Source organism: Gastrolobium bilobum, unplaced genomic scaffold, assembly GCF_033153095.1.
Source record: "Gastrolobium bilobum isolate Gb01-03AN ecotype WA unplaced genomic scaffold, APGP_CSIRO_Gbil_v1 utg13847, whole genome shotgun sequence".
Classification (NCBI taxonomy): Eukaryota; Viridiplantae; Streptophyta; class Magnoliopsida; order Fabales; family Fabaceae; genus Gastrolobium; species Gastrolobium bilobum.
In genome coordinates this window covers 130,625-202,713 of record NW_026896274.1, presented here as the reverse complement: position 1 = coordinate 202,713, position 72,089 = coordinate 130,625, and the positions used below count along the sequence as shown (strand labels likewise).

At 33.1% G+C, this 72,089-nt stretch overlaps 4 protein-coding genes across 8 annotated transcripts; 3 read left to right on the top strand and 1 right to left on the bottom strand.

The window, feature by feature from the left end:
- Nucleotides 1-3,808: 3,808 nt before the first annotated feature.
- On the top strand, nt 3,809-10,561 carry LOC133298583 (protein-tyrosine sulfotransferase). 4 transcript variants are annotated; one of them, XM_061497911.1, is made up of 13 exons: nt 3,809-4,120; nt 4,243-4,308; nt 4,400-4,568; nt 4,673-4,744; nt 5,639-5,927; nt 6,204-6,344; nt 6,797-6,901; nt 7,006-7,147; nt 7,434-7,480; nt 7,567-7,635; nt 7,735-7,854; nt 8,836-8,964; nt 10,248-10,561. In XM_061497911.1, the coding sequence occupies exons 2-13, from the start codon at nt 4,260-4,262 to the stop codon at nt 10,386-10,388; spliced, it is 1,473 nt and encodes a 490-aa protein (XP_061353895.1). In that variant the 5' UTR covers nt 3,809-4,120; nt 4,243-4,259; the 3' UTR covers nt 10,389-10,561. The 4 variants fall into 4 exon arrangements, with proteins under 4 accessions (XP_061353895.1, XP_061353896.1, XP_061353894.1 ...); XM_061497912.1 differs by having other exon boundaries at nt 3,809-4,125; XM_061497910.1 differs by having other exon boundaries at nt 3,809-4,125; nt 4,397-4,568.
- A 17,734-nt stretch (nt 10,562-28,295) lies between these two features.
- LOC133298581 (replication protein A 70 kDa DNA-binding subunit B-like) lies at nt 28,296-29,190 on the bottom strand. Its single transcript, XM_061497906.1, has 4 exons — nt 29,041-29,190; nt 28,701-28,953; nt 28,519-28,615; nt 28,296-28,434 (listed from the first exon to the last, which is right to left on the bottom strand). The coding sequence occupies exons 1-4, from the start codon at nt 29,188-29,190 to the stop codon at nt 28,296-28,298; spliced, it is 639 nt and encodes a 212-aa protein (XP_061353890.1).
- Nucleotides 29,191-35,171: 5,981 nt separating this feature from the next.
- On the top strand, nt 35,172-39,288 carry LOC133298580 (GATA transcription factor 11-like). The gene is made up of 2 exons (XM_061497904.1): nt 35,172-35,420; nt 38,635-39,288. The coding sequence occupies exons 1-2, from the start codon at nt 35,172-35,174 to the stop codon at nt 39,286-39,288; spliced, it is 903 nt and encodes a 300-aa protein (XP_061353888.1).
- Nucleotides 39,289-65,331: 26,043 nt separating this feature from the next.
- On the top strand, nt 65,332-68,980 carry LOC133298579 (auxin response factor 18-like). Of its 2 annotated transcripts, XM_061497903.1 has the most exons (5): nt 65,332-66,871; nt 67,243-67,833; nt 67,888-68,105; nt 68,253-68,318; nt 68,589-68,980. In XM_061497903.1, the coding sequence occupies exons 1-5, from the start codon at nt 65,780-65,782 to the stop codon at nt 68,668-68,670; spliced, it is 2,049 nt and encodes a 682-aa protein (XP_061353887.1). In that variant the 5' UTR covers nt 65,332-65,779; the 3' UTR covers nt 68,671-68,980. The 2 variants fall into 2 exon arrangements, with proteins under 2 accessions (XP_061353887.1, XP_061353886.1); XM_061497902.1 differs by having other exon boundaries at nt 65,333-66,871; nt 67,243-68,105.
- The last annotated feature ends 3,109 nt before the right edge of the window (nt 68,981-72,089 follow it).

Below are 72,089 nucleotides of genomic sequence, written 5' to 3'. Positions count from 1 at the left end.
ACTAACAGCATACTACTCAAGGAACAAGGATTGAAAGGATTAAAAATCAAGAACAATGATGAACATAGGACGAACCCTAAGAACACAAGTGCAGAAATTATGAACACAACAAGAAATTGAAACAAACAGAATATCAAAGGAACAAATTAGGAACCAACAACAAAGGCTAAAACAGAATTGCACAATTCAAAATTGAAAACACAAATACTAGGGATTAGGGTTACCAAATGTGTGATCAGAATTGATGGAAACAATGGAGAAAAATCAAACCCAATTCCAATCCTAGAACTGAGCTCTGATACCACATGATATGATCCCCAATAGGAATGGAGGAATGGATCTACTAGGAATGGAAATTCTAACCCCAAATTCATCCACCAACACGACCTGTTAAGAACAGAGCGTATCTCACGCTACAGACCTCGGATTTGGGTGATTCCAAAACGAGGTGAAAGATGGCTTCTTGAATCACGATTTTGGCACAAGAATCACCGGAAAAGGATAAGGAATTCGAGAGATATGAATCCAAGATAATATAGAACGAAATTGGAGTTTAAGGATTATAGGTAGGCGCCACAATTCGAAAGAATTGATAAGCCCAAGAACGCCACAAGGATTGATGCCCTTGATAAGTTCAGAGATTCTCAAAAGAACCCAAGAGAACTAGTCTCACCAAAATAGGTTAACTTGATATTCCAAATCTGTCTTCAAAAGCCATGGTGTTCCCTTATATAGTGGGCAACAACCATATTGAGTTTAACCTAAAAGTACTTACACATAAAAGAAGATAGACAACCCAATAATCCAGCCCAATAAGCCTTATTACAAAAAGTTTAACTAAATATAAGAAAATAAAAAATTAAGTGAAGAATTTGGGCCAAGTAAAATAAAGCCTTCATGCATATCCATTGAGGCTTATTCTTCAAGGTCTTCAATTTTAATTAAGTGTATCATTTTGGGCTCTTCTTCCTTTAGACTTGGGCTTGTCTCAAGTAAAGTGGTCACCAAGAGATTTAGAGCCTCTTTAGCCTTTTTAGCTTTTGCTCTTGTCATTGGGCCTCCAAGACCTTGTATGTCCTCCAAGTTTATTGTCTTGGTCATGCCACCTCCTATGTCCTGAATCCCTAACAATCATACGACGAAAATGGACTCTTGAGGCAACCAAAATACTGAGAAATCTCTCTAACCCAAGGTGTCAAGTGTGACCTCCCCAATCTTCAGGTATCAAATTGAACATTGCAACTCTTGGCTTCCATTTTAGCTTTAGCGACTCCAGGTGCGAAAACTGTCGTTGAAGGCGGTCTAGCGTGGTGGTGTTACAAAGAGCAATCGTCACGTGCTTGCAAGTCAACGAGTCAAGCTCATACCATCGCCGGCACACTTGAGAAACCGTGTCACGGTCTTTTGGGTCGTCGATATAAGATATCACATAGTCAAGGACCATGTCAACCACGCAATGCCATATAAGAAGGGGTATTTTTGTCCGAAAAAATCTGGAAAATTTTCCTATAGGATGTGCGTGGTATTCTTGAATGGGATTTTTCTTCACAAAAATAAAATTATCTAAATCTGATTTTCTCAAAAAAAATTCATAATCCTTATACCAAACGTGGATAAATAAGATTTTCAGTATCAATTTCTCAAGAACCTAAAACTTACCCTTAACTATATGTTATTTAATCTTTTTGGATGGAATTGTTTAGCATATACAAAGAGCAATCATCATATGTTTCCGAGTCAAGGAGTCAAGCTCATACCACTGCCGGCACACCTAAGAAACCATGTCACGACCTTTTGGGTCGTCGATATAAGATATCACATAGTCAAGGAACATGTCAACCACGCAATGCCATACAAGAGGGTATTTTTGTTTCAAAAAAATCTGGAAAATTTTCCTACAGAATGTGGATGGTATTCTTGAATGAGATTTTGCTTCACAAAAATAAATTCTTGAAATCTGATTTTCTCATAAAATTTACATAATCCTTATATCAAACGTGAATAAATAAGATTTTCAATATCAATTTCTCGGGAATCTAATTAAAATTTACCCTAATACCAAACGTTATTTAATTTTTTTGGATGGAATTGTTTAGCATATATCATTACATGCAGCTAATTAATAATAAGTGTGGGGTTATCAAATGGTAATAGATCAGTTGATAACAAGAGAGTTGAGTAAGTGAAAAGAAAGGACTTTGGTTTGATTCGATCTCCATATGTCATTTTTGGAGGAGTTTAAATATCTTTATCTCTAATCTGCCTCACATTCTAAATTAATTTTATAGCCGATTTAAAAAATCAAAACTTGTTAGAATATCAGGAAAATTAATTTGTCTAAAAAAAAATAATTAAAATTGAGTAACTCTCACAAAAAATAAAAAAATAAATAAAAAAAGTGTGGGCAGACATTTGAAGTTGGAGTGCAGCCCCACCCTGAAAGTTCAACCAACCGAGAAAGAGAAACCCTTCAGCCACATGCCAACCATATGGACTCGACACGCTGTCTCGCACTTTCTAAACTTTTTCCATTTTAAAATAATCTCCCAAGTTTCCACCACTACTACAAACTGTTCCGATTTTGTTCAAGGTCAAATAAGTCAATTATGTGGAGAGAAAAAAAGAGAAATTTTTAAATGCTCATAAAAAACTTGTTTTGTATCATTCAGTATGTGACGTCTCTAACATTAAAATATTATTCAAATATGAGTCAATAATAACTCACATAATTAATATGATTCGCATTGAATGGCATAGACTAAAAACTTTGACTTATCATCGGAACACTTTAGGGACGTTTTATACGCGGTATTTCTCCGAATTTTTGAAAAATTGAATTTTTTAAATTTTAAATTTTCTGATATTATTATAAACTGAATGTAGGAATTATATTTTTGAAAATCAAAATTTTCGGATAAAAAAAATTTCTCCTCTACTAAACGCCTCCTTAAGAATCTTTGGTATAAAACATATAATAATACACTCCGCATTAATCAGTAAAAAGATCCCAAAAAAAAAAAAATTAGTGAAAAAATATTATAGTAGTTTCAGACAGTGTTTTAAAACCTCACCCCACCCCCCAGGTTGACCCGAGTCAACCCTGACCCCACCCCCTGAGGGTTGGGGTCACAAGTTGAACCCTATATGCGCATCGACCCCTCCGACCCCCAAAATTCGACCGGATTTCAATGACTCCCGGGTCGGAAGATGTTTTTTTTTATAAAGAAAATTCAATGAAACAAAGTTGTTTTATTAAAAAAAAATAAAACAAAAATGCTTGCAAACCTAAATTTAATCGTTCTCTTCTCTTCCAGCGACCTAGACTTGTGGTATCTTGATACTTTGGTATCATTAGAATATGAGTTTTGTACTTTGGTATCTTTATACTTTAATTAGGTTGTATAATATGGATTTGTGATTGTAATTAGTGAATTATGTTAAGTATATTTTGAATCTTTGATGATTGGTGATTTATTTTTTAATATTTTCATATAAAATATATATATTTATATTTTTTTTAATATATAAAACCAGGTCAGTATAGTGACCTGTGACCCTCCAATTGAACCCGTGACTCCATGACCCCTGACCTCGGCCGGTCAATGGCCGGGCTGGGTTTTTAAACACTGGTTTCAGATGGATGATAGTAAATATCTAATTTTATATTTACTATAAATATCTCTCGTAATATTATATTATATTTTTTAAACATTTATTCCTCTTTGTCCCGTACGAACGTTTTAGAATCCAGTATCCACTGCTACTTCCGATGCAGTGTTTTACAGCTTTGAAATGAGTTCATTATTTTACCATTTTGCCCCTCCTCCCTCATAAACATTTCATTTGGCAGTAGTTGAAAGAGTGAAATGTTGTGCGCGGAAGCTACACAATCTTCCATGTTGCAATTAACATCCTTATTCTCCTTATTAAATTTAATTTCAAAGTCGTGAGTATTCAACTTCATTCTAATTCATTTTCCCGGAAAAGTTTCTGTTTGGTTGGCGAGAAAATTTCAGCTTCAGCTCAAAAACCAATAAGGGTTTTTGGGGTGAGTGGGTCCAGCTTGATCGCGACACACTTCAGGGAATTTATAAGCACGAGATCCCGGAATTCGATACAGGTAAGGTAGGTCCATTACCTACAATTTCTGTTTCTCGCTGCTCCAATTCATGCTTCCATTTCTCTCTTTTCTCCTCGTTAGGGTTTTCACTGTTAGTTAAATCAAACATTTGGCTCTTGCAGGAGTAGGGATTTCGTGTATGGGTCCTACTCTGAAGTTCTGTGTGTTGCTGATTCTTGTTGGATTAGGTATCAGTGATGCTGGTAATTGATTTTGGTATTTGTGGATTAACTGGCATTTAGGGATTTTGATATTCTCTTTTGTTATTTTTGGTAGTAGTGAATGCCTCTTTCGCAAGAAATGATTTTGGACGTTGCGAAAGAGTTGTTAGGAGTTGGGCGTCCTCTTCGCTTGATAAAGAGATCAAACAAAAAGATAAACACACTCTAAGGAATTTGCTGTTTTTCCTCCATGTCCCCAGAACAGGAGGGCGCACATATTTTCACTGGTAATCCCATATAAGTGCAGTTTTAAGGCATCTGAATAAGTTTAAGCCCCTCCTCTTAACAAAATTTATTGAGCTGTGCTTCTGTTGGTATGTTGTTTCTGCAGTTTTCTGAAGAAATTGTATCCCAGCTATCTGGAATGCCCTCGTTCTTATGATAGGTTGCGCTTTGATCCGAGGTGCTGCCTGAATTCTTTGTATAATGTGGCTTTTTTTTACTGCAATTTTTTAAATACTAAAATGGTTGTTTTGGTTATTCAAAGTGTAAAGTTGATAGCACTTCTAGTAAGTAGCCCCATCTGACACAGTTGTGAGCTTGTGGCTTTTGATTCTGGTGCTTTTTGACGATAAAAGTCACAAGCTTTTGAGGAGTGCCCTAGATAACACTTTTTGGAACAGTGACCAAAGTGCCACTGTTCACTAACTTTTTTACTTAAATGCCACGCAAACAGTCTTATTTCCCAATCTGCCACGGGGGCAAGTTCGTTACCCGGTGTAGCGAACTCGGTTTGCTGACGTGTCACATTTCTAGTGGATAACAAGTACCAAATTAAAAAAAAAAAAAAGGGTTTGAAGGTCGCTACATAGGGTAGCGAACTTGGTTAAAACCAAGTTCGCTACCCCGTGTAGCGAACTTGGTGTCCACTAGAAACGTGACACGTCAGCAAACCGAGTTCGCTACACCGGGTAGCGAACTCGCCCCGTGGCAGATTGAGAAATAAGACTGTTTGCGTGGCATTTAGGTAAAAAAGTTGATGAACAGTGGCATTTTGGTCAATGTTCCACACTTTTTTAAGCTGCTGTGACGGCTAAACAAAATCTATTAACTAGAAAGACCTTTAACATTTATGAAGTTCTGTGACTTTTTCTCTCTCCTCCGCGTTTTGAACCTTGTAGCTTATCGTTATAGTCTCTGTAAATCTTGATGCTTTCAGCAGCTTTACTATTATTCTTTCCACACGCTGATTTATATACAATTCACAGCAGCCCTTATAATATTTTCACTCAATGAAATCATGACTGATCTTCACAGCTATTTTTTCTTCGCATCTATTATTTTCATGAATTTGCAGCAAACCAAGATGTAGGCTGTTAGTTACACATGATGACTATAGCATGACATCCAAACTTCCAAGGGAGAGAACTTCTGTGGTTACCATACTTAGGGATCCAGTTGACCGTGTCTTTAGTACTTACGAATTTTCAATAGAGGTTGCAGCTAGATTTTTGGTTCATCCAAACTTGACATCTGCAACACAGATGGCTTTACGCCTGCGCTCTAAGACAAAAGGAGTAAGCACTCTGGATATATGGCCATGGAAGTATCTGGTTCCATGGATGAGGGAAGACCTATTTGCTAGGGTATATTTTGTTTTATTTATTGTTTGATATTTGCTTATTTGTGAATTCCATTTCCATGCTTCTAATTTCATGTAAGGTTGTGAAAGTGTCACATTGCCTATACACTTTATTTGCCAAAAAGAAAGTGAATTCTTTAATTCATGATGCCTTTCTTTTTGCTAATGTGTTAACATGTTACCAAATACTGGATTATACTAATTGGCAATTACTTTTTAAATATGTTCTTTCATATTTCCGTGTGATGTTCCTATTATTGATGTAGTGCTTATTGGACAGAGAGATGCTAGGTATAGTAGGGGACTGCATATCATTGAGAGCAGTGATTCTTATGACATGGAAGATTTTGCTATGCCATTACAAGAATACATCAATCATCCTGTGGCTGGTGATATTCTACATAATGGAGCCACATTCCAGGTACTTCAGCATGTGTTTCTTTAGCAGTGTTGAGGTTCTTATGCTACATCAATTTCTGTAAATGCTACGAATGATTTACTGTTTTCTAAAATCATGATTCAACTAGAATATGCTGCCTGAGATGTGTTTCTGTTCTGATGCCATTAATCATTGCCACAAAAAATATGGAGGCAGATATTTTTCTTGAACTGCAAGACCCTCTTTAATTACCTTTTTTTTTTTTTTGTTGGATGACCCACTTTTTAACTTATGCCTGAACACCAAATAAAGTAGCTTTTATTTGAGTAGTACTTGGCTAGCAGGGTAGGCATGTGGAATGCTTAATTTTAGTTGTATATCTTGCAATTTTAAACCCCCAAATGCAATAATAAGGTTCAAGTCTTGTATTTACGGAGTTTCTTAATGATGCCTGTTATTATGTAACAAAGTTTTGTGAACTGTTCAATTATCAGCTCGCAGGTTTGACAAACAATTCTTATATAGCAGAAGCACATGAAGTGCGCCATTGTGTACAGAAATACAAGAATCTTGGTAAATATGTGCTACAAGTTGCGAAGGTAATAATTAAGCTTTTGAAGTTGTGATTATTGCATCATACAGTTGTTTGCTTCCCCCTACTGTTCCTTTTCTCAATATGGTTTTGTGCTTGGGCACCTTGTAGAAGAGACTGGATAATATGTTATACGTTGGTCTTACTGAGGAGCACAGAGAATCTGCAACCATGTTTGCAAATGTGGTTGGTGCTCAGGTGATATCACAGCTTAATGCACCAAACACTAGCCTGGATATTGCTGATAACACAGGTTAGTGTGTTTTAAACACTTTTTTGTTTACGTCAAACTTTTTCTGAAGTTACAAGGGTAGAGAAGTCATTTGAAATGGTACAGAATTTGGAGCATGATGCTAGAGCTCATATTCTTCCATGCACCTAGACATGTAATATTTTCAGATGATATGGGTGGGTATGTCAAATATCAAGTTTTGCACTGATCTTTGGCTAGTATTTTGGTGTTGACATTTATGGTCTTGGACATAGATTGTGTTGTATTCTCATTGACATATGGCATTGATCATGTACTTGTACTACAGAACAGAGTTCATTTTCGGATTCTGATCCTGATAGCAGTGAACATCAGGTAAGAAGCATCTCTTTGGTGGAGAAACTTGGTTATGTAAGTTTGAATATGAGAAGCATTCTTACTACATTCTCACTGTATGACAGAACAGCACCTCTGACAGGGTAGCTAGTGAGGTTACTTCAAGTGAAAGTGCAGAAGCAACAGAATCAAATGTAAGCTTGATTTCTTAGCAAGTATGGTGGTTTTATGGACTTATTAGATATTATCTGTTTCTCATTTATAATAGCATGCTGATCTTTCATTGATTTCAGATGACTGTTGGCAAACTCATGGATGCTTATGAAGTCTGTATTTCTAATTTACGGAAGACCCAGTCACGCCGACGCATCTCTTCTTTGAAGAGGATTTCTCCGGTGAACTTTTCAAAGGAGGTAAGCATAAGAGATCTAATGCTAACATAATATCATTGTATGATTCTTTTACCATCATTATGTGTGCATGGATATCTATTCCTCCTTGACCCGATCTTCATGCTTAGACATCTACCAGTGTCCAGTATATGTAATTATCGTGTCAGCAGGTGGTGCCTTTAGTTCTAGCTATTTAGACTTTGGTTTCAAATTTAGGGTGTATTTGGGATGCTTGTGTTGTGCACAATTTCATTATGCAAACTTTTATATCACAAATAATTTCACAGGCTTTCAAAACAGCATGGACACTTCAGCATTTACATGTGCTTGCATTTTAGCTGGAAATCTCATGATTATGTGATAGTGTTTCTTGACAAGAGTAAACCGTATCCCTGCTAAAGAATCCTGGGGTCCATATTCGGGTTATATTTCAGAAGCTCATTACAAGATAATTAAATTTATCATACAAAATGCATATATATTCTATCCTTTTGGATTGGTATCTGTGGTGCAAAATATCATTGCATTTATACATATTAGAATATATGATGATGGGCCTATAATAAATAATCCAAGCCCATTAGTATCTTAGAATTAGTATATATAGAAGTTTAGGGTGATGTTTCTGTTATGCATGTATTCAGAATTGGTTAGTGGGGAAATTTGGGAATCTCTGGGAGTTGAGGTCTCTAGGGGTTTACTTTCTGCATTTTATCTTTGTAAGGAGCTTGGCTCCATATCTGTTTTCATCATTTTCAGTATTATAAAAGTAGGTTCCATCATATGACATGGAAATAGAACATGTTGATTCATTGACAAATTGTTTCAAGTTTCAAGTTTCAACTTTTGTCACTCTTCCTTAGATTTATCAGTTACCAAGGCCTTGTGTGTGTGATGTTAGATTAATGTTGCTATTTGACTTAGGTATTGGAGAATTCTACAACCCGTTGTTAGCTTGTACTGTTGTGTTATCCCTTTCTAATGATTTTTGTGATTTTACAGGCACGTCTCCAGGTTCCTGAAGATGTTCTACAGGAGATACGATTGCTTAATGACCTTGACTTAGAGCTTTACGAATATGCAAGGGCTATTTTCTATAAACAACATAAAACTCCATTGCTGATTACTGAGGTATGACTGTTGAAGGTTTGATATGTTCTCTCTCTTTAGATGTTTGGTTCGATATACAATACTTTTTATCCTACACTAAATTTACTCAATCTAGATATTCTTACCCTGCACTAATGCGAAGACCCCTAAATGCTCCAGTAAGAACAAAAGTGTGTTACCAAAAACTCGACATAAAGAGAGGAAGAGGTCGGCCAAAACTTACCTGGGAAAATGTAGTACAGCAAGACTTGGAGTGGGATATAGATTGGGGGACGGTGTGTCTTAGAATCGATTGGAGGAAAGCTATTTGCATTGTGGAGGGTTAGACCCGTTTTTGCTTTCCATGTTCCAAATGGTCCTTTTTTAGTGCTTTTCCCCTATATCTCCCTCTATTTCTTTCTTTACCTCTACTTTTTTTGTTTCTCCTTTCTTTTATCTCACTTTCTTCCCTCTTTCTTTCTCTTCTCTTATTAATTTATTAATTTTGTTTTTTTCCTTTATTTTGATCTCTCTATTTCTAATTTTTTTCCCTCATGCTATTTTCTTTCTTATGTATCTTTATTTTCACTTTATTTTATTTTATCCTTCTTCTGAGTTGTTTATTGCTATGTTTTCATTTCTAATGGTATTTGTAGTTCTTTTAATTTTATTTTTTCCCTCAATTTTTTCGTATCTTTTATTGGGTTCATCTGCCACCGACCTCAACTAGTTTAGGATAAAAGTGATGTTGATGTTAGATAATCTTATCCGTGGGAAGGTTTCTATATTTCAGAAGTTTAGGAGTCATTAATTTTGGACAGCTTAAAAGTTAAAACAGAAATTCATGGTCTCTGCAGTTAATATGAGACTTGTTATCTGTCGTTTCTTATCTATTTTATGCATATTATTTATGTAAATTTTATCTTAATACAAGTTTACAGGAAATTGGTGTGAGTGGTCCAAAGTTCTACCGTAGGGGATTCAAAATTGAGACAATTTTATGGTTCATCATCAGTATTGGATTTGAATAAAAACCGTGTCTATGAATCCAACTTTGAAAATGATATCTTTCATTATGAAGTTTTTGTGGAAAGTATTTATATGTATTTGTTGTCCATGAGATCAAGTTTATATATATGCATAATATGCATAAAATGGATAAAAAAATGAGAGATATAATGGCTGTAAAGTTGGCTTCACGACTGCGAATGGTAATTTTTAGATACTTGCATGTCGAATAGGGGCAGATGCCGGAAGACATCTGGTGACTTGCATTGAAATACTCTGTCTTGAATTTTGATTGTTTTTACACTGTTAAATTGCAGGAGAGATGGGACAACGTATCAAGCAGTGCATATGGCAGCACCCTTTGGAAGTTCCTTCCGTTAGCAATTACTTTTGTCTTCTTCCTTTTCTTATTCCTAATTGTAAATGTAAGAAGAAGAACGTCGAAGGTTAAGAAGTGAAAGTAATTAAATTATAATTTGATGGATCACAGGCTATAAAAGATTCAAGAGAACGGATATATTAGACAGAAATCACATTTAGCCTTGGTTTGAGTGATCGATATTCTCATCCCCGATCATATATCTCAAACTGGATTATGCTGTAAGTTTTGGCCGTTAATATGAAGCTTGTTCTTGGGTACTTTTAGGCGTTTCTTTTTAATTTTTTTATTTCATTTTTGTGAAAATTCTTCCTTTTTCATTTAGCGACAGTCAGCTGGCTTTGGGATTGACAATAAGCAATTATGAACTTGGTTATTGTGCAGTTAATTACTTAAAATGCATTTTAAGGTATTTTTTTGCCAATCAACCTTTACACATACAAATAATATGATTATAATGGTGTCCACAAAAAAAAAAAAAAAAAATGATTATAATGGAGGTTTAGAGCAAAAGATTGAGTACTTCTACTTTCATGTTCCCCCTTTTTTTTTTCTGAAACATACTTTCATGTTCCCTACCACTTAACTAATGTGCTATTAAAATGAAGATTGAATTATTGTTGGTTTTACTAACAATTTCCTGTGATTTGTAACTCATTTTTCTTGGTATCCCTCCTCCTAGAATGTAAGTGAAATAAGTTTTTGATTAGCAATATAGCAGCAAATAGCTAAAAGAAAAAAGAAAAAATTGGGGTTTTATCGTTTATGCTTTATATTCATAAGTTTTTCTGATGTGCTAGGACAGATTGATGGGTGTAATGTAATGTACTGGTGAGCTTGCTTGAACACAGGTTATTTCCTGTTTTCCAAAATTTGCAAATAAATAAATATTGATTATTTGTTTGTTTTTAAATCAAATCTCAATTCTTATATTCTCCCTTATAAAGCACTAGGAAATAGGAATCACAAGCATAAGATCAATTAAGATTTGACAAAATATGAAGAAAAAAAAGTATTTTAAAATCAAAAGAAGTATCATTTTTATTGTAATTATTGCATTTGACCCAAGTTGAATAAATAAATTAATTCAATAAACGAGGTATTGCAAAGTGGTAGGCATCATAAAAATGTAAGTAGAACAATCCATCCATAGAAAATATGGGGAAAATGTTTTTTCTTTTAAAGGATGTAATTTTGTGTCATTTTAGATCTTAACCGTTGATTTTCATCAATTAACGGTTAGGATTTAATAGATCATACTTATTAATTAATTAATAATTTGTAATAAAATCCTAACCGTTGATTGACGAAAATTAACGGTTAGGATATAAAATGACACAAAATCATATTCTTTAGAAGGATAAATATTTTTTTCCAAAAAACATTACCTCTGTTCGAATTTGTTTATATGTACACGCTTTAGTAGATAACAGATCAGGATGGAATATGCAATAAGGTGAATAGCCTATAATTATAATAATAGGAAAGACTTTAATGTTTCTAGAGTGAATGTAGATAAGTTATCTATATTCGCTCCCAAAATGACGTCGTTTTGAGTTGAAAAATTAACAATATTATAATGAAAAAGACTATTATAACTCTAAAATAAATTATAATTATAAGAATACTTTGATTTCTGTCTCAAAACGACGTTGTTTTGAGTTTAATGTAGATAAGTTATCTACATTGAATGTAGAAAAAGCAAACCCAATAAGAAATCAAAGGAAATAATTTGTTGCTATAAATGTGGGATCATGGGAGTTTTCTAAAAATTTCTAGTAGATATTATGGAATAACAGTAAATAGTCATCCTAGAGAATACGAATAGCGTAACACCATACTGGAACATTTGGAGAACCCAATATGCCGATTAGTACATACGCATATTTAAAATATTATTACAAACCATTAAGAATATTGAAAAAAATATCCATATGTTAGGCGTGAGTAAAAAATAAATTTAGGCAGTGTCCCTAAATATTATAAAAAAAATGATTGATTTAGTTAATAAAATTAATAATGTCGAAGTAGTTAGGGGTGTGCAAAAAAACTGGTTTACTTGCCTTGCCCTTGACCTGACCCATAAATACCTATATTTTTTGAACTGGTTTAAATACTGACCCACTTTTATTTGGGTCAGTTTTAGACTTGACTTGTTTTAATATTGACCCAAAACTTGACCCATACCCATTATGTGAAAAAAAAGAGAAAATCACAATTATATTAAAAGATTTTTTTTTTTTTGGTATGCACATTAAAAGAAAAGTTTTAATGTAAAATAATTACGTCAAATTTTTTTAAGAAAAATATTTCCATAAAAAATTTTCATAAAAAATATACCCATCAAATTTTTGTGACTAAAAACATTTATGCAAAAAAATTTGACGGAATATTTTTTTTGTCAAATTTTTGTACGGAATCTAAATTTCGACAAAATATTTCACAAAAAAATATATTCATAAATTTTTTTGACGAAACACATTTCTATAGAAATTTTTTGACGGAAAAAAATTTCATTAAAATTCTTTACAGATTTCGAATTTTGAAGAAAATTTTCGACGAAAACATTTTCATGAAACTTTTTGATAAAAAAAAATTCGACACGAAACACATTTCTATCGAAAATTTTCGACTAAATATTTTGTCAAGTTTTTTCATAAAAATTATTTCCATCAAAATTTTCAACGGAACGCATTTCTGGAAAATAATTTCGTAAAAATTTTTGACAAAAAATATTTCAATAAAAATTTAGACGGAAAAAATATTCTGTCAAAATTCTTCAGAGAATCTAAATTTCGTCGAAAGTTTCGAATGAAACATTTCCCTCAAAACAATTTCCAACGAAAATTTGGACGAAACACATTTCCATCAAAAAAATTTGACGGAAAAAAATTTCATCAAAATTCTTTACAGATTTCAAATTTCGGCGAAAGTTTTCGACGAAAAAATTTTCGTTAAACTTTTTGACAAAAAACAAATTTTCGTCAAAATTTTTAGCGAAACACATTTTCATCAAAAAATTTCAACTATATATTTTCTTCAAGTTTTATGATAAAAATTATTTCCAGTTTTCCATCAAAAATGTCTACGGAACACATTTCTGTAAAAAAAAATTTCGATAAAAAATTTTGACGAAAAATATTCTATCGAAATTCTTTAGAGAATCTGAATTTCGTCGAAAGTTTCGAATGAAACATTTTTCTCGAAACAATTTCCGTTGAAATTTTCGTCAGAACACATTCTCATCGAAATTTTGAACGAAAAACATTTCGTCAAAATTTTTGATAGAATTTTTTTTTTCGTTTAAAACATTTGATGCAAGAAATCATTTTTGTCAAAACTTTTGACAGAAACTAAATTTCAATAGAAAATTTTTTTTTGTAAAAAATTTCGTTGCTTTTGGACAAAAAGTATTCCGACGAAAAAATAATTTTGTGACGAAATTCTCGTCATTTGCAATGTAGAAATTTCGACAAAATTTTGTGAGGAAACCAAGATAAAAACGGGTCAGGTAAGATTTGACTCACTTCAGGAACCAAGTCAGACCCACTTCAGAAACCAAGTCAGGTCAGATCTGATCCAGTTCTGAACTAGTTCAACAAAATCCAAACCAAGTCAAACCTGACTTGGATCAAATTAAAGCGGGTCGGGTCAAAATACCTGACCTATAAAAACCAAGTTGGGTCAAGTCGGACAAAAACCTGACCTGACCTGACCCACGCACAGCCCTAGAAGTAGTATTAGGGTTTGCAAGGGGTTATCGTTTGCACTTTGCAGCCAGAATCAAAATTCCTCGGTAGTTTCGCTTCCGTAAAGATAGAATTCTGCACTTCCGTGAGAAGGGTTCAAGAAAATCGAATGTCGTCCGTTGCTGGTCATGCTCGATAGTTGGAAGAGGAAGACAATCTTAGAAGTAGCACAAAGAAAAGTAAAAGGGGAGACGGTGAATTTAGCCATGAGCAATCAATGAAGCCACGGGAAGATGAATGGATGACTGAAAATATGTCATTCAAAGAAATGCTAATGCGACACATCGGGGAATGGGAAGATGATCTTGAGCAGATGTTCGGGGCGGGTAAGGAAGAGCAACTGAAATCTCCAACTGAAGAAAACAAAGGGAATGCACCGGAGGTTATAAGTCAGGAAGATGCAGATGGTCGTATGAATTTCTTCATGTCCGATGAGATCAAAAGAAAGGCATGGAGTCCCTGGCAAAAAGCAATTTTCATAAAGCTAATGGGTAAGAAAGTTTCTGTTACTTTTATGAAAAATAGATTAGAAAATCTGTGGGCAAGAGAGGGGAGAATTATTGTGGCTAATTTGGAAAATGATTATTTTTTGGTTCGTTTTGAAAAAAAAAAAGACATGGACTTTGCTTTAACAGCAGGGCCATGGATATTTTTTGATCACTATCTAGCGATCAGGTCTTGGGAACCATATTTTCAACCCTATTAGGCATCTATTAATCGAATAATGGCCTGGATTCGGCTCCTTGAATTTCCTATGGAATTCGTGAATTCTGGGTTGGTTCAAAGTATTGGTAATTGGTTAGGTAAATATATAAGGATGGATGCAGCTACCATTTCTCTTGCTAGAGGGATATTTGCGATAATGTGTGTGGAGTTGGACCTCACTAAACCTCTCCAAGCAGAGTATAAAGTGGAAGGAAGAATTAAGAAGATTGAGTATGCAAGGCTTCACCTCATTTGCTATGGATGTGGTAAATATGGCCATAGATTGGAAACCTGCCTAACAAAAGTTTCACAGGAGACCAATCAAGATAGTCAGAGTCGAGAAGTGGTGTCTAACAGTCAAGATAATTGTGACAAGGGGGAAGAGGAGATAGCAAAGGGTAATTCTAAATTTGGCCCTTAGATGCAGGTGTCGAGGAACAGAAGGAGTAAAGGTCCTTAGAGTAATAGAGTGGACTCACATAAAGGAAATGAGGATCAAATGAAGAAGAGAAATGGTACAAATTTTGATGTTCTAAGGAAGGATATATCACATAATGAAGAGAATGTCAATTCAAAAGCTATGGTTTTATATCAAGATGATTCTTAGAGGTCCCTTCAATCCAAAAATAGGAAGAATGCATCTAATCCTGTGGAGTTGGTGGAAACAAAATCAAAATTCATTTTGGTGGGAGATGAAAAGAATGAGTATGATAACAAGGCAAAATCTGGGAAAAGCACTGTTAAAAATAAAATGAGGGGTTCTGGTTCTGCTATATCAATGGGTAATAAAGCACCATTTGAAATTGGAGCTTCTGAAGTAGGAAATCACACTGGAATAGCAAGTCCATCATTAACTGCATATTCTAAGAGGAATGAAGATCAGATCAAGCATCATAACCATTGTATGGAAGTAGATCTCTATGATCAGAATAAGCACTATAGGAATTTGGACCCAAAACCTCCAGATCTGATGGGAGTGGATAGAAATCATGTTGAGACTGATTGTGTTAATATGGAGTATAAAGTTGCAGAGAAGAATGGTTTGATGTATGATAAGATTAAGCAGGTTCTCTAACCCCTGCAAAAAGCTCACTCAGTTATCAATGAATTTCCTAATATGGAATACACGAGGGGCTGCCAAGAAAGAATTTGGTAGTACCCTTAAGTCCATGGTCAGAAAAATTCTGTTGATATTATTGTTCTTCTTGAAACTAGAACTCAAAGTGAGGTGTGTAAAAAACTAATGAAGAAGTTGGGATTTGATAGCCTTTTAGTTCAAGAAGCTCAGAGTTTTGCAGGGGGTATTTGGTTAATGTGGCATAGCTCAAAGGTGGATATAGTTCTTTTATCCAAGTCAGTTCAATTTATTCATTGTGGAATCACTCTTCCTACAGGTAATTCATTTGATTTCACAGCTATTTATGCTAGTCCTTCTCAAAACCTTAGAAATAATCTTTGGGATGATCTTAGAAAGCTTAGTGAAACTATGAATAGACCATGGCTATTGGGTGGTGATTTTAATGAAATAGCTTACACACATGAGAAGATAGGGGGTGTTCCAGCTGACCCATCCAAGTGTGCTAATTTTTCTTCTGTGCTTGAAGACTGTCAAGTTGCAAATTTGGGTTGTGATGGCCCTCTTTTCACCTGCAAGGTCCTAAATGGACAAATTTGAGAAGAATTTTTAAACGTCTTGACAAAGTTGTAGCGAATTTGGAGCGGAGAATGATGCTTGATGATGCTAGAGTTTCTTCTCTTCCTCGGATATTATCTGATCATAATCCTCTTTTAATAAAATTATTCGAAAATTCTGATGAGAAAGGAAAGAAGCCTTTTAGATTTTTTGCAGCTTGGCAGGATCATCAAGCTTTTAATAATTTTATCCAAGCCAAGTGGGACTCTGATTTTGATTTTCCATATATGTTACAAAGATTGGAACAAGAGAGTCTTTGGGGATATTGATAGAAAGAAAAATAGTATTACCCAAAAAAATTGCCAACATCCAGAATAACCGTATTCAAAATGATTCTCAAGCTCTGATGAATTTGGAGAATGATTATCAGAGAATGCTGATTAATATTCTTTGTGAAGAAGAACTTTTCTGGTTTTAGAAGTTCAGGCAGAAATGGATTGCGGATGGAGATAGAAATACTCGTTACTATCATCTTAGTACGGTTGTCAGAAGGAACTCGAATAAAACCTTCAAGCTAAAAAATGATAGTAAGGCCTAGATTTCATATCCTGGTGAACTCAAAAACATGGCTTGCAATTTCTTTAAAACTCTTTTCACTGAAGACATATGTGACAGAAGGTGGGTTTCATCACGAAACCTTTGGCACGATCTCCTAGAGCGGGAAAAGGATGTTTTAAGTAAATTCTCGAATGAGATGGAAATTAGACAAATAACCTTCAGCATGGGAGCGTTCAAGGCACCAGGTATTGATGGTTTTCCTGCATTTTTCTCCCAGAAGAATTGGGAATTAATTAAATCTCAGGTATGTTCTTTAATTAATCAGATTTGGAATTATCCTAAAGTTTTAGCATCAATTAATTCTACTCTGCTAGTATTAATTCCTAAAGTTCAGAATCCGGTAAATATCAAGGAATTTAGGCCAATTTTGTTATGTCCAGTTGTTTATAAAATTATTAGCAAACTTATTGTGAGCCGTCTGAAACCAATTATGCAAAAAGTAGTTTCTCCTGCTCAATCTAGCTTTGTGCCCCAGCGCCATATTCAAGATAATATCATCATTGTGCAAGAACTCGTTCATTCTATGAGGAGAATGTGTGGTAAGAAGTGTTTTATGGTGATTAAGGTGGACCTTGAGAAGGCATACGATCAATTAAATTGGAAGTTCATTCTTAGAGTTCTTGAAGAAATTCAGATTCTTGATAGGCTTTCTAATCTGATCATGACAACCGTCACATCTCCAAAAACCAACATTATTTGGAATGGTAAATTAACAGAGGAATTTCAACCTAGTGGAGGTGTTAGACAAGGAGACCCAATCTCACCATACTTGTTTATCTTGGCAATGAAGAAGCTTTCAAACAAAAAATGTCGAAGTAGTAACCAATTGTCTAATCAAAATGAAAGAACAAACACAAGAATTTCCGTAAAATTATTTTTCTTCTGTGAATTTTCCATGTCTTAAATAGCAGAATAGAAGAAAACAAAATTAAAATCAAAGAGTTATGCGCAGTCAAAAAAAGATAGAGCACAATCAAAATAGAATCAAAGCAATAACGAAGATATTTGGAAAGATAATTTGTAAGATAAGGTTATTCACACAAAATTTTAATTAGGTGGGACCGAAGATCTTAAGGCAGATAATGGATCTAATATAATGATTCGAAACAATAATTATTTAAATGATTCTGTCTCTCAGATTTGATTTAACAATTCATTAAAAGGAATAATTGATAATGCTCGAAGTGGATTAGAATAATTGATAAATTGATGGATATATAAAAAAATAAAATAAATAATTATCATGCAGCATAATCGTGGTAAATTCAAAAGGGAAAAAGGAGCGTATTTTTAAAGGAAACGAGTTTATTTTTTTTTTAGCAGTTTTTACTTATGCATTCTCGAGAATACATAGTTATAATATTAAAATTATATTTTTTTTTTCACTTTCCACGCTAATAGACAGTTTCTGAAGAGAAAAAAAAAGTACAACTTTAATAATATAACTATATATTCGCGATAATACATAGTTAATATTGTTAAAATTATTACAAAATATTGATGGATGACGTTTTTGTATTCTAAAACGGTAATTCTAAATCTAAAAATCGTTGGTATTTATCCCCCAATTTATGATTATGTAACCACCACATAATGATGTATTGAATTGTACTTACTTCCTTGTTCATGTATAACCTATATAAGGATATGACTTCTATGTAAATGCGATGATGAATAAAAATTAGATTCTACCCTACTTCCGTGTCTCTTTTCTTTCTCTACTTCCTCCCATTTTTCTTATTTATTTTATAACATGCTATCAGCACGATTCCACTTAGCGTGACGATTCCGCTCGAGTTATTCTTTTACCTTTCTCTCTTATTTATATTTTTTTCATTTACTCGTTTTCTTATTACTTAATTTAACTTTAATTCTATTGTAGTTACCTTTTTATTCCGCTAGCGTAATGGAGTGGAGTTTTGGGTACAGAGAGTATAATCAAAAGGTGAAGAGATTGAAAAAAAAAAAATTCTCTAAAGCAAAGTTAGATTTTCCAATAGCTATGGAAAAAGATCAGACCTTGTACATAAAATCATGAATTTTAAGACCCTTTTTTATGCTCCATGTTGGGTTTCTTTTACTATCATTCTTCTTTCATTTTAATTTGGTAACTTTCTGATTATTTGTGTTTCTGTCTTGAAACCAAATTTATAAAAGAAAATGTTCTATTTTTTTTTTCCTTTTTGAAAGTATATATTAATTGACCATAGTTATTTGCTGCTAAAAATAATTTGGTTTGTTGAGCTTTCATAATTTGGTTCATCTAAAATACTAACTATTTGGATGAAATCTTTCGTTGTTTACATAACACTTCAGACAAGAAATTGATTTATAAAATTGTCTCAAAGTGGAATTCTTTGCTATAGTATATTATGTTTTCCTTCTATTTTTATAAAATTGTATTTTAATAAGAGTTATTGGAAGTTATCTCAACTCTTTTTTCCGTTTACACATCGCTGCATTTCTTTGTTTGTGTAATGAGTGTGACATGAAAAAAATAATAATTATTCTGAATATGATAATTTTGTCTTTTATATTGATATTGTGTTAAAAAGTAGCTACAAATCATTTGACATCAATCAAAATTTAATTTTTGAAATGAATGAGAAACCGTTGGAGTAATTTATGAAGAACTCCTAAGCATAATAAAATACATATTTTGATGATGACAACGGGTTTACAAGAAGTCTCAAATTGAAGATGGAGTGTGAAGATACAAGTGGTTAGATATTTTTAGAAATTTTGTTACACACTATATTATATCATATAGTATCTACTTAAGCTCCATTGCATGCCAATACATATTATTGCATATCATGCTATTTTCATAATAAATAATAATGATTTTGATTTTGGTAAAAATATGTTTTAAAAATATTAAATAAATAAAAAATATATTACAAATTTGTTTTAATAAAAACCAAAAAGTAAAAATAATATATATATATATATATATATATATATATATATATATATATATATATAAAGAAACGAAACAAAAATGTACGTCTACAACGTTCTTTCAAAATTTGTTACGTTGATTGATTGTTCTATATATATATATATATATATATATATATATATATATATATATATATGGAAAAATATTTCTCAAGCTGTTTGAGATAAATTTATCTCCGGCTACCCCAAAACTACGTCGTTTTGATTATTTATTTTCTTATATTTATTGATTCACCTTTGAATGGTTATGATTCTCCTTTTCTCTCTTCCTTTATCACCATTGATCTATCTTTGTACGGTTATGATTTAATAGCCGGAGATAAAGTTATCTCTGGCAGCTTGAGATATGATAAGCCCATATATATATAACAATCAATCAACGTAACAAATTTTGAAAGAACGCATATATATAGGGTAAAGTGTGTGTCATTTTAAAGTAGGGGTGTTCGCGGTCTGGATTGGATCGGTTTTGGAAGCAAAAATTATCCGATCCAATCCCTTCGGTTTGATCATGTAATCATCCATTCGGTTTGGATTTTTTTTCAAATCCGATCCGATCCAATCCAATTTTTTTCGGTTTGGATTGGATCGGTTTTTGATTTTTTGAAAATCCTAAAATTTGTTTCATGATTATTGTGCAAATAACATCTTTTGTATATATTGGCTTTGTAAAAAAAAATTAAATGTAAAAGTATCATCAAACGATAATATAGTTTTTTTTTCTTTGGAAAATGAGATATGAAGCTCTACATAGATGAAATTTTGTTGATGAGATGTGACTAGGTTTTTTCTTGGGTTTAGTTGATGGGTTAATGGGTCTTGCGTTTAGAAATTTTTGGGCTATGATTGAGGAAATACCCAAGTAAGTATAGGAAAATTAATATATTGGATCGGTTTGGATTGGATCGGTTTTCATCTACCAATCCGAAAACCGATCCAATCCAATTAAAATTTGCGGTTTTTTTTTCGATTTTCGGTTTTTCGATTTTTGGTTTATTCGGTTATCGATTTTTCGGTTCGGTCACCGCAGTTTGAATCAGTTTGGATCGGTTGATGAACACCCCTATTTTAAAGGATGTAAAATTGTGTCATTTTAAGAGAGAGAAAGAGATAGATAAAGGAGGAGAGAGAATTGACAAAAAAATAAAGATATAGGTTCCACCTCTTTGTGAGAGTGAAAGGATATAAGTTGTGTCATTTATAAGGATAAACACTTTTCCCATATATATAAATATATATGGGATAAGATATTGTGACAACATATATGTATGTATATATATATATATATATATATATATATATATATATATATATATATATATAAACTTTGCTTTTAATATATAAAACATTATTTTACCAATTGATTTTTTCAAACGGAAAGTACGGTGGTTCAGCTTTCTTTTAAGAGGGAGGATATTTTGACTACCAAAAGTTTCCACTACCACCTTAATACCTATCTAATCACCATTGGATTAACATTTTTCTCTCTTCAAATTTTTTTTAACATTCTTTCTCTTTGATCCAATGGTGATTTGATAGGTAGTAAGGTAGTAGTTGACACTTTTGGTAGTCAAAATATCTCCCCTCTTCTTTTAAAAGCTATACTATATAATAATAATAAAAAGTATAAAAAGCAACTGATTGCACCTTTTCGGTAAAAACAAAAATGATCAGAATTTTGTTGTATATAATAAAAGAGAGAGAGAGAAACTTGTTTCAACATACACATCTTTCAAATTTTCACACTACCCATTCTTCTTCGTTTACGCTCTTAGAAAAAACGAGATCTCATTTTCTCTCTATAATCATCTTTGTTCTTCGGAAGTTTGCAAGAAAATTTTCAAAGCTCTCACCATCTCTGTTCTTTGATAATTTCTCCACCATTTGGAAGCATTTAATTCAAGAGTCTTGGAACTAAGGTTGAAGAACCCTAACCACATTTTCTGTTTTACTTTGCTGAAAATTTGAGATCTGTTGAGGTAATATTTTAATTCTTGTTTTGAGCATCCTTTGGTATATTCTTGATACTTGATATTGTTGAATTAATTTTCAGTTTTCTTTTTGATATATTGTGAGCATTCTGAATTTTCTGTTTTGATTTTAAGTGAATATTTTAGAAATTTTGATGCTCTTTGTGTAAGATTTGTGTTTTTAATTTTTGTGAAATATTGATTAAAAATATCAAATCTGAATTTATTTTTACACCTTGTTATACATTGTGTTAATTCAGATTTTTGTGTGAGATTCACTGTTTAGAAGCCTAATCTTGAATTGTTTTAGAAATTTTATTGTTGAAATATTAAATCTGAATTTTCTATTTTAATTGAGGTATATTGTGATTAAAATTCAGATTTCTTGTGGTTTATTACTGAAAGATTTATCTAGAACTAATTCTGAATTTATGTGAAATTTTGAGATAAATTTCAAATCTGATTTTTCTGGTTATAATTGTGATATTTTCTGCTTAAATCAGATTTCTTGGTACTCATTGTTTAGAAAATTAATTGTGTAATATCCAAGCTCCTTGGTGCATTAATTTTAGAGATTTTGATACATATGTCATTGGTTTAATTTTTTGCATATGGCATAAATTTGTGGAGCTTAGTTTGATATTACCGTGATATATTTGGTGTGATAGGATACTGTATTTTTAGATTATTTCACTTATTATAGTTCTGAAAAATTCTGCATTGGTTGTTAAAGTGGAGTAGTTGCTTGCTGTAAATCTGTCCTAGGTGTGTGGGTGCAACCATGTGGGTTGGCAACCTTGTGCTTGGCTTGAGAGTGTGTCTCAAGGCCTGGAGCCTCAAGAATCCACTAGGGAGAGTGGAGGTCTTGTGTGAGAGGAGTTGGTGAACTCCGTAGGATCGACTTGAGAGTATTCTCATAGCTTGAAGCAGTGTAGGCATTAGGAAGATTTTTTATATCTTGTTTGATTGCTTGTGTGACGCGTGTTTGTAAAACAGGTACACTTGTGATAAATAAAATATCTGCAGCTACTTCAGTCTGGACGTAGCACCCTACTTAGGCTTAGTGGGTGTGAACCAGGATATATCGTGTGTCTCTTGTCTCTCTGATTTAATTTCTGAATATTATGTTTAGAGACTAACAGTTACACTGATTCTAGTTTTAGAGTGCTGTAGCACCTTACTAGTTCTATTATAATTGTTGTAGCACCTAAACTGTTTTCTAGTACTTGGAAATTAATCATTTTCTGTTTTGTTTAAGAAAATTACATTGTTGCATTTACTCTATAAATTGCTAAGGTACGCATTATGTTACTACATTGTTCTTAGCATTGTGAAAAATTATTTTGGACATATAGGGACTGAAGAAAAATTGTGTAATTGTTTACTGAATTCAAAAAGTTTTTAAAAAAGTTTAGAACACCTATTCACCCTTCCTCTAGGTGTTCATGAAGAGAGACGTCATACATATTGCAACCATTTATGCTTGCTAATGAATGAAAGTTTAACCGTTTCAATATTTTATTTTCGTTTATTCAATAATATTCTTTTAACTGAATGCAAATATTGATGGTATGTAATTGAATGCACTCTTTTGGGAATCAAAATTAATGTCATAATTTTTATTTTTATTGCATTTTGATTCTTGATACTATTAGTTTGTCTTTTATTTGAAATTGAATTGTTAATTAAATAACTATTACAATTGTTTCATGTATGGTTAAATGCTATTTAATACACAAATTTGTGATTTGGCATGAATATTTTGAATTGACCCCATTTATTTTAATAAAGAAAATACATGTAATGAATTAGTATGATTGTTTATAGCATGACATTGATTAGACGTTGAATGTCTTTAATGCTTAATTTATAATATGAATTATCTTTGTTCTGAATCATTATGAATATTCATATTTATTATATTATTTTTCCATATCTGAATGAGTGAAAATAAATATATTTTAGACCTGTTGTTCAAAAGTATTGCCTGAAGCAAATGCAAAATCTGTGAAAGACTCTAGCTATTCAGGGCTATGAGCACAAGTAATGATATAACCCTTGAAGGGATCATAGAAAATCCAACATTGGGTCAAATCATGAAAAGGAAAGAAGTTAAACGAATGTGGCTAATAAAATGAATATGGCAAATTAAAATAAGGACAAGTGTTATGAATCTCATGCCATTGAAATTAATTCCACTGATGAGGCTAAATATATTTGTTGGTTATTGCTCTTGAAGTATCAAAATCCGAATTATTTTATCAATTGCCTATATGACTTTAATGCCTTAATATGTTGAAATAATGATTGGAGATTTAGTTAATTTAATAATGGATTACTGTTATCAATCTTTCCAAGATGAGGGGGAGAGAATCTAAGTAGCACCGACACTGACACGTGACACGATACGACACGACACTCCGACACGTTAATTCTAAAAAATGTTAAATTTCGACACGTTAGGACACGTTTTGATATTAAATAATATATTTAATTTATGTAGTATATATTATCTTTAATATTCAATAATTTAACAAAAAAATATATCTAAACTTATAATATTCATAAATTTTGCAAAGAAACATAAGATATTCCAAATATTTATATTAAACTCAATAAAATGGTAATCATAATCTAACGAATCTAACAGTTGGAACTAAAAACTCAACGCAATTTAACCTTTGAACCGTTTTTTGAATTTCAATAACGCGTGTTGGAGTGTCGGGGAGTGTCGGAGTGTCGGGGAGTGTCGAACACGACACGTTAGAGTTTTTGAAGTGTCGGTGCTTCATAGGAGAGAATAAACAGTTGGAAAAATATATTAGTTAAAATGCATTATCATTATCTCATATAGATCCTCGCTTAAAACAAATATGAGAAAATGATATTATCTATGGACTGCCTAATGAATTAACTGACCAATAAGTCTAATATTCCAACTGTAAATGCTCCAATTCATATTGTACATAGAAAAATAATCGGTTCCAAGGATAAAAATCCTCAAAATGGGAGGAAAGGAACAAATGATTAAGATGGTCATAATATCGAGACAATTCTTAATCCTAAAGACATAACTTTCATCAAAACTCGAGGTCATTACAGGAAAAAGTTGGAACCGTAAAGATATAGTTGTCAACTATATTTTTGCATAAAATGAAATGATGAAATTAAACGAGGATCTTAAAGATAAATTTGTTGATAATGATTGGCCAAAAATATAAAGACGCAATTCAAATTCAAAGTTTTTGGATCTATAATCCAAACATATAAAGGTGTAAAAAGGTACAAATGTGCAAAAATTATAATGAGAAAATGAAGTCGTAAGATATAAAAACACGTCTTGAAGAACAATGATTTTCACAAAAGTCTGACATTTATTATATGAAAATATATTCTATTGAAATAGATGCAATCACCTTCAGATATCTTATTAATCAGGCAGTATATGAAAAATTGGCATGCGTCTAATAGATGTTATTATAGCCTATTTATATGACTTATTTGATCGATAATGAAATTTATATGAAAATCATAGAAGGATTTAAAACTCTTGAAGCATATAAGAATTTCCGAAAAATTTGTTGAATAAAGCTTCAACTATCATTAAATGGATTAAAGAAATAAAGGCATATGTGGTATAATCGCCTTGATAAAATATTTATCAGTTGATTTATAATTTAAAGAGATTGTACATGGATAAAACAATTTCATAGAATACCCCAATGGTTATGAGATCGCTTGACATAAATAAATTATCCATTTCACCCCATGAAAAATAATTTACTCATCTTGAAATGTTATTACTTATTAGGGCATAATATATAGCATTATAAAGAAAATTAATTATATAGCTCAGTTAAAGGGGAGATATTATGATGACATTTACTCATATGAAAACTACAATAAATATTCAGAGGGTGAGTTATAAGAATTGCACTCTTTTCCCCTTCACCAAGTTTTTTACCCACCGAGTTTTTCCTAGAAGTTTTTTTAATGAGGCAATCTTATTAGCGTATAATAAAGGGTGAACATCCAAGGGAGTGCTATAAAAATATAAAATAAGTGGATGTTCAACTTTCTAACCTTACATCTTCTCCCATTTCACCTTCACATTTTTACATTCATATTAAATCGTCATCCAAGAGGAAGTGTTACAAAATATTGATGGATGACATTTTTTGTATTCTGAAACGGTAATTTCAAATCTGAAATCGTTGGTATTTATCCCCCAATTTATGATTACGTAACCACCACATAATGATGTATTGAATTGTACTTACTTCCTTGTTCATGTATATCCTATATAAGGATATGACTTATATGTAAATACAATTATGAATAAGGATTAGATTCTACCCTACTTCCGTGTCTCTTTTCTTTCTCGTACTTCCTCCCATTTTTTCTTATTAATTTTATAACAAAAATAACATAATTTGTATTCTTTAGCAGGGCACTCACTAAACCCAATGCAGAATTATTATACTGAATATCATTATTTTTCTTTTTATGTTTGCGATTGACCACTGCTAGCATTTGTGTTAGGGCGGTACCGGGTATGGCAATTGACATTAACACAACCAATAAAATCACTGTGGTTAAGTTGTCACTGTGCACACATATGCCTTTTGGCTACGTCATTATACCTCGACATTTTATCTCGACATATATCTAAGAGAGAGCTCTTAGATCCAAAATAAACTCACTAGTATCTGACTAGATATCTTTGTCTCAAAAACAGAACAAATCTCATATCTTATTCTACTCTCATCTAATCCTCTTGTCATATACATTTCTATCATATCCATCAAATATAGGCCTCATTGTCAGAGTTCATAGAAGTATACCTTATTTGGTTATCGAAACACCAGCTTACAATTAGAGATTTCTAGTGGAGCACATCGTCAGACTTATGTCAGATTTTTTACTTTATATATAAGTCAGAGCATGTTTATATTAGTCTACATCATGCTAATTGACTAGGTTAATCTTATTTAGACCAAAATCTAGCATGACCTGATCCATTTTCCCTTAATTGACGTGACACAAATATGACAAGTTTATTCTTATTAGGCAATTGAGAGGGAACAACAAAATCCATCAACCGATAAAATAAGAGTGAAGAAGTTTCCTCCTATCGCAGCAACAACAAAAACAACTCATCTTTTAAGAGCGGCATCTCTTTCACCCTGATCCAATTTGCATACTTTCTGAACTATTTGGGAAAAAGAAAATTAACTTATATAAATTAAAACAATTTAATTGTAAAATTAATTGATTTAAATCGGTTCAAAAAAGAAAAGTTTAGTTTGAACCATGCCCACCCTTAACTATTAGAATGAAAAAACATTAATAATTTTATATTATCATCAACACACCGCTATAAGGTACCGCTACGTGCAAAGTGCTAAAGCGACGTTATTGACTACTATGATTGATCTATTTTTAAATTCGTGTCATATTCATATTGATAAAAATCAAACTCTAGATTATAAAAATTTTAATATTATATCATGAATCAATTCTTCCAAAAATTTAAATTATCAACCGAAAGCACCTAAATAATTTTAATTATATTTCTAATATTTTCCTCGAGTCTTTAAACTTATTTGAAAACGGGAAAAACTAACTATGCAGTTATAGGAAAGAATACAAACAAGGAGGTTCTGGCTTATTTTTTTATAGATAGAGAGCAGGGGGGTTTGCTTCTCAGGGCTTAAAGGCACGTACACTCTTTTACATTATAAGTAAACACAAATTATATGATCACCTGAACCTTCACACATACAAATAATATGATCATAATAGAGTTTCAGAGCAAAGGATTGAATACTTCTACTTTTATGTTCTTTCTTTTTTTTTTGGTAATCACTTTTATGTTCTTTTACTAATTAGCTAATATGCTATTAAAATAAAGATTAAATTATTGTTGGTTCTTCTTATTACTTCCTTTCACCCAACAGCCTCTAGACTTGAAGCCACGTATACTGTTTGTATTGTACACAAATGCAAATAATATGATCACCAAAACTTTACACATAAAAATAATATGATCATAGTGGAGTTTTAGAGCAAAGGATTGAGTTCCTCTACTTTCATGTTTTTTTTTTTTTTTTGGTAAACACTTTCATGTTCTTTACTACTTAGCTAATACGCTTTTAAAATGAAGATTAAATTATTGTTGATCCTTAATAGCAATTGCTTGCTATTTGTAACCATTTTCCTTGGTATCTCTCCGCCAAGAATGTCATTGAAATAAGTTTTTGATTAGCAATATAATAGCCAATAGCAAAAAAAAACCATAAGGAGGGAAATAAACTAAAACATTCCATTATGAAATCATAATCAAATATTTATGTGAACTCACCCCTGAAACCTTTTATTCTAGCAAGCTGAACTATTATCACGTTTGGAGGAGATTGATTACTCCCCAAAATTTGTTGCACCTGGTCCACGTAGTCCTCCCAGAGAGTGCACTCGAGCTTATGACCCCTACTTGCACAATTTTTGCAACAAATCACAAAATAGAATTTTACATCAAATGAACATAACACATAACAAATAACCAATAGATACCTGAGGTTATCAAGCTCCACGACAACCATTTTTGTCTTCCTACCGGAGATAATATGCTCACGAACTTCCCCTATTCCAGAAACTAAACCGATGACATCTACACATTAAGGATGGTTAGACAGATGATATTGTCACACAAACAACAAAAGCATGACTTAGTGGATAGTTCAAAATCTACAAACCTACTAAATAAGGGGAATCAGAAGACTCTTTCTCTATAACGTCAAAATCAAATCCATTGGTGGGAATAGCAGAATCAATAGTGGATTTTACATCAGTCCTCAAGTTGAAGGACAAACGATAATCATGCTTAGTTGGCCTGAAACTCCCACTATTCAAACCAACTCCAAAAAATTTTATGAAATAAACTTCTCCTTCGTGAATTTTGTTATGGATATTTAAAGAACCCTTGATAGCAGCGTGGACCCTTCCACCCTACAAAACACATGCATAGATTAGTACATTTTAAAAACATGGACCGCAAACCAACAGTAATATCAAAAACAAAACAAAAACAAATACCTTTTCATCTAACAGAATCATCTCTACGTTGTCGTCAAAATGTTTTTGCTGAAAATTAGGAACCTTCCATGTTCTAACAACTCTAGCCTTAATCCTCCACTCCTCCTTAGAAGGATTAAGATCCTTAATAAAATCATACTTGGAATACATAACCAAACGTATATCAGGTAATATTGGCTCAAAGTCTTTGAGGACAAAGAAAAGAACGAAATTGAGACACTTCCAAATACTTATTTATACACGAATATGCACTATTCGATTTAAAATGGTCATTTAATTATTCGATTTAAAAAATTAAAATTAGATTTTTAAAAGAAATTTTTTTCCCACCATCCATATTCAAATTCAAAATTTTAAACCATTTCAAATTTCGAATTTTAGATCAGATGACGCATTCCAACATAAAAAGCAATTAAATCAGTTGATTTCTTTTTGGATACCAATGTGATGGGCAGTGGGACATTCAATGTCTTGTCTGCCACCACAAATGGTCATTTAATTATTCGATTTAAAGATTAAAATTCGATTTTTAAAAGAATTTCTTTTCCCACCATCCATATTTAAATTCAAAATTTTAAACCATTTCAAATTTCGAATTTCAGATCAGACGACCAATTCCAACATAAAAAGCAATTAAAACACTTGATTATCCAATTAAAATTTCGAATTTCAAACCCATATTTATTAATTAATTATTCTTTTATGTCTGCCACCACAAACGGTCATTTAATTATTCAATTACAAATTTAAAATTTGATTTTTAAAAGAAATTCTTTTTCCACCATCCATATGTAAATTCAAAATTTTAAACCATTTCAAATTTCGAATTTCAGATCAGACGACTAATTCCAACATAAAAAGCAATTAAAACACCTGATTATCTAATTTATTTTGTCTGTCAGCTCTCTTGATTCTTGATTGTTATGATATTTGAATCATTATATACCAAAGATAATGTCTTTGTTATATCATTATTGTGTTTATATTTTTTTTAAAATAACCATAACGAAATTGTGAATTGAATGACGATCAGGTCTTCAACAATTGTGAAATTTGTTTTTGTTTCTATTGATCTCCATGAATAGAGATTGTGAATGCATGTCCGTGAAAAGAGTTTTCTTTTTATTGAATTTAAAATTTTGAATTTCAGATTGTGCAAAATAAATACATAATTTCGAAATTTAATTGATAAAACATTAAAAAATTTCAAAAATTCAATTTTTAAAACGAATATTGTTATGATAGTTTATCTGATAGAGTTTTCTTTTTATTAAATTTAAAATTTCGAATTTCAGATATGATAGTTTATCTGATATGATAGTTTTGGTTTTGGGATTTAATTTATTTTGTCTGTCAGCTCTCTTGATTCTTGATTGTTATGATATTTGAATCAAATATATAACAAAGATAATGTCTTTGTTATATCATTATTGTATATATATTTTTTTAAAAATAACCATAACGAAATTATGAATTGAATGACGATCAGGTCTTCAACAATTGTGAAATTTGTTTTTGTTTCTATTGATCTCCATGAATAGAGATCGTGAATGCATGTCCGTGAAAAGAGTTTTCTCTTTATTGAATTTAAAATTTCGAATTTCAGATTGTGCAAAATAAATACATAATTTTGAAATTTAATTGATAAAACATTTAAAATTTCGAATTTCAGATGAGATGACCAATTCCAACATAAAAAGCAATTAAAACAGCTGATTTTTTTTTTGGATACCAATGTGATGGGCAGTGGGACATTCATTGCCTTGTCTGCAACTATTATTCGATTTAAAAATTAAAATTCAATTTTTAAAAGAGTTTTTTTTTCCAATTTACCCAATAAATAAAGTTTGTATATAACCAAATTGTAGAATTAACCAGGGAGTGACACTTGGCAAAACTTTCCAGCAGTGAACTCTCCTTTATATATATATAGATAGATTACAAAAACACCTTAATTTTCGTCCAAAACGACCTCATTTTGGGTTCACCAAAGATAACTTATATCCATTGACTTTCAATTATTCCCTTTTAATGAATTGTTAAATCAAATCTGAGAGACAGAATCATTTAAATAATTATTGTTTCGAATCATTACATTAGGCCCATTATTTGCCTTAATACCATCTGTCCCACATTATTAAAATGGGAAAAATTACTCTCATGTTACATGTGATAAATTTCTCTCCTACACATCATTCGATAACTGTGCGACCTTTTTTTTTCTTTTTTTTTAGGTGGTGGAACCACAAGTTTATCTCTATAACATGAGATAACTTATCTCCTTTAACATGAGATTAATAAAACCCTAATAAAATTTATTTGGTGATGGTATATTTATTTATTTTTAAAATTTTGTAAGTTGTTTTTGTATTTTAATATACTTAATTTAAAATTATGACTTTTCAAATTATTGAATTATTTAAAATAAGAACTAATGCATAAAAAAATAAAAAATAGTTTAAAAACAATTTAAAAAAGGGAAAAGTATTTCTCCAGTTACTCTGGAGATAAATTTATCTCCAGTGAGCTCAAAACGACATCGTTTTGAGGTTATAAGATTAAAAAATTATAATAATAAAGACTAATATAACCCTGCAATATATTAAAATTATAAAAATATCTTGATTTTCGTCCCAAAACAAATTCGTTTTGGGCTCACCGATGATAACTTATATCCATTGACGGGAGAAAATCTTTACCCTTTTAAAAAACATATGAAATTATGTTAAAAATGATATTTTTGTATATTTATATCATATCATGACGCATAGTTATCAGTATCGAACAATACACGATACGAACCACAAGCCTAGCGATACGTATCGTGGGATGTATCATAAAGGGATTTGTATCGAACGATACAATACTTTATCGTATGATACGATAAGATACGTGTATCATACGATGCGAAAATCAAATCAAAATTGATAATTTGTAATATAAAAAACTGAAATAAAGATTTGATTTTTTATTTAAATTTAAAAAATTGTAAAAAAATATTATTAATAAGGAAAAGAAAATAAATATTTCATTTATGATTTAAACTCAAAAATCAATATGAAAAATTTGTATTAATAAAGAAAATAATTAAATAAATATTCTAAATCTAGTTTTGCAATGGAAACGTGTCCAAACTTAAGAGTTTAGGCTTCGATTTCAAGTTTAATTTTTTTTTCTTATACTCATTAGTTCATCTTTATTTTTATTTTAAATTTATTTATTTTTTCTTTCTTTTAGGAAAAAATAATTCAAATGGCTCCAAAGAAAAAGGTCATAAAATAGAAGGATGTAACTTGCGATACAATTCGATAGAAGTCATAAAAAAGTTATATATTTTAAAATTATTTTATTATTATATTTTTGAATCTTACGATTCACGATACACAGTACGAAAAATTGGTCAAACGATACACGATATGTATTGCGATTCTACAATCTTATCATGACATTATATTCGTCTCAAACACATCAAAACAGGATATGACGTGAGCTTATCAATCCTGTTATTAAAAAGGTCAAGATATCGTAACAGCAAGAGGAAGTAATGCAAATAAAGGAAAGAATCCTTGGTCAATACCAATCCTAAGATGACAGCAATAGATCTAGCAACGGGCCCAAAATATAGCCCAATGGAGGTCCAGAATCTTACTACCGTAGGTAAACTCTATAAATAAGAGACGAAACCTGCAAGTATGATACTCTCTCCTGTGATTAAATTGTCATTGTATACATATAACTCAGTATTTCCTTCGTATATACGTCTCTGACTAGACATCTCTGTCTCGAGAACAAAACAAATATCATATCTTATTCTACTTTTATCTAATTCTCTTGTCAAAGTTTACAGAAGTATACCCCATTTGATTATTGAAACAACACCTTACAATTAGAGATCTCTAGTGGAGCACCATCGTCAAAGAGACACGAAGCAGCAGCTTCCAACGATTGAGGTATATACATTAAGCAATTATTAATTATTAATTTATGCATATCCAGCTATTTATTTATGCCTTAAATAATTTCTTTTCTATTTTTTTATCATGTGAATTGTTTTTCTAATTTAAATTAGAACACGATACATACATATTTAGTGATATCAGAAGTATAAACAAGTTGTTCATGCCTTGAAAAAATACGTTTAAATAACTAGTCACAGGCCTACTTTTACAAGACGTACCCTACAATTTTCCCGTCAATTTTCCCTTAATTTACACGTCACAAATATGATGGGTTTATCCTTATTAGGCAATTGAGAGGGAACAACAAAATCCATGGACTGATAAAATAAGGGTGAAGAAGTTTCCTCCTATTAAGATTTTGAGCTGCAGAACTAATCGTAACAACAACAAAAACAACTCATCTCTTAAGTTTAGCATCTTTTAAACCCTGAACCAATTTGTATACTTTCTGAACTGTTAATGAATCGATTTGGGATAAATAAAATTAATTTATATAAATTAAAACAATTTAATTGTAAAATCAATTGATTTAACTTTTTTTCTGAAAAAAAGTTTAGTTTGAACCATACCCATCTCTAACTATTGGATGGGAAAAAAAAAAAAATTATATCATATCATGAACCCATCCTCGCCCAAAGATATTGAAGCATGAAAAATGCATAGTCGCATTACACAAAACTCCCCCCTTTTTTTTTTCTTTTTTCTTTTTGGTAGATACCTAGGAATTAGGAGGTATCACTTTTTAGGGGGAGTTTGGTTGAGGAAATTTTTTTAGAATAGTAGGAAAATGTAATAGATAGAGAAATGATTGGAAATATAGATAAAGTGAGATAGGTAGAAAAATGTAAAAAGAAGTTGTTTGGTGGGAAAAAACTTTACTGGGAAAATTAGGTAACTTTATGAAATCAACATGCATTAAAAGTCAGATAATCGGTTTTCCGAAAAATCTCACCTTCAAATTGGGTTTCTAAACAGTGCGGATATCTATGTTTCTCATAAATTCATACAAACTGGATAGATGAATTTTTGGTGAAAATACGTTGAAACAAACATGATGTTTCTAAAAGCCATACTTGAGAAACATAAATATCTGCTTAAAAGTTCCCAACCAAACAACTTGTTAGGGATTGAAACATGAATATTAAAAAATTTATTTAAAGATTAAGGTGGCAAAGATCAAATCCTAAATCCAAAAATTTAAACTTCTAGGTAAACGCACATAAATAATTTTATATTCTATTTTTAATATTCTCCTTGGGAAAGAGACCTTTCAACCTGAAAACAGATACGTTATTTTATATTTACATACTCATGGTCATTATATCACATAATTATAATTAAACTTATATTTTTCATAGGCTTACCCTGAAATTTTTTCATATATTCAGCGACAAGAAATAAGATAATACGATTGTTGTGTAGTTAAAAAGTAGTTGTAATTTTTTAAAAATAAATAAAACTTGTAAAATACTAAAAAAGTTTAAAAGGCATGAAAATGGAATAGAGACATATCAGATGGGAATAGGAAAAAGATAGAAGCAAACATTATAATTATGTAACAGTTAAGACAACGCAGAGGCACAGAGAGCGCAGGATAAGGGCTTCCGCATGGTAGCGCCACCACCCTAACAAAAATAAAAATAAAATAAAAAAATCACAAAATTCGGACAGAGAGATTAAAAAGAATCTGGTTAGGTTCAGTTCCGGCAGTTTCACTATGTGACTGCTGTGAGTGTCTTCAAATGTCAAATCTTTGTTTGTCTTTCCGACACTCTCATTCTGCACCGCACTTCCTTTATTTTCTACTTCATTTCATTTTCTTATGCATGCATTTCATTTTTTTTTTAATTTAATAATGTTAATAATGCACAATGTTATACTTCTGGATTTTTTTTTTAAATTTTGAGCATGGTTATCAGAATCGTTGACGTGCAATAGGTTTAACAAGTGTAGCTGGATTTTATTGCTTTGTAAATGTACTTATTCTTCAATGTACATTATGACTAGGTAATTGCACAATGAGCCAATGTCAGACAAGATAGCCTTTCTTTAATTTTCTGTGAATTTTTTTCCCCTTTCCTTCTTAATGTAAGTTAGCATGTGTTGTGGGTGTTTATTCTCAACCAATAATAGATGGTTATGTCTTGTTTCTTTTTTCAGGATATTGCTATTATGAAGGACGGTTGGTTTTTCGACAAGAATTTTAATGGTTTATCGGATGAGAATTTTGATGAAGTCATCAAGCTTTTGGATTTCACACTTGAAGATGTGGAAACTGATGATGCTGAAGAAGATTGGGATGCTCAATTTAAGCAACTTGAAGAGCCATCTCTTGGTGCTTTTCCAGTATCATCATCTGGGCTTTGTGATAAAACTCAGAAAAATGAGAATCCAAAACTTGAGAGGAGTTTCTCTGCACCGGTGAGTTTCCTGCTCTATGCATGTCTTTGTCTGCTTCACTTTTTTTTCCTGCCATGTTGCCCCTTGCCTTATGTAGAGAGAAACTCAAAATTTCACTTCAATTCAGTTCAATTATATTTGAAAATTTAATTATGTACATGATTTAATCATTTGAAACTGAAACGACATGAATATATCAATGTTGAAGCACATATTTTGTTGATTTGAGTCCCTGCATTACAAGTTCAGATACTAACAAAACAAGCATACCTGGTCGATTATCATTGAGGTTGGTGGTATTCCCTGGTCTTGAAGGGGGGCATGCTTTTCCTTAATCTAAACTTTTGAGTTACCCCTAGCAACGACTATTTCATTTGGTAGGATCTATACTTTTGAATGAATGTAACTTTCATCATAGACCTTTAATTGGTAAAGTTAATATAGTTAGTTAGACGACTATGAAATTTTATTAGTTGGAATTTTAGCAGGAATTGTGAATTACTTCAATTATGTAGTTCTGGAACTTTGTCAGATTGAAAATAGAAATATTGGTAATTCAAGCCTAAAAGATCGGCCAGTAATGATGAGTGTGATGGGAGATCATCTTAATGTTTTGCTCTTTTGTTGAATTGTCCTCTAACTGTGTCAGGGATAGATGTGTTATCAAACTTCTTTGAGGGTAGGAGAAAAGGTTTGTTGAATTACTTTGGCCTAGCTTAGAAAAAAAAAGTGAGGGAAATTCAAATGCTAGAGATTCAGTTTTCTTGCATTTACTTGATGATAGGCAGGATATTGGGAAATTGTAATTGCATGACATACTTAAATGTCTGCTAATGAGTTGTTTCCATCCTTGTTAGTTAGATGTTTCCTCTGGTACCGAGTACAAGAAGCAGTAAGCTAACTTTGTAGTGGTACTTTGATTTCCCTTGAAGTGTGCTGCATATATATTTGTTTTTGTGCATTTTGGTTTCAAACTCTTATCAAGGAAGGGGGAACACCCACTTAATTAACAAATGGGTGAGTGGTGGCCCTGCTGATAGCTTTTCCTTATTCTTGGCAGTAACAGGAAATCATAATAAAATATATTTATAACACTATTTTGAAAAAAACAAAAAACAAAGTTTCTTTATTCCTCCTGCAACTGACCAAAAATTTTCTGGAGATGCTGCAATTATTTTGTTGTCTATAGTGCTCAGCCATTATGCACCAAAACGCCTAAATGGAATCATTAATAGGGTTCAATAAGAATGGGATGAGGAAGGTAGGGAAATGGTGGTAACCTCTTTCCTCTCTCATTCAGGTTGCAAAATTTCCTCTTGGTGTATGTTGTTTGTATGGTATTGGAAGGTTTAAAAACAAAAGAGACTTGAAAAAGGTATTCTGATATATTATAGAATTGTGTAAATACTTTGTACAAAGGTTCTCTATTTGTAGAGAATACAAGACCTAGAATACTTGACCTAATGGGCTAAGCCCAATACAACAAATAATAAATAAATAAATAATATTAATATTTACAACACTCCCCCTCAAGCTGAGGAATAGATATTTCTCATTCCTAGCTTGCTAGTAAGCTCTTGAAATCTATCTGAAGGAAGTCCCTTTGTCAATACATCAGCTAATTGACGCCCGGTGGGAATGTAGGGTGTGGTAATCAACTCGCTATCAAGTTTCTCTTTGATGAAATGGCGGTCGACCTCAATATGTTTAGTCCGATCATGTTGAACCGGATTATGAGCTATACAAATAGCTGACTTATTATCACATAGCAGCTTCATTGGTCCCTCACATTTTATTTTGAGATCATCAAGTATAATTTTCAGCCATAGTAACTCACAAATGCCTTGAGCCATGGCTCGAAATTCAGCCTCTGCACTTGATCTGGCAACCACATTTTGTTTCTTACTTCTCCATGTCACCAAGTTACCACAAAGAAACATACAATAACCAGTGGTAGAACGACGGTCCGTCACAGATCCAGCATAATCAGCATCCGTGTAGACTTCTAAAGAGAAAAGTATTACAAAAAAAAAGAGAGAAAAATTTAGGAATAAAAAAGTTGGTTGTGTAACACGATTCATTGGGTTAATATTGGTTACCTAATTGTAATTTTATCAATCATTGTATTTTTTTTCTTCTAAAATTCAATTTGTTTTTGTTACTATTATTATTATTTCTGTTTTTGTGTTGTCCTTGTCTTAATATTATTGAGTTAAACGTATGCTTAAAATGTTTATTGGTTTCTTGCTGTTCAAACATGAACTTTTCTTATATGATTAATTTGCAGTTATTAGTTTTAAGATATAATAGTTGACACCATGAAAAGCTTTGTCTCGAAATTACCTTCTACTCATGCCTTAACTTTTAGTGGTATTGCCTTTAGAAAGTGAGAAAGTTCTGGTAACAATGCTTGGAAAATGGAAGTTGGAAATGTTTTAGTTATTTTGAATGATGAATATACGGTATGCAAGCGTGAAAAGATGTAAAATTTGCTTCCTTCAATCCTTAAGGAGTAGATGGATAGATGTATCATGTGTGTGCTTCTGTGCTTGAACGTGAATATCCCTCCTCATTGCCAAAGCCTTTGCCGTTTATATGAATTTAAATTCAGGGAACTTCTTGCATCAATAAACTGGGTGTTACAACTAGACTAAATAGAAACTGTCTCATGGCAAGGATTAAGTAGATAGATTAAACTGCATAGCACAATTTGTGTAGACACACATGCTTAATAGGCAAGTCTATGCAGAACCACAAACTCAAATTACAGAAAGACACAAGTAGTTTTACTGACTGGCTTTAGTTTCCTGATATGTTTGACTTTATGGCATCGGATAACTGAAAAGTATACATGTTTTAGATTAGTAGCATTATTCCTTTCATGTGATTAGCTGTGTAGAGTATATATGTAAATGTTGGAGCGATTGCTTGAAACATTATGTGCAATTGAAAATTTCTCTTTATTATTGTTTTCACCCCAAGATACATAAGCATATCCATCATTGTTGCATCTAATTGTAATATATTGTTTTGTGGGTTTGATGTGTGTTTCCCCAATAAACAGCTAGCAAAGACTACCGGACCTACATATGGCAAAACTATTCCCATCCAGAATGTCTCGAGAGGAAAAGATTTGCGCAAACTCCTGACCAACAGCCCAGTTTCTGTTTTTGAAAGCAGTAGTTCTTCCTGGGTTGAGAATTCCAACTTTGATGTGTGTTTCCCCAATAAACAGCTAGCAAAGACTACCGGACCTACATATGGCAAAACTATTCCCATTCAGAATGTCTCGAGAGGAAAAGATTTGCGCAAACTCCTAACCAACAGCCCAGTTTCTGTTTTTGAAAACAGTAGTTCTTCCTCGGTTGAGAATTCCAACTTTGAGTTACCTGTCATCCCAGTAAAGCGTCCTCGAGGCAGACGTCAGCGTCTCTCAAGCTTCAGCCTGCTATTCTCAATTCCTTTCTTCCCTGCTTCACCAGCTGTTAAAAAAGATCAAAGGGGAGCTGTCTATGAATCAGATTTAGAAACACATCATGCTCGGAAATTATTAAGCAGAGTCACAAAGAAGCAAAGGGAAAAGGATCTCTCCATGCTCTCTTATAATATTGAGATGAAGAGATCTTCATCACAGGAGCCATTTACCCCCAAAAAATGCATGCATTGTGAGGTTACAAAGACACCACAATGGAGGGAGGGACCTATGGGTCCTAAGACCCTATGTAATGCTTGTGGGGTTCGATACAGGACCGGCCGGCTCTTTCCTGAATATCGGCCTGCTGCTAGCCCCACTTTTGTAGCATCATTACACTCAAACTCTCACAAGAAGGTCATAGAAATGAGGAAGAGAGCCACACAGGAGACTAATACTCTAAATTCTCTAGGATAATACTGTGTTAGATTTTACTTAGGAAAAAATGGTAGTCCCAAACAGGTTTTTCCTTCTTGATTGTTCTCATGTTCTCATTTTTGTTCTAATTGTCTTATATTAAAAAAATGAATAATAGTCGTCTTATATTGTTTAACATCATTTGTTTTGTTTAAATTGATTGATGGAATATAAAAGTTGGTAAGATATCACTGGTGCTTGATGATATCAGTGGTACCTGCATCTGTCATGAATCAACTCTCCCAAAGATTTAAGTAACTTGTTAAGTGAATATACATGAATAATTTTGTGTTAGAAATAAAAATTCTCCTCTCACATAAAAATTCTTTGTGTTGATGCATGTACAATATACAAGTTTAATGTTTTTTATTAGAATAACAGAGCGGCATTGATCTAACTCTAGATCATGCTCTAATATTATATTATGAATTAACTCTTCCAAAAATTTAAATTATTAGGTGAAAATACAAGAATGCTTTTATATTTATTTATTTATTGGAAAACAAAGAAGAATTAAGACACTAACAAATATACATACTGCTCGTGATTAAACAGATAAGAGGTTAGGGAATACCTATATCTACCAGAGTATCATGCAGAAACTCCCAATTTAATCTATCATAAGCTTTCTCACTATCTATTTTTATTGTCATCCAACCTTTAAGACCTCTCTTTGATCTCATGAAATGAAAAATCTCATGTGCTGTAAAAATATTATCAGAGTTATGCCTCTCCTTTACAAAATTTAATCCTGGCGAGAAGGGGACTTTTCGTTATCAGTTGCATACTTGCATGTGATGTTCTGCCAAATCTTCCTCTCAATTCTGCTTCCTCCTGGCTTCCCAAAATAATATTTTGATTTGACACATTTCCTTCATTTTAATATCTTTTGTTTTGGCCAGTAACTTAATAACTTCATTCATCAACATTAATAACTAGATGAACTCAAATGACAAGAAAGAAAAGAAAAGATCTTGATGAAAAATTGCGCATGCTCATCAGCTCATATTTAGAAACATCTTAAATAACTTCCTTCATCTTAATGAAAAATTGTGCATGCTCACATTTAGAAACATCTTTGCCTAAACTACAAAGCAACCCCTAATTCTCTCCGATCTGCAAGTCGTATATCCAAAGCCCCATGAACATTTCAAAGGCAGCCCATGATCACGTGCGTTAATTTTTTTAAAGGGCCATGATCTTGTCCATTATATAAATAAGGGAATATAATTTTAATTTCTCATATTACATAGCATAAAAAAGTATGTGAGATTTACTTGATTTTTTTTTTCTCTCTTCTCTTTTTTATGGGTTTCACCCACTTTTGTGTGTGTGCATGAGACAATGATACATATGAAAAACTATATTCCCTATGAATAATGTCTCCAAACAAACAAAGCATAAATATTGCTTTCATATTCAAGCTATGTTCATCAAATGGGCAAACGTCATAACACAGATTGCCCAACGGAATGCGATCGCATACACGGATGAATATATAGTTTTCGTGCATTTAATATTCGTCATTGATTAGTTGAAGCAAGTTTAAAAATAACATTGACAAAAAAATGGTTTTTTTAAATAAAACAAAAAACAAAAAAACAAAATTGCTACTACATAATGCCTGCCTACTTGTTTTGAAATTGAGGAATTGGTAAGGTGTTATATATGTTATTGATTAATCACGAAGTGTGAATCAGTTGATAAAATGAGTTCTATGTGGGGGCAAACTCTACCTGCTGTGGATGGATTAAAAACCTACAAGAAGTCAAGAAGCATCTTGTGACTAGGGTCGATAGGGACTATGTTGCACCGACACGGGACACGGAATACGACACGACACGACACTCCGACACGTTAATTCTAAAAAATGTTAAATTTCGACACGTTAGAACACGTTTAGATAGTATATAATATTTTTAATTTATTTAGTGTATATTATATTTAATGTTCAATAATTTAACAAAAAAAAAAGTTAAACTTATAATACCCATCAGTGTTGCAAAGAAACATAAGATATTTCAAATATTTATATTAAATTCAATAAAATAGTAATCGTAATCCAACGAATCTAATAGTTGGAACTCAAAATGTAATGCAACGTAAGGCTTTTTGACCCTTTTGCCCCTCATTAATTAATTAATAACAAATTTGCCCCTGATCCAGAACTATCCACCAACTTGCCCCCTTTTAGTCGACTACATTGCTTTTTTAGTCGAGCAAATGGTCAAAATGCAGAAAGTGGACTACAACAAATTTAGTCGACTAAAAAATCATCTTAATCGACTACATTTTTGGAATATTTAGTCGACTAAGTAACGATATTTAGTCGACTAAATATCGACGGATTTGTTTTTTAAAAACCCCCCCATTCGGCAGAGGGGGAGTAGGATGACCTAATCGACTAAGGAGGCGGCCCAAACCCCAAATCCGCAGGAGCAGCTCCCAAACCCTTCCCTCAGGCGTGTGGATTGCACCAAAATACGGTCCAAATCGTGAAATCTCAAGGATAGGTAAGGTTTCTTAACTTGCATTGTGTTTTAGGTTTTGGAATTTTTTTTATTTGTTTGCTGTCCGAATTTGTGAACTCTAATCAAAGCGTTTGTTGTAGGTTTTGTAACCCTAATCTACTAAGGTTTATTTTTTTGCATTGTGTGAATTTTTTTGTTTGAAAAATTTGTATGTGGCAAAAGTTTGCTTTTGGTTTACAGATCTTATGTTGCAAGTTTTCATTACCATCATGACATGTTTCATATAATTAAATGCTGACATGTTTCATTATAGGTACCCTAAACAAATGACGGGCCGCAGAAGACCAAGCGATGAGGGCAATGAGTCACTTGAGAGACGCACCAAGCATAGGCAAGAGCGGCCTTCTTCGTCAAGGCCATAAGACGAAGAGCCTGATACTGTTGACCTCTCGTATGGGTATCTGTTTGAGGACGACCCTGCCGTCCACGCTTCATTCGTACGTGACCATTTGAACCGGCCGTTATGTGCTCCAAAATCTTTGGATACAGCCTTTTTTGATAAGGAGGGATTTGAAATTGTGGGGGTGTTGGAGGCGGCTCATCTGAGGGTGTTGGCCGAGACCCTATGTCCGTATTCAGAGCTTATAGTGCGGGCCTTCTACCATAACCTCAGCTACGTACAGGGCGAGCTGAAGTCGAGGGTCTGTGGAATAGAGATCATCATGACGGCACCTGCATGGTTGGAGATACTTGGCTATGATTTTGACTCTTCTCAGACTGTGGCGTATGACGTTGATAGTGGTGTAGTACTTCCAGGATATGTACGTGAGGATGCCGTGCAGGAGCAGAGAAGAGTCCGTGGGGAACACTTGCACTATACGGTGGGGTTGCTTTCTGTGGAGTCCCGTATACTGCACCATTTTTCTTTGGGAATCTGATCTATCCATGAAGTTACTTGAGGGTTACTGTCGATAAATTCCTGGAATCTGATATCAAAATGAATCTTTGAACTCAAGTACCCTGGAATACAAAAGGATGCGTTAGATACAAAAGGATGAATTATATACAATTTGTACATATTAAAAAGAAGATTGTACCTAGCTTCATCAGGGTTTTCTTCAATTCCACATCTCTAAACTTAGTGTTAAAGTTGCTTCCGATGTGGCGTAGACAAAACACGTGATACGCAAATGGTGGCTGCCAACCGGCATGATCTCTTACAGCCCTGATGATGCTGGGATGACGATCGGATATTAGACAAATGCCATGCTTATGCGTGACGTGAAAACGCATGAGGCTAAGAAACCACGACCAATCATCCAATCTCTCACCCGGAGGAACAATAGCAAATGCAATAGGGAGAATTTAACCATCTCCATCTTGTGACGTTGCAATCAAAAGAGTTCCTTTGTATTTACCGTACAAATGCGTGCCATCAATTTGGATTATGGGTTTACAATATTTGAAGGCCTCAATGCACTGGTGAAGGTCCAAAATACTCGGTGAAAGACAGCCTTATCCGTATACACTTGACGTTCATCAACACATTGGTCCGTATCAATCTTGAACACAGAACCAACATTAACCTGCCTCATGTATGTCAGCCAACCAGGCAAGAATGCATACGATTTATCCCAGTCGCCAAATAACTTGACAATGGCTTTCATTTTAGCCTTCCAAGCTTTCCTGTAAGATATGTTGTATTCATACAAACGTTGTACCCTCTCTTGAATAAGAACTGGCTTCAATGATGGATCTTCTTTTAACATACCTATATAAAAAAATAATGTGAGCAACAGTCAGAATACAAACTGATTAACATAAACATACCTTAGGAAGTTAGATATATCGAATAATACATACTAATAATGGTTGCACATATCACATCAGAATCCAACTGTCTATGATCCCGGGTAAAACCTTGGTTTAGGCAGGTGTGTTCTTTAACCCACTTACTGACCACCCAAGTATTTCCATTCTTCGGCAACAATGCCCTCACATACCAGGGACATCCATCATTATGGTGTCGACACTTCATCACAAATCTATGGTCATCACTTTTTGCCACAACGGCAGTACGGTGAGCCTTCATACAATATAATTTGACTGCATGTTGCATTTCAGATTTGCTACGAAACTCCTGATACAAATATAAAGGATCCCCTAATTGCCAGCCACCGTGATCATCATCGTCACCATACAATATCTCTGTCTCATCATTAGGGTGGGCCCAATTAATGAAGGAATAATGTGAGCTTTCATTCCAAAATGGCTCGACCTCAGAACCTACGGATGCATTATAATGCCACCGTCAATACCATTGATAACAAAAAAAATAATTGCTAAATTAAATCTTTAAAAAACAAATCTTACCACTGCTAACAGGGTCAACACGAAGTGGTATCGTAACCTGCGAACCCGGGGATGGTGAGCTTGTGTCAGCGTCGAAATCACCCTCTACGTCAGTATCTGACGTGTCACCTAGCAGAATAACACTCTCAGGTTCACCGTCCTCATCGATGTCCATATCGGCATCTTGTTCATCCTCATCTATTTCCCGCAGTGTTATCTGACTTATAATATGTGCAGGTGCAGATAAATTGACTATTCTTTCTTCATGACCAAAATACAGTTCACTTCTTGTATGCATGGGTGCAGATGAAGATTGACCACAATCTAATTCAACATATATCTCAATAAAATTTTGAAATTTTCGGTCAACAATTGCATCTATGACACATTCGACATCTTCATCATCACATATATCGTTAACAATGTAGTAAATAGCATCCTTACCAACTGTAGTCTCTACCCTGGCAATCATCCGTTGAACGCATTGGCTGCCTTGCAGACCCAATTTTTGCTGAATTCTCCCCTTTAACTCATTGTACGTAGTGCCCCATTTGATTTTCAACATTTTTCGTTTTTCCTTCAAATTGAACACCATTAGGGCCTTCATAATGCTTTCCATCGTAGTAGATCATTGTCACATACATGTTTGGACTTGTGCTCATCTTCCTCACGAAATTGGGACTAGGGTTCTGAAATTGGGGGTTTGGGTTCGGATTTTGGGGGTTTGGAATTGGGCAATGACAATGATTTCACAATATTAGGTCTGTAGAGATGGTGGGATGAAATACAATCGGATTGAGAGGATTACACATGAACAAAGGGAGCTATTTAGGTTTACACAACAACAACAATCGAAATGAGACCGAAAACATGGAAAATATAGGGTTTCAGTCGATATTTAGTCGACTAAATATCGTTACTTAGTCGACTAAATATCCCAAAAATGTAGTCGATTAAGATGATTTTTTAGTCGACTAAATTTGCTGTAGTCCACTTTCTGCATTTTGACCATTTTCTCGACTAAAAAAGCAATGTAGTCGACTAAAAGGGGGCAAGTTGGTGGATAGTTCTGGATCAGGGGCAAATTGGTTATTAATTAATTAATGAGGGGCAAAATGGTCAAAAAGCCTGCAACGTAACCTTTGAATCTTTTTTGAGTCTTTGCAACGAGTATTGGAGTGTCGAGAAGTGTCGGACACGACACGTTAAATATTTTGAAGCGTCGATGCTTCATAGGATAGGGATTAGTACGATGCCCAAAAAATGAACAAGTTGCTATTGGTTTATATTTTAGTTGAAATGATTTGTTTCATATAATGTTTAAGATTTTTTTTATGTGATCGGAAAAAAATAAAAACCATCAAAGGTATAAGCATTATAAGGGATAGAAAGAATAGATCAAAGTGGTGAAACTTTACACATTTAAGGAACCAAATTAATGACAAGAAATTTTTTTACGACTATAGCATATTTTTTGGAAGACAAAAATAAAAGTTTACTCATATTATTATGAGAGAGGTTATTTTTATCACCAACTAAGTTTACCACTTTTTACTACTTCTTTTATAACCGTCGGATGAAATCAAGTTAACGATTGTCATTTAATATAAAAAATTTCTCTCTCTTCCATCATCTCATCCACTCTCTCTCTCTCAACTTCGCCTTTCTATCATGTTTTAGTCATCGCTATGCAGCTAATCACATATAGTGGTAAGAAGTGAAAAATTTGTAATTCCATCGAAAAATTTGTAATTCTGTCGAAAAATTTGTTATCAATGAAGAGAAATTCGACGACATCAATTCTGTCAAGAATTTCGTCAAAATTTCATTTTCACCATTTTCGACAGAAAAATTTCATCGAAAAAATGAACTTTTCTAGTAGTGATGGTGGTAAGAAGTGATAAATTTAGTTGGTGATAAGTAGGGGTGCTAAATGAGCCAGGGTCTTTGGCTCGGCTCGTGAAGGCCTGAGCTTACATGTCTAAAATTGATTGTTGGATCCAAGCTTGAACTTGTATAAAAGCTCGTTTAATAAAAAGGTCTCAGGCTCCAATTCAAAAGCTCGGCCTTAGAGCCTCTCAGGCTTGCCTAATATATTATTTTTTTATTTTTTATACTACTTGTGATAGCCCTCTTTCTCTTCTCAAATTATTTCATCCCATTTTATTAATTAAACAAACTTTTTAAATGATTTTGTTTTATATTATGCTATTTGGATATATATTAAATTTATGAATATTTATGGAATTACTAATACTGTTGATTGTATATTTTGTTTGGATAAATTTTTGTTGTCTTATTTTTTTTAAATAGGCTAAACAAAGCTTTTATTTTTTGTAAATGAGTCAGGCCACATGCTGATATTATATTCGTAACAGGTAATAGGCTAAGGCCAGTCTTGACACATTTGAACACAGGCTCGGCCCGTTAAGACCAAAGCTCGGCTCGGCTCGTTAACACTCCTAGTGATAAGTATAATCTGATTCTCCTATTATATAATTGTTAACGACTGTTCAATGCTCATGAGCAAGCATTAAACGAAAGTTTAAACAATTGGAAATTAAATAATTTGATGACTTTATTGCCTTTTTTTTTACGCCTTGCTACTGCTTTGTGTATACTTGTTGCATTTTAAGGGAATGACCGTGAATCACAATGTTCCTACGTACTTTTAGGGGCTAGTGTTGTGTTGGTTTTCCCTCCCTCTCCATGCATCCCCACACCCTAATGGTAGCAAACGCATGTTATGAAGGGCCATGTACCTCTCTACCTCTAAAATCTAAAAGACTACGTACACATGCCCTAATGCCAAAGGTATATATATAGCTAATTATGTTATGAATGCATTGGCATGAAATGAAAATCCTAGCGTAAGTCAATAGACTTCTTCCATCCTCCATGGTCCATACCATAGCTTTCTGTTTTGAGACAGCAACGTTCACCTAATCACCCAATTCCTTTTCCATAATCGATATGCATGCATAGCATGGTCCATTTATGTGTAAAAAGTCCATTGGTCATTTCGTTTGTCATAGTAATTTATAGTACGTTCCTTGCTCGTACGGGTCTTTTTCACTTTTATATTTTTTGCTTACTTTTTTTTTTTTTGGTAATCTATTTTTTGCTTACTTAATTCCTAATTAACGTGATCATCACTTACATTTTAAACCAACAAATAACAATAAAACTAGAAAGAATGAATGAATGGTGTCACTATATTTTCATTTTCCGTAAACTTAACCCTACTTATGCATATATTACCTTTAACAGTTTTGTATAATTTTAACATTTGATTTTCAGTATATTTCACTTCTTCTTCTTTTTTTTGAAATATTCCATCGGTTCATCGCTTCGTGATTAGTCCGATTCGGGGCGGGTCCAGGATTAAGACTTTAAACCCCTCCCAAAGGTGGTAGTGGGGAGATTCGAACACATGCACTCACCCCACCTGCTCAGCTCCCATGTGCCAACTGAGCTACCACTATTTGGTGTATATTTCACTTTCTTTTACACATTAACTCTGATTTTGTCTCCTCAATTACTCCTCTTGTATCAATCTTTTTCCTTAATTATATAAAATATAAACACAGCTAAGCTAAGTCTATAACTTTGAAGAAAAATAATGTGAAAACGTGATATTAATAAAAAACGAATGAATAAAAACCATTTTCTGCAGCTTGGTCATATCATAGTTACACCAAACATTTTCTGCAAATAGAGATCAGCAACATGTTATGGCTAGAAGCCATAGGAGAACAAGTAAGGAACCTAGCGCACGCTTCTGACCCGACATTGTAACTCTCCAGAGAATGACATAAAGATAAAAGTGGAAAGAGACGGTCTAGTCTCTCCCATGAAACCACACAAAATGCCAAGAGCTAGTTATGCGATGGACCCATAACGCTAACTGTAGGGCTGTTCCTGGGTTAGGTTGGGTTAAGTTTTTGTCCGACTCGATCCAACTTGATTTTTATAGGTCAGGTATTTTGACCCGATCCGCTTTTATTTGATCCAAGTCAAGTCTGACTTGGTTTGGATTTTTTTGAACTAGTTCAGAACCGGGTCGGATCTGACCTTATTTGGTTTCTGAAGTGGGTCAAATTTGACTTGACTCGTTTTTGACTTGGTTTCCTCACAAAATTTCGTTGAAATTTTTACATTGCAAATGACGAAAATTTCGTCACAAAATTATTTTTTCGTCGTAATACTTTTTGTTCGAAAAGCGACGAAATTTTTTCTCTAATGAAAGTTTTTACAAAAATAAATCTTCTATCGAAATTTAGTTTCCATCATAAGTTTTGACGAAAATAATTTCTTCCATCAAATGTTTTAAACGAAAAAAGAATTCTGTCAAAAAATTTGACGGAATGTTTTTGTTCAAAATTTCGATGGGAATGTGTTCTGACGAAAATTTCAACGAAAATTGTTTCGAGGGAAATGTTTCATTCAAAACTTTCGACGAAATATAGATTCTCTGAAGAATTTTGACAGAATATTTTTTTCGTCAAAATTTTTTATCGAAACATTTTTTGTCAAATTTTTACGAAATTTTTTTTACAGAAATGTGTTCCATAAAAAAATTTTATCAAAAAATTTGACAAAAATATTTAGTTGAAAATTTTCGATGGAAATGTTTTTCGCTAAAAATTTCGACGAAAATTTTTTTGTCAAAAAGTTCAACGAAATTTTTTCCGTCGAAAACTTTCGCCGAAATTTGAATTTTTGTAAAGAATTTTGATGAAATTTTTTTATGGAAATGTGTTTCGTCAAAATTTTCGATGGAAATTGTTTTAAGAGAAATGTTTCATTCAAAACTTTCGACGAAATTTAGATTAACTAAAGAATTTTGACAGAATATTTTTTCCGTCAAAATTTTTTACGAAATTATTTTACAGAAATGTGTTCCGTTGAAAATTTTGATGAAAATATTTTTTATCAAAAATCTTGACGAAAATATTTAGTCAAAAATTTTCGATAGAAATGTGTTTCGCTAAAAATTTCAACGAAATTTTTTTGTCAAAAAATTTAACGAAAATGTTTCCGTCGAGAATTTTCGCTAAAATTTGAAATCTATACAGAATTATGATGAAATTTTTTTCCGTCAAAAAATTTCGATGAAAATGTTCGTCAAAATTTTTGATGAATATATATTTTTGTGAAAGATTTTGACGAAATTTAGATTCCATAAAAAAAATTGACAAAAAAAATATTCCGTCAAATTTTTTTATAAAAATGTTTTTAGTCAAAAAATTTGATGAAAATATTTTTCGTCAAAAAATTTTGCGAAAATTTTTTTATTGAAATATTTTCCATAAAAAATTTGATGTAATTTTTTTTCGTTAAAACTTTTCTTTTAATGTAATTGTGATTTTTTTTCTTCTTTTTTTCACATAATGGGTATGAGTCAAGTTTTGGGTCAATGGGTCAATATTAAAACAAGTCAGGTCTAAAACTGACCCAAATAAAAGTGGGTCAGTATTTAAACTAGTTCAAAAAATATAAGTATTTATGGGTCAGGTCAAGGTCGGATCAAGGGCAGGACAAGTGAACCAGTCTTTTTGCACACCCTTAGCTAATAGTAACACATACTTTGGGCTCGGAATTATGTGGTTCACCCTTTTGGAAAATTTGATTATGATGCTTGTAGTGAATTTTTATAGAATAATATAAACTATTAAAAAAGTTCTCACCTAAAATTTTAAGATTTTGGATTGAAGTGGTTCTTTACATGGTATTACAGTGATCACAAGGTCACGGATTCGATCCTCACCGCCCTCACTTTAAAGTGAAATTAAAATAAGCACAAGTTAAAAACAAAAACACTGGGCCTGTGCAATATCCATACTTCAAGTTCAAAGGGCTCTTGTGTGAGGAGATATGTTAAAAAATAATATAAATCATTAAAAAGATTTGGATTGAAGTGATTCTTTACATAAACCTCATTCCCACGAGAAATCCCACCAAATTCACTTGATAATTAGTGAAAAATGTACTTTTATTTAACTTACAATATATTAATAATTTTTATGATAACAATTAACAACCTACATTTCATTTCAGCATAACCAATAATAAAATCAAATTTTTTTTGTTAAGGGATGACCAATGAAGTAAAATTTACACAAAGTAATATATAATGGTAAAACTAGTTTCTTTTAACTTTAATATTCTTATCATAAATTATATTCAATTTCTATTTAATTCGAACATAAATAGAATTCTAATCGCAATATCAGTTGTTGGAATCTGCTGCTCTCAGAATTCGCTGTGCCAATCCGCTCTATGATAAATTGATCGATTATTAAAATAATATATAAACAAATTTTAAAGGACTCTCAAAATTTTCTTTACATGCACGTGGCTGAGTTTGAAAAATCGTATATTACCACCAACCATATGAATGAACAGGTAAGGAGTTATTTCAATTTAATCAGTAATCCTAAGTTTAAGTCCCTGGAAATGTAGCTAGGAAAAAATTTGTCGTTTATATAGTCTTACCCGACTCAAATGGAACTAATTGAGTCAGTGGATAATATATATATATATATATATATATATATATATATATATAATCTTATAATATGATATTTCTCTTTAAATATGTCGTTTAGTATGACTTAAATTTTAAATTTTTTAAAAATCAAAAATCCATTCAATCTAAATTAAATAAAATTGAATTGGATCAGATTTTAAAAAAAAAACTCAAATTGAATGAATAATTACATGATCAAAATGAAAAAATTGAATCAAATAATTTTTATTTTTAAATAAATTTAATCCAAACTGCAAATCTCCCTAACAGCTACCTACTCTCCCTTTTTTGTTGTTGAGCTCATTTTCGATATACCCGGAGCAGATGTTTTCTTGTCAAAAATAAAAAATCAAGAAATATGGATAAAAATAAACATAAAAGCAAGGATAACAAAAAGAAAATCATTTACAAAAAAAAAAGTTATAATTTTTTACAAATCTATATATTCCCGAAAATACATAGTATAACTTTCAAAAATACATAATATGTAATTTATAAGAATTTATAAATACAAAATGTATAAATATAATCTCTCTATAAAAAAAATATTGCTTTTTATATATTTAATAAAAAAAAATATCGAATACTCACGGAGAACATAAAATATATTTTTCCTGTTGTATACGCTACACTGTACGGTGAAAAAGATGAAGGAGGGTAGGCTGTGAGCTCATGAGCTGTGACAAAATCGTATGTCTAATTCACACCCGTGACAGAGAGAACACAACGACAGAGATTCCTTACTCCTAAGAGAGAGAGAGAGAGAGAGAGTGTCCCCATCCCCATTTACGTCCAATCCATCAACATGCAGTAGGGCCCCTCACCTTACGTATGTATGTCCCTTCATCGATGCCAACGAGGAACAGCCATGACCCTCTTTGAGTTTGACACGTGTCCAACCTCATGGGTTGTCTCTAGCTGTCATATGCCATACTATCCTCATACTGTGCCCACTGATTTCTTCCCTCACCACTCACCACTCTCAATCACCCAAACAAATTATATTCCATTAGTAAATATATTTTAAATTTTCGGTAAATTATAAAATTATAAATTACAAAATATATATGATTAATTTTGAAAAAATTTATGGACTATTTTATGTGTTCCAGTGATTAATGTTATAGATATTTATGAAATACACTTATCAACAATGTTAAATAAAATGATTAAAATCTACTTCAAAAAGAAAAGGAAAGAAAAAGAAAAGGAAGTGGGAATCTTTTTTGGGTTCTATTTTTTTCATGTTGTTAGAGATAAGTATCTCTTACCATAGAGGCATAGATATATGATATGGTGGGACTTATCATCCATTAAAAAAAGAAAAAAGTGATGACACAATTTTTTATGTCAGAGGAATATGAGATAGTTATCTCATGTAAAATGAGACAATAATTTTCCATTTTTGTTTTTTTTTTTGGTGGTTAGTGGGAATCCTTTTTGGTTTTGCTTTGGTTGGGTTTCCTTCCTTTTCAGTTTTCAATTTTTCATGGTGGGACGGTGGTTTTGGACATGTAGTCACAAACAAGCACAAATGGCGAAACTTCAGTTCATTTGTCAATTTCTCGGGACCGCACCTTTTTTTTTTTTTTTAAGTTAACCAAATTTTAATTACTTATTGAAGTGAATTGATTTTTTTTAGGAGTTTGTATTTGTCATTTAACATGACACAACAAACTTTCTTACCCACACAATATTTTGTGGGGCTCACACTTTTTGAAGAAAAAAGAAAAAAAGAAAATTACGGCACACAAAACGAATCTCTATAACATTACTGATCAGAACAGGTTTTTACAACTGGGTCGATCATGTGATCTTCCTCTACACAGCCTGGAACCGTCTTGGGTCTCAGCATCTTGCAGTTTGGAGCAGCTTTAACCCATGGGTCTTCTATGGAATGAGATGGGGGTGTACCTGCAAGACACTCCGACGCTCAGGTCATTTATGGTTCAAGCAGGTTTTATTATGTAGAAGAAGATGATGTACCTTAGTGTTGATACATGTATTTATAGTGGAGAGATGAGCAGCTTGGGAAGATGTTACTTAGTGATCAGGTTTGCTTTGTCTTGGAGGCAAAGTAATAGAGCTGTCATGTTTAATGTTGAGGAGCTTGATGAGATAAGACCATTAATATTGTGCAGCTTGATGGCTTTCATGGAGCTTGCTGTTATAGATGAGATAGCAGCTTGTGGAGTTTGCTGTCTGTCATGGTGCTTTTACTATTATGGAGCTTGCAGCCTTCTTGGACTAAGGCTTTTCTTCATTGTGAAGGCTTTAATTTTGGGCCTTGTATTTGTATAATATTTATCCAGATCAATTACATAATCACTTTTTCTACAACATAACTCTTATAAAACCCTTCTTTTTATATATATGCAGAAACTTCAACTCTTTAAATCGGTTATGAAACTAATTTAAAAGATTAGGCGATCAGAAATAGAGATATTTAAACTTCTTTCAAAAATGACATATAAAAATTGAACTGAGACTCTTTCCTTTTCATTTACTCAATTCACTTGTTATCAATTGAGCTACTATCATGACCTCATTTCTATGCCAACATTTACTTCCAATTTTCCTAAACCAAAATGTATTTCTCAACTTTTGGGATGCATCTCATCACTCAATTACCATGGAGCACCTTGTTTAAATTTATCTTAAAATTGTAATTTTTTTTGTCTATTGTTTTTTTAGATTTCTCCCCTTGCTCTGTATCCAAGACTAGAACTTCTAAATCATTAGTTAAACTGGAACAATCACATATCAATTGATTCACATATTTTGTGATTTTTTTACTTAAATCCAAGATGTTTTTTAAATGGAATCAAGTATATACTACTTGAGAAAAGTGTTTATCCTTTTAAATGACACAACTTATATCTTTCCACTCTCACAAAGAGGTAGGACCCACACTTTTATTTTTTTTGTCAACTCTCTCTCCTCCTTTATCTATCTCTTTCTCTCTCTTAAAATGACACAACTTTACATTCTTTAAAATGACACACACTTTTCCCATACTACTTAATAAAAAGGTAAAACAAACTTAATCTGAAATTTCATATTTAAAGGTTATATATATGGGGATTGGGAGTGTATTTGGTTGAATAATTATAATAATAATAATCCTATTTCTATTTTTATTTTTTAAGAATAGTATAAGAGTTAAAAGGAGGTGACTAATTCTGCGTCAGCTTGAAGGGACCACGTAATATAAAGGAGCAAGGCTGAAACAAGCCAGCCAGCAATTCCAAACCGTAGACGAAAGAAAAACACTATTTTTTTTTTGGTAATCAGAAAAACACTATTACTATTACTATTACTATTAATATTAATATTAATATGTGCATGATCATGAAATTTTCAGTGCATCATGGACGGCAAAATAGAACATTTGTTAACGTTATGGCCTTTTGAGTTAAAGATATATAAGAATAAGATGAAGATTGGTTCAAAACTACTTTCCAAAAAAAAAAAAAAAAAAAAAAAAAAAAAAAAAAAAAAAAAAAAAAAAAAAAAAAAAAAAAAAAAAAAAAAAAAAAAAAAAAAAAAAAAAAGGAATGGCTCCAAACCTGTTCTATTCAATTCAATTCTTTTGTTATATCTCAACATTTTTCTCCACATTGATTCCTTCCTCCTTCTTTCGGTCATTTAATCTTCGTCTCTTAATTGTCTCGATGTTGTGTATTGGTAACAATTTTGATTCTTAACCAACCAAACCACATATTTTATATAGGTTGATTATTTTTCCTTCTTTTGTTTATTTATATTGATGTTGTTGTTGCTTTCTTTGTTTATTAATATATACAAAAGCATATATTAAACTTCTTTTGAATGACATATTTATTTATAAATAATTGATCTTAATTGATAGTAATGAAGTTGTCGCTTCACCAAACACCATTGATGTAGCAAGGGCAATTCTGATTGATTCCCAAGCTTTTAATACATCAAACCAAAAAGTTATTCCTTCAGTCCTTCTAACTTTTACCTAGACAATGCCTACAAAAAATCGGCTGTATATATCGTACTAGCTGGTGGTTACCCTTTGTATCTATTGCTTTTGTCAGCTTGTGACTATTTTTATCCATATTTTTATTGGCAATCCATTAATTGAAGCTTCGCTTATTTGTTATGTCATTAAAATCAAATATTAACACACGGTTTTGTATTGAGGATATGACTGCTGTGGTAATTACGGGCATTTGTGGGAGAAAAAAATATGTTTATGATCTGTTTGGGTATATGGGGTTAGATCTATTTCTTTTAATGTCAATGTAACAGTGCATTCCTGAGGCAATATTAAAGCTCAATGATAGTACTATCTTGTAGGTCTCAGGTTAATGCTTAATGCTGAGTACTAGGGTGAGGTGAAGGGCACGGTGCCTTTATTTGAGGCTGAAATCTAATAGAGTAACAGCAATGAAGAGTAATAGATCTCATAATAGTGAAGAGGAATATTTATTGGGGAAGAAAATTCCAAATGTGAGTCATAATTAACCCTAATTATTTTGTCTTATAAATCCCACTTGAGTATGAGGCAAGATGTAGAGGTGGCAAAGTGGGCAGCTCGCCTTCAACTCGTCAAAAAATGATAAAGCTCGTCTTGTCTTACTCTTGAAGTTGGGTTAAAAAATTTGGTCCTGCTAGCTTGAAATTATTTTACACTAACTCGTCTCACCCCGCTTTTGATAGAGGATTTGACGGGCGGGACAATCCACCTAGCTGAGCCCATTTTGTCGGTCCTAGTAATTTTTTGGTACTACTGTTGCACCAAGATTCAGTGCATACATCTCACCAATGGAAGCATTACACATCATAGAAGAGAGAGAAAATTTGGCAGAAAAAAAAAACTTTAGTTGACATGTAATATTTCAATTGGTGTGATGTACTGAATCTTTGGTGCAACAGTAGCACCAAAGATTTATTCGTGAAGCGCATGTGCATGAAAATAGGAATCATGGGTAATAAAAAAGTATTTATCTCAATTTAAGAATGGATGAATTCAACCCTTATACCAGGCATGGTGGCAAGAACAATTGATATAATAGTAGTTGTGACTACATCTTAGTTATGAAATCTTTCAAAATAATAACGTTGCGGTTACAATCACGAATCAAAATTTAAAGCCATGTGTAACAAAGTTACACCACTACTATTTATTTGTTTTCTTTGGGGTACGTATACATACAACTTACAACTTTTTATTCTGGGCTGAGTAGACGTACCTTCGAATCGAAATTTACAAGTTAAAAAGAATTATCCAAGTAACTTCCGAGTTATAACGCAAATGCAGGATATCTTTTTACATCGGCGTCGTTGGTTTTCTCATAGTTCATTGAATATATCCTCCTGGGGTGCAAAATTAAATCAGGTTTTACTGTGTCATTTAGGCCTAAAGAAATTAGGCGGCCAGCAGTCTCCAAGAAAAGAACAAGATAATATTTTCTTGTCCCATCCTTTTATATCTTGATCAAACAGGGTTATCGAAAGCCAAATATTGGCACGAGGATGCTGTTTTATCAACTCATTTATCAATTATGTTAAAAATCGAAACACACAAATCGCAAACAGAAAAGATATAAAGGGGCGTTTGGTTCAGGAAATTTTTTTGAAATAGTAGGAAAATGAGATAGATAGAGAAATGATTTGAAAGATAGATAAAGTGAGATAGGTAAAAAAATGTAAAAAAAAGTTGTTTGGTGAAGAAAAACTTTACTGAAAAAATTAGGTAACTTTATGAAATCAACAGTGCATTAAAAGCCAGATAACCGGTTTTTCGAAAAATCTCACCTTCAAATTGGGTTTCTAAACAGTGCGGATATCTTTGTTTCTCATAAATCAAGACAAATTGGATAGATGGATTTTTGGTGAAAAACGTTGAAACAAACATGGTGTTTCTAAAAGCCATACTTGAAAAAGATAGATATCCAGTGAAAAACTCCAAACCAAACACCACCTAAAGGAAGAGAGATTGAACATAGTAATTTATACTGTTTCTTTCAATGTAGGTTACAGACACTCGTTATAAATCATTAAAAGGAAATATAAATAAAACTTAGATAATTCTAAAAATAGTTATTTACGAGCCCAAACTCAAATTACTAAAAAATAAAAAATACAATAAATCAGAGACGCGTATCAATACCATGCCTCTACAGGATTGAGATTTTAGTTGACTTTTTGATGATCCGTTAACAAAAATTGTCATCTGTATGTATATAAAGTATAAACCATACTCAAAAGCAAACTTGATCATGTCAGACATCTCCATCTTAATTTCTTGTTGTTATCTATGTCCTTTATACGTGGCATGTTGTTCCCAATTTGATCACAAAAAAATAAAAAAAAACACATCAAACGACATCACTGTAGCATCAATTAATATGTGACGGCAAAATTTTTCTAATTGAGGATGAGAGAAAGAAACCCCAAAACTCTCAGAACTTACCATTAACTCTAGTTGTAATACAAGGGTCAATTAATTCTGTTGTGCTATGAGTACGTTTTGTTATCAATTTCGTTAAGTGTTGGATCACTTCTGGATACAAAAAATAATATAACAGTGCCTTTGAGCAAGGAAGAATTCACCCAAAAGAGAAGAACTCAAACCTATTGGGGGGGGGGGGGGGGGGGGGGGGGGGGGGGCGGGGGGGCGGACATGTGACATTCATGTTAAGAATTTGACCAGAACTCATTTTCTCGGCTCTTACCTAGGACAATAACACCTGCAAGTTCTAGAAGAATGTATAGGTAATTAAAACTTAAAGAGACAAGAAAAACAATTATTTTGCAAACAATAAGAACGGATATTTAATTAAATTTTATTACAAACTTCTATTACTGAAAGTGTTTGTTTATACTTAGTTTAAGTATTGTCTTTCTACCATAGTTGTTAAAATCTTGATTTATCGCATTTTATGTTTTTATGATTTTTTTCATCAAAACAATAATATTTCAAACATTTACATTTTTATGATTTTTTATAAATTTTTTATAATACAATTTTATATTTTATAATTTTTTAACCCCTTTGAATTTTACTTAAAATTTCAATTTTAACAGCTTTGTACGAAAGCCAAAGTTAGAAATATCCGACCAAAATATCACGGACGCTCACATCCCTCACCACCATCCCCACGAGCCTTATTATGTTTAGGGCGTGCATGACAAGTTTCTCGGAATCAATTCTTTTTAATTTCTGTTTCCGGGAACAGAAATGGATAGAAAACTCGTTTGGTAAAACCGGTTTATTTTTTTGTTCCCGGGATGAACCGGTTTAATTTTTGTGCTGGGGAACAGAAAAAAAATCAAAAAATTTCAGCTTTTTTGTTTCCGGACACAAAATGAGAAACACTTATTTCTCTCAATCACTCTCCACCGCTATCATCATCACCACCACATCATCCCGACACGATCACTGCCACCATCGTCTTTGACGCCATTGTACTACTAATGTCGTCGTCACAACCACAACCACCACCACCACGATGCCACCGCCACCGCCACCACCTCCACCATGCCACCGTCATCATCACCATTACCACCGCCACCACCACCATCGCAATCATTACTGTCACCACCACCACCATGCTACCGTCATCACCACCATTACCACCACCACCACCACCACCATCGCAACCATTGTTGTCACCACCACCACCATGCCGCCACCACAACCACCATCACCACCACTACCACCACCACTTCCACTACCGTCACCAACCACCACTACCATGTCATCGTCATCACCACCATTACCACCGCCACCATTACCACTATCATTGCCGCAGTCACTGTCGTCACTACCACCGCCACAACCATAACCACCACTACCACCATTGTCGACACCATTATCACCGCCACGCTGCCACCATGTCATCACCACTGCCACCACGCCACCGTCTCCAACCACCACCATCATCACCACCACCATCGTCGCAGCCACTGTTGTCATTATCACCACTGTCTCTACCACCATCGCCACCATTACCACCACCATGCTGTCGCCACCGCCACCACCGCCATATGGAAAGGAAAGTGATGATCCGAAAAAAATTATGCTCAATAGGAATTATTTTTATTATATTATTTGTTGTGTTATCAAACGCAATTCTCATTCTCAAAATAAAAATAGAACATGTTATCAAACACATTTTTTCTCAAAAACTGTTCCAAGGAACAGAAATAGAAAAGAATTGTTTCTTTTCAGAAATAGTGCCAAGAAACAGAATGATTGTCATGCACATCCTTATAGTTCACGCGTTTCTGAATGTGGCAGAGTATTTTCCTTTCTTAGAACTAATACTTGGCAAAATTTGGATTATTCAATAGTCTATTTTGTATTAATAAATTATTCAATAGTGATAATAATTAATATCTTTATTGACTAAGGATGGGCGGAGTAAATTTAAAAGTATATTTTAATTATTTATGTGATGGTTTTGATTTTTTATTTTTTATGTTAATATTTTTTCTCTCAATTTTATCATTATTAAATAGAAAAAATATGTGTCATTTTAAAGGATGTAAAGTTGTATCATTTTAAATTAGAGAAAGAGATAAATTATGAAAGAGAAAGAGAGTGGATAAAAAAAAAAGTAAAGGTGTGGGTCTCACCTCTTTGTGAAAGTAAAATGACACAAGTTATGTCATTTAAAAAGACAAACATTTTTCCCTTATTAAATAAGGACAAGTGAAAAGTTTCATCACAAAGTGGCAATATGGATTTAACTCGATGGGTCAATCCGCCAACCTGCCAAAACGGAGCAGATTGAGTTATATATCTCAACCCACCAACCCGTCTCAACCCGTCTCGTCCGGTTGTAGGTCAAAACGGGTTGGCGGTAGGTCAGGGCGGGTTGGCCCGCCGGGTCCTTTTTTTTTTACTATTTGATAGTATTTTATTTGTCTTTAAGCTTTTGTAATATTCAAATTTTTTTATCTTAGAACTCCTAGAAAAAAAATCTTTATTTAGTTACAAATGTTATCTATATATGGAGACAAAAATAAATTCCTAAAGAATGTTTGACTGAATATTAACATATATTTAGATTTGAGATTGAAAAAAAATTAAGGGAGATGTGAAATGAAAATAACTAATATTATAAAATTAACAAAATATAATTTATTTTTAATTTTTATTATTTTTTATTTTTTAGGCTGATTAACCCGCCAACCCTCCATAAAACAGGGCGGATTGGGATTTTCAACTCACGATCAAGAGGCGGGGCGGGGCGGTCCAACCCATTTTTGACAGATTGACAGCGAGTCGGGGCAGGTCGACCCGTTTTGCCACCCTTATTTCATCAGTAACTTATGCTTTAGATATATCTGTTGGTATATGGATGTCGTAGAGACAATCTTTTAATTAGATTAGGACATATGTGGACCTTTGTATTGTTGCAAATAAATAAAAGCACTATTTATCCTGTTTCATATTTTGTCTCAATATTACTGTTAATATTTTATATGAGTAACTGGATAAACTCTTTGGAATAAAATAGGTATCTCTTGAGTATCTGTGATGAGATCACGATCATGAGGATTCAAGGATACTGGATATTTATCCCTAATTTTATGTTCCTAGTCTAGAGACACCGAGAATGGAGATCAGTGATCTCGGGTAAGACTAGCACGACTTATCTACTTGTATTCGGATGCAAGGTAAAGACCTCATGAGCTACAGATATGGAGATGTCTTAGCTAAAGTCGTGGGTGGATCTATAAGGGTATAACTCGCACTGAACAGACCTACAAAAGAGACTCTATGAGGAAATCTCACAGAGAGTATCATTAGAGTAGTCTCTTTATATCTGGGTATGTCTTTCCTTAGACCAGAAGTTATTACCTAGACTGTGTTCTAGAAGGCATGCTTTGACTGTATACCTCGTCTGCCTGAAACATGGAGACTCATAGGTATACTGTTGGGCTTGTCCTGAAAGAGCATAGGGCTAGGGTGATAAGCTGAAGGAATTCGTGAAATCTCTGTGAGAGATTAGGTTATCAGTAAACCGGAGAAATCGGGATGACATTTACAGGGACTCGGGAATCTATGCATAGTAAAAGAGATCATGAGATGATCTGCCTTTAGAGTCAGTAAATTGAAGATTCCCTATTTCGAATAAAGCTTACCCTAAACCGCAAGGGTTGATACGCTTCCTTACCCTAGGTTTTATGGGAAGGTAACCGAGACAAAAAGAAATACATACGGCAACCAAATATGTGTAATAGAATGATCAAGTCATTAATCTAACTAGCTCTGGGGCAACAAAGCATTGCTAGTTCTCTGTGTTGTCATTAAATGGGTTGTGGGCTTGTTGGGCCCGAACCCGTTTATATCAGTGGCTATGTTGGACCTAATGGGTCACACACTAACACCTTAATGTCATGATGATATAACATTAAAGGTATTGGGCCTAATAATAGTTGTTAGCCCAAGATGAAGTTTGGAAGCTCACCTAAGAGGGAGCGGGCTCATGGTATTGTTAATAGGCTTGGATAGTCCAAGACATTACTAATTAATTTAATTAGTTAAATTAATTATCAAATATTTAAATTTTGAATTTTGAATTTGAAATTTGAATTTTGAATTTGAAATTTGAATTTTGAATTTTGAATTTGAATTTTGAAATTTGAATTTGAAATTTGAATTTTGAAATTTGAATTTTGAATTTGAATTTTGAAATTTGAATTTTGAATTTGAAATTTGAATTTGAATTTAAATGTTTGAACGTTTGAATTCAAATTTGAATTGGTTATGAAAATTTATTTCATAACAAAAGAATAAGATGAGATCTTGTTGGAACAAATCCCTTGTATCAAGAGAAGATCTATGGAGATCTCCAAGGGCTGATTTGGGGCGCCATTTTGGTGGGAGATGATTGTCATCTTGTCAAACCAACAAGCTCCAATCAGATTTGGTTTTTGAGAGAATCAGTGAGCTAGTTGGTTCAAACTTGAATGCAACATCTCAAATGTATCTGGACCCTTTTTGGGCTGAATAGGGGCGCATGAATTGGTGGTCATATGATGACCATTGGTTCAAAATTTTGACTAGATAAAGACCTAGTCTTATGAGGATTCAAAGGGGAGGTTGTTGGGAATTTTGAATTGCAACAACTCCACCTTTGTCTCACTCACTTGTGCGCCACTTTCATTATAAGTAAAGTAAAAATTCTGATTTGATACATTAATTCTCTCCCTCTCTTATGCGCCTAGTTGGTGAGTTCCTCCTTAAGGTTTTTCAAAAGAACCTAGCCAATTCTTCTATATACTATTTCCACTCTTGTGAAGTTTTCATGCTGGAGACATCATTCTTCTAAACACATATATCTAGCCTCCTCCTTCACCTATTGAGCGCATAGCAAGCCTCTCTATGGTGGTCAATTGGTGGCTTTCAAGAAAGCGTTCTTGCATCTTGACGTGGGTGGTGTGGATCAACGTTAGAGGGTTTGAACCCTTCAAACCTAACATTGATCGTCTTGGAGTTTTGAACTCACAAACAAAGGTATCACATGCCATAAAGCATGATTCTTGATTGCATGTGTAATTCCGCATATGAAAAATTTTGTTTTTCCCTCTCACATGCCGCCTTCAAGGCCATTTTACTTTCAATATCTACGACTGAAAAACTAATTATAAGAATTTTGTGTTTAAGCAGCAAGTTAAGAACGAAGAAAGAAGAGAGATAACAAATAGTGGTAGCTTTAGCAAGGGAGCTGAATAAGTAGAAAGGAAAGGGTTTTTACTTGATTTTCATCTTTGGAAAATATTTAAATATCTTTATCCCTAACTCATTTTCCTTTCCGGATTAGTCTCATAATCGGCTCAAAAAGTTAAAAATTTATGGGGATACTAGAGGAGCCAACTCGCATCAATAGAGGTAATTAGGGTTTGGTTAATTAAAAAAAAAAAGGGATTGAAAAGAAATTCTCTTTGCAAAAATTGATAAGTATGCACGTTAAATTCACATTTTTGTGAATGCAAAAAATAATACTTCCGGATTTACTTGTATCCGGAACAAATTTTTCTTATGTAATCGACAATCTATATCTAGTGTTCAAGAGTTCAAGACAAATCATGTACTCATATACTTATGAATTGCCTATTAAAACAGTTATGAACTTCTGATAGGATGTATCTAGTTTGAACTGTACATAAGATGCAGTTTTTTATGACTAAGATTAAAAGAGGCAAATATCCCAAACACATTGAATAGAAGTAAATATTTCTTCCTTTTTCTAAATGTCTGTTTATATTTATTGAAATATTTTTTCTTCCTTTTTTCTTTTTTTTCTTTCTTTGAAGATAGTTCAATTATTAGAATTATAAGACATAAGAATATATAACTTCAACTCTTCCTAATACATTCAGTCAGTTTTCCTATCATCTTTACAAAAATAAATAAATAAATAAATAATAATAATAAAAGACAAGAATATTATTAAATAAAGAGTAAATACTCATTTTAGTCCCTGACAATATTCACGAAGCCCTTTTCAGTCCCTAGAAATAAAAAAGGACAAATTGGTCCCTGAAATAACAAAAAAGAGGCCAAGTTCATCCTTTCGTTAACTCCCACCTAACGGCCCAACTAACGGTGCACAGTTGGCACGTTAGATTGCTGACGCGACTTGGATGTGGGACACCGTGGAAGACGAGACGACGACGTTTTGGTCCTTGTCAAAACCACGAGGGCCATTTTGGTCCCTGTCAAAATACACGAGGACGTTTTTAGTCCCTGACAAAAAGCACGGGGCCCTTATTGGTCCCTAACCAGAGAAAAATAGGCACATGACTTCATTGCTTTTCTACGCAGTCCAATTTTGCAAAACAGAAGTGCATTACATCAGAAACATGAGTGCAATCCATTTGTTCATCACAAAGTAATTAAACTAAATTTTATCACAAAGTAAAATACTCCTTCTTCGCATTTTATTTCAATGAAGTTTGTGTTTCTAACTGAAGTTTCGACCTTATTAACGATTACTCATTTCTTTTTAAATGCTAATTAAGCTTCCCACTTTGTTAAAAGGGATTCTTGGCTCTTGCAAGCAGCTTTTACGATCTCTAGAATAGTATGAACTGCTTTAATTCTCTTAGTCTGTATAAGACATAACGTTAAGCGATTTACGAACAATGTCTTCAGTAGTGTAGCATTACAATTATACTATTTATTTTTTCTATAAAAGATAATTGCATGATTGATATTTAAATACAGAGAAAAATCAGAGAAGAAGCCAGGTAAATGATTGTTGATAATTGCAATGCATGGCAGTTGACTGGACTGCAGCAGTTGGTAGTTCTCAGCCACATGAAGGCAACTTGAGAGGAAGCAGCCCACCTCCATCAAATCCACAATAGGCAAATGAGCTGTTGAGTAATGAAACAATGAATGCAGCAACCAGTGGCACACGAAGCAGATTATTGGCCTTCATGAGCACACCTGGTTTTAGGCCACCAAGGCCTGCCTCAAGAAAATGACCTGCTGTTGTATATGACCTGGAGTAGTGCATGAGCCAACTGAGAAGGGTTTATTATTATGTGACTGACTTTTTTTGAAAATTCTGGCCATTATGTATTTGGAGGCCTTATTATGTCAATATTTTTTTTGTAAATTCTGGCTATATTGTATTAGAGGTCTTTCTTTTAATTCCTGACAGTTGGCTTTATTTTGTAATGCACTACTGTACATCCATGTCTTCAAATATAATGATATTCAAATCATGTTCCAGCTATTATGTTTCACAGGGTTGATGAATGTTTAAGTTTACCATTTTTGATGTTTTTTAACTAATATACGTAGTTGTAGTTCTTGCACATCCATGTCTTCTGGTTTAACAAATTGGACTGCATACAAATTCAATTTAATGTCATGTTCCTGTTTTGCAAAATTGGATTGCACTCCTGTTTCTGATGTAATGCACTTTTGTTTTGCAAAATTGGACTGCATAGAAAAGCAATGAAGTCATGTGCCTATTTTTCTCTGGTTAGGGACCAATAAGGGCCCCGAGTTTTTTGTCAAGGACTAAAAACGTCCTAGTGCATTTTGACAGAGACCAAAATGGCCCTCGTGGTTTTGACAGGGACCAAAACATCGTTGTCTCGTCTTCCACGGTGTCCCACATCCAAGCTGCGTCAGCAAACTAACGTGCCAACTGTGCACCGTTAGTTGGGCCGTTAGATAAGAGTTAACAGAAGAATGAACGTGGCCTCTTTTTTGTTATTTCAGGAACTAATTTGTCCTTTTTTTATTACTAGAGACTAAAAAAAATTTCGTGAATATTGCGAGGGACTAAAAAATATATTTACTTTTAAATAAAATAATCATCCATTCAAATTTCAATAATGTCAATCAGCCTACCCTATTATTGTAACATTTTTCAAATCTTTACCTCTCCATTTCTCTGCTTTACCCTTTCCTAGTTCAATGAAAACTCACGATGTTTTCTGACATAACAGCGTGACACAACGTTAATTATTACTATCTTGATCACATCATACGATCACAATTAAAAGCCTTAAATAAAATCACATTCTTATTCTTATTTTTAAAAATTAAAAAATTAAAAAAAAAATTGGCATGCTGACGACTTGGTTTGGTCGTTTGTTTTGCTCATAGGTTCGTTCCGGAGAGTGTCTGTGTTGGAGAGAGAGAGAGAGGTTATTATTCCCTTTTGTTTTTCTTTGGTTGAGATCTGAAAGAAACCAAAATATAAGAAGAAAACAAAAATGAGGTTGGAAAGGTGAACGAAGTGTTTGCGTGATGGAGCTTATTACCCTTTAGGAATAGAGATGATTCCAATTTTGACTTGGATTTCTGCCTCTGAAATGAAAACTCAATCTCTAATGGTTCACCTTTCCTTTCGATTGAGTAAACCAGAAGAAAACCAACTTGGAAACATTCAGAAACACGTTTGAGAGGAGCAAGATTCAACAAGGGTCACCCTTTATCCATTTCTCAACACTGCTTTCTGTTCACTTCACTTCTTCTGAACCATCTTCTTCTTCTTCTCAACGTGTTAATGGTGCATGTGCACAGGAGGAACGTGAATCTCTCTGGTTTCTAAAGGAGGGTGTTTCAAAGTTTGTCTCTTTCTTAGTTGGGGTGTGAAGATTCATACGGTGGAAGCAAGCAATGAAGGAAGTTGAGAAGAGCTTGGATCCTCAACTATGGCACGCGTGTGCAGGGAGCATGGTTCAGATGCCTCAGGTGAACTCGAAAGTGTTCTACTTTCCACAAGGGCACGCGGAGCATGCTCACACAAACGTTGATCTGAGGATTCCGCCATTGATCCTTTGCAGGGTTGCGGCGGTGAAATTCATGGCGGACCCAGAAACCGATGAAGTGTTCGCGAGGTTAAGGCTTGTTCCTCTGAGTAATTCAGAGCTTGGTTACGATGAAGATGTTGGTGATGCGTTGGAGAGTTCAGAAAAGCCTGCATCTTTTGCAAAGACTTTGACCCAATCGGATGCTAACAATGGTGGGGGGTTCTCGGTTCCTAGGTACTGCGCCGAGACCATCTTTCCGCGGCTGGATTACTCGGCGGAGCCGCCGGTTCAGACGGTGGTTGCCAAGGACGTTCACGGCGAGCTTTGGAAGTTCAGGCATATATACAGAGGCACGCCACGTCGGCACTTGCTGACCACCGGGTGGAGCACTTTCGTGAACCAGAAGAAGCTGGTTGCTGGGGATTCTGTGGTGTTTCTGAGGGCTGAGAATGGTGACCTATGTGTTGGGATTCGACGAGCAAAGAAGGGAATTGGAGGTGGTGGTGGTGGTTCTGACGCCTCATGTGGGTGGAGCTCAGCTTCAGGTTCAGGCCCTGGGAATTGTGGTATTGGACCTTATGGGACAATCTCTTTTTTCTTGAGAGAGGAGAATAAGCTATTGCGGGATCGTTGTGTTGGTGTTGGTGTTGGTGGTGGTGTTAGTTTGAGTGGAAGAGCAAGAGTGAGGCCTGAAGCTGTTGTGGAAGCTGTGACACTTGCTGCTAGCAACCAACCATTTGAAGTTGTTTATTACCCAAGAGCCAGTACTCCTGAGTTTTGCATCAAGGCTTCAGCTGTGAGGGCTGCTATGAGAATTCAATGGTGCTCTGGGATGAGGTTCAAGATGGCCTTTGAAACCGAGGACTCTTCCAGGATAAGTTGGTTCATGGGAACTGTTGCTTCTGTTCAGGTTGTAGATCCTATCCGATGGCCTAATTCCCCCTGGAGGCTACTTCAGGTACTCTCTCACCCTCTCTCTCTCTCTCTATTATTAAGACTCTGCAAAACTGAACACTCTTGTTGATACATCTTGTTCCAAACATGTTTGTTGATGAGGTATAATGGAATCTCAATTCATATGTTTCTTTGGAGATTTATCTTTCCTTGCTTTGTCAATGCTCAGTTTTATGGTCTCTGAATAGTGTGGTTCTGTAATTATAAGTGCTTGAACTGAGTTGCTAACACATGAACCTTGTGGTTATGAGGACGTTCATTAGGGAGATTTTTTTGTTTGAGTATCATTGATTACATTCACATCATAGTTCAAATCAACTCAGTTTTGTAGGAAATTTTATCTTGCAATCTTGATTGTTTTTATTATCCCTACAGGTTACTTGGGATGAGCCGGATTTACTACAAAATGTGAAGCGTGTTAGCCCATGGTTGGTTGAATTGGTATCAAACATGCCAGTCACCCATTTAACATCCTTCTCTCCACCAAGGAAGAAGCTGCGGTTTCCGCAATACCCAGATTTCCCCCTTGATGTTCAATTTCCATTACCAACATTTTCAGGCAACCAGCTTGGGCCTTACAACCCCTTGTGTGGTTTATCTGATAATGCTCCTGCAGGCATACAGGGAGCCAGGCATGCTCAAATTGGAATATCTCTATCAGATCTCCACTTTAACAATAAACTTCAGTTGGGGTTGCTTCCAACCAATATCCAGCAGCTTGATGTGCATAGTGGGATTTCGGATGGTCACAACACGACCAACCACGATAAGAGCAAAGAAAGTTTATCGTGCTTGCTGACCATGGGAAAATCTAATAATAGTTTGGAGAAATCTGATGATGTAAAGAAACACCAGTTTTTGCTTTTTGGACAACCAATACTCACTGAGCAACAAATTTCTAGAGGCTGTTCTAGAGATGTGTTGTCTCATAACTATACCGGAAAAAACTCACTAGATGAGAATAAAGTCAAAGAAAAGTGCTTTTTTGGTGACTCACCAGAAAAAGCTTCTTCTGCTGAGTTTTCTTGGCAACTTGGCTTGGATACTGGTCATTGCAAGGTTTTCTTGGAGTCAGAAGATGTAGGGCGTACCTTAGACCTATCAAATCTTGATTCTTATGAAGAGTTGTATAGGAGACTTGCCAACATGTTTGGCATAGAAAGATCTGAGATTTTGAATCATGTTCTCTACCGTGATGCAACAGGTGCTGTTAAGCAAACTGGAGAAGAACCCTTCAGGTAAGGTTTTTGTTTTTTCTTCCTTTTCCATCTTGGTGCCATTTTTATCATTTTATTTTCAATTAGGTCCTTAAATCTGGCATATTCATATTTTCTAAACGAGTCCTATATTTACTGAGTTTTTGTTTCTCTGTGATCTCATTGCAGTGAATTCATGAAGACAGCAAAAAGATTGACAATTCTGACAGATTCAGGCAGCAAAAATATTAGAAGGTAAGATAGAAAAATGAGCTGAGTCTTGTTACATATTTATCTTCATCTGTGTTAATGACCACATGTTGATATGTTTTCTTGGAAAAGGATCGCAAAGTTTAGATGACCAAGCAGAAGGGGGAAGTAAGAAATTTTTTGGTGAAATTATTAAGAAGGAAATACTAATAAAATATCTGACATAAAGTAAAAGTAGTCACATTTTTGCATAGAATCACAACATTTTGTTTCTTCATTATTGTGTGTAACCTTTCCTCCAAATCTGTTTTGCAGGGCCTGGATTACAGGAACTCGGAATGGTGAACATGGATTGGATGCATCAAATAAAACAGGTCCTCTGAGCATATTTGCTTAATATGGTGTAGCATCTGAGATATTATTGAGAACTGAGAAGTTGAAGGACAGTTTTAACTCTATTTAATTCTAGAAAGACTGAATCTTTTATCAAGATTAATTTGTACCCAAAAAAAAAAAAAACTTTTGTCAAGGTTGGCATTGTTGTGTTTTTTTTTTAAGTGTAGAAATATTGATACATGTGTGTCATGGTAAACTATTATTGTAACATCAACCTAGATTTGGACTCCATTTGGTGATTTGCATTTGTTCATTGTGCTTTCACCCTCTGCCTGCGTGTCTCCACGTCACTTGTTCTCTAAAAATTGACCAAAGGCATATTGTGTGTTTGGTGTGTGTGGATGCATCATCATTGATTTGTGATAATGTCTGCCATTTCATTAGTAATTAGCGAGACTGATAATGATAGGTCTCGTAATCTTTTTCCTCAATTTGTTTCCATAAAGTTACTATCCTTATTCAAGACTTTCTCGAAAATATGTTGTTACTTTGATAGCTATCGGGTCAACTTTTAACTCATAACCCAATTTTATTTTTATTTTTAAAAATAAAAATAAAATATAAACTTATTTTCATTTTCCCCTAATCAAATGCACAATGTCTTCTTTTAGCTATTTGGAAAACAAAAAACCCTCGCATGAGATCGTTGTATTTCTATTTTGGAGTAGTTAAATTTTATTCTTTTGATATTTTGGAACTTGATTATAAGAGTTGTTAAATTTTTTTGTGTTTTTAGACTTATATTTTATATAGTTACGTGACTTATATCTTTTAAATATAAAGTTGTTCAAATTGAATTTTGAGTAGTGACTTATATAATATATTTTTTACACACACACACACACACACACATATATATATATATATATATATATATATATATATATATATATATATTTTGTATATATTAATTGATAGAAATTTTATGTTTCTTGTCATTTCTACTATTTACGTTCTTACCTTTTCATTTAGTTTCTACTTAAAAACTCCATTTTAACAATATTAGGTACCTAGGCTGTTAGCAAATGGATGAATCTGGATAAGATGAATTTAGTTATCACCGTTATGGGTGTTTACATGTCAGTTTAGTTCGGATTTAAAAGAAGAAAAAAAATAAAAAATTGATTTCGTTTGGATTAAATTAGTTTGATTTTGTAATTTTTTTCCCCACCTAAATTAAGTTGGTTTTGATCGATTGGGTCATCGGTCTTTAATTTTATTAAAAAGGTAATTTGTCAAATAACTAAATTTGATAAATAAATGAATAAAAGTAACTTTGATCTTGAAATTTCAATCTTTCATCGGTGCAATAGCCACGTCATTAATTTTAATCACTCGGAGTAGATTTAAGAGAGTTTTAATAATAATAATAATAATATAATACGATCGAGCCAGTTTCCAGGAGAGAAAAAAAAAAGATTTTCTCAGCTATTGTGAAAACAAAAAAGGAAATCAGAGATGAAAGAGAGAAAGTTCTTTTACCTGAGGCGCAACTTCATTTTGTTTTTTTTTTCATATAAATTTGGAAAAAAAATTGAGTTTAGTTTTTAAAATGATAATTTGTGCAAAATCTCGCATGTCTCATCCATGAATTGTAGCATGATTTTTATTTTTATTTTTATATTTTTGAACGAAATTATGGACACTAATAATGACTTATACATATAATTTTTCAAAATTACTGATATTAGCATGAGTTTTTTTTTAAAAAAAAACTAACAAATCGTGACTTATACATAGAAAAAGAAATCCCGCCGTGACTATTCTCTGGTGCAATGAATTGACAAACAAAGAAAAGCGTTGCATCAGGTGAAAGCAAGGTCACGGCTTCACAGGTGAAACAGTTAAAAATAAAATAAAATTAAAATAACAATTAGTTTAAAACTAAAGAAATATTATCTCATATTGATGGTACCTAATTTTAAGGTGGTGTTTGTTTGGGAGCTTTTCAACGGATATCTATTTTTCTCAAGTATGGTTTTTAGAAATACCATATTTGTTTCAACGTTTTTCACCAAAAACCCATATATCCAATTTGTCTGGATTTATGATAAATATAGATATCCGCACTGTTTAGAAACCCAATTTGAAGGTGGGATTTTTTGGAAAACCGGTTATCTGGCTTTTAATGCACTGTTGATTTCATAAAGTTACTTAATTTTCTCAGTAAAGTTTTTCCCCACCAAACAACTTTTTTTTACATTTTTCTACCTATCTCATTTTATCTATCTTTTCAATCATTTCTCTATCTATCTCATTTCTCTACTATTCCAAAAAATTTTCCGGGGTGTTTGATTTCAGGTCAGAGGTTGGGATCTAAAAAAGCCAGAAAATATGATATGGGTTTGAAGTGATTGTTGGCAATCTGTCGGGCAAACGGGGTCTGGTCTCCACTGTATTTTACAAATCCAAATGGCACCAATTAGTACACTGCGTCGCATTGGGTTTCTGAATTGAATTTTGTTTTGTGGGGACACCAGCCAAAATGATTAATTTTTAAAATAAATTACTCAAATATCATATTTTTAAAAAAAATATATATTAAAATGTCACGTTGTTAGATTTGTTATTGAAAAAAATGTTTGTTTTAAAAGGATATAATTTTGTATCATTTTAAATAAAATGATATTGTTTTGTTGCATAATTGGTGATTTTTTATATTCTCTCCTCTACTTTCTCTCTTTTCCTAATTTTATCGAAGAGAGAGAACATAAAAAATTATTAATTATGCAATAAAATAATATCATTTCATCTAAAATGACACAAAATTATATATTTTAAAATGATAAATATTGTTATCAAAAAAAAAATGATAAATATTTTTCCTTTCATTATTAGTCTCAATATACTTTCTTTGTCACATGTTATCTGGATAAGGATCTGTTGTCAGAAACAACACATCCATGATCTGCTGCTGTTTTTTACAACAAATTTTTATTCAGGCTACACGTAACAAAATAATCAAATTGTATGAAAAGACACTATTAATTTTCCACATGTCTCCTAGACAGGGATCTACAATAAATAATAATAGATCCTAAACTTATTATTTCTGACAATAAATTCTTGTCCAGACAACATGTGACAAATTGGATCCTTTGAGACGAACAACAAATCTTAAAACATGACATTTTTACAAAAAATTTCTAAAATATAACATTTGAATAATTTATTTCCCAAAATACATTATTTTTATCTTTGTCCCTTCTCATTAAACAGATAGATATATATGACGTTATGATAGGATTAACTATCTAGACAAAAGTCACTGAAGAAAAATGTAGTGAATTTGATATTATCAATGGCAGATTCGAGGTTGCCGGCAACTCCAGGAGGTTTTAGCAAGAGAGAAGAAGAAGTTTGTTACAACAAATTTGGCTAAACCCCTCCTTGTGGTCCCTACCATACTATATAGCAACA

Excerpts from the sequence above, each read along its gene's own strand:
- LOC133298581 (XM_061497906.1), bottom strand. The coding sequence starts at position 29,190 with ATGTATTCCAAGTATGATTTTATTAAGGATCTTAATCCTTCTAAGGAG. Across the intron at positions 28,954-29,040 it reads TGATTCTGTTAGATGAAAAG|GGTGGAAGGGTCCACGCTGC; the intron begins GTATTTGTTTTT and ends TGTGTTTTGTAG. Across the intron at positions 28,435-28,518 it reads GTGGAGCTTGATAACCTCAG|GGGTCATAAGCTCGAGTGCA; the intron begins GTATCTATTGGT and ends TTGTGCAAGTAG.
- LOC133298583 (XM_061497910.1), top strand. The coding sequence starts at position 4,260 with ATGGGTCCTACTCTGAAGTTCTGTGTGTTGCTGATTCTTGTTGGATTA. Across the intron at positions 4,309-4,396 it reads GCTGATTCTTGTTGGATTAG|TAGTGAATGCCTCTTTCGCA; the intron begins GTATCAGTGATG and ends TATTTTTGGTAG. Across the intron at positions 6,345-6,796 it reads ATAATGGAGCCACATTCCAG|CTCGCAGGTTTGACAAACAA; the intron begins GTACTTCAGCAT and ends TTCAATTATCAG.
- LOC133298579 (XM_061497902.1), top strand. The coding sequence starts at position 65,780 with ATGAAGGAAGTTGAGAAGAGCTTGGATCCTCAACTATGGCACGCGTGT. Across the intron at positions 66,872-67,242 it reads CCCCCTGGAGGCTACTTCAG|GTTACTTGGGATGAGCCGGA; the intron begins GTACTCTCTCAC and ends TTATCCCTACAG. Across the intron at positions 68,319-68,588 it reads GGCAGCAAAAATATTAGAAG|GGCCTGGATTACAGGAACTC; the intron begins GTAAGATAGAAA and ends TCTGTTTTGCAG.
- LOC133298580 (XM_061497904.1), top strand. The coding sequence starts at position 35,172 with ATGAAGGACGGTTGGTTTTTCGACAAGAATTTTAATGGTTTATCGGAT. Across the intron at positions 35,421-38,634 it reads AGAGGAGTTTCTCTGCACCG|CTAGCAAAGACTACCGGACC; the intron begins GTGAGTTTCCTG and ends CCCAATAAACAG.